Genomic DNA, 72,089 nt, shown 5'->3' with positions numbered 1-72,089 from the left:
GATGGAGTCCCTCTCATTCTGCTCCAGGGCTCGCCAGAATGTCCCCGCTGGCAAGTGCTGGCTGAGAGGGACTACATCTGACTGGGACACGCGAGCATCCCAGTCACACAGCGGTGGGTCGGAAACCCTGCCCATCTCTGCTTCAGGGAGACTAGCAGGGTGCGGGGAGGTGGTGGCGGCGTCCTACAGGGAGGCGGCGGATGGCGGAGTCTGGCAGCTGCCAATTCGATAGCCAGCCCGAACCTGAATGAGAGGGGTTCCCTCTGGAGTTGTATTCTTAGTAAATTTTGCCTATTTCCTTTTCAAGGGCTGATGTACAGTAAATAGGAAAGCCAGTTGCACAATCATCTGTTTGGGGGCCAGATTAGGGTTACCACCCGTCCGGGATTACTCCGGACAGTCCGGTAATTTAGACCGGCGTCCGGAGTCCGGGCGGGTGGCTTCCCCGGACTATACATTGTCCGGGAATGATCCCCCTGTCCAGCCGGCCCGGCACGCACGTACTGCTGTCAGTCCCTCCACTTGTTATGATGGTGTACAGCGGCGCCGGGCGGCCATGATCGTGACAAAGGAGGCAGCGGGGGGCGGCGCAGTGTCATGAGTGACACTGTCAGTCACTCCGCTGCGGCGCTCGCTTGGAGGAGGGATGCGGGACGGACACACACAGACAGTGTGTGTGTCATTGACTCCACCTCCTCCCGAGCTCCTCCAGGCTCCTCCTCCGGCGGGTTGCACGCGCTCAGCACTGCGTGAGTCTCAGGCGGACTCGGAGACACACACACATCAACTCAAGTTACGGCACACCGTGGTGAGTGCCTGGTTCTAAATCTGGCTGCCTGCTGTGACTGACCTGTCAGAATAATTACACTGGCACTGTCTGACCTCTGCACTCCGAGTCACAGGTACATTCAGTGCAGTGCTGCTAGATGAAGTTGAAAGTGTGATAAACAGAGGCTGAGCTGGGTATGCTGCTTGAAATTCAAGGTACTGGCTCTGCTGATAATCCTACACACTTTCCATTTTGTTTTTGCAATATAAAATCGCAATGTGTGGCATATGTATAATGGGCATCATGGGTTGTGGCATGTCTGTAATGGTCTATGGTCATCTGTGGCATATCTAATGTGCATCTGTGTGTGGCATTTGTATTATGAGCAACTCTGTGTGAAACATATGTTTAATGGGCATCACGGTGTGTGGCATATGTTTAATGGGCATCACAGTGTGTGGCATGAGTTTAATGGGCATCATGGTGTGTGGCATATGTTTAGTGGGCATCACGGTGTGTGGCATATGTTTAGTGGGCATCACGGTGTGTGGCATAACATGTAATGGGCATTATGGCATGTGGTATACTATGTAATGGATGTGTGATGTGTAATCGGCATTACGGTGTCCGTGTTGTCCCTATCTTACAAAATTGAGTCCTGGCATAACAAGTAATAAGCATAATGTGTAATGGGCATCATGGTGTATGGCATAACATGTAATGGGCATTATGGCATGTGGTATACTATGGCATTTTGTATACCATGTAATGGGTGAGTGACGTGTAATCGGCATTATGTTGAAATTTTTTGACGCGCGCCTACGGCGCGCACTTTCTTTCTTGGTCCTCCTTATAAAGAACTTTTTCAGTCCTGGCATATCGTGTCATGGGCATTGCGGTGTATGGCGTAACATGTAATGGGCATCACAGTGTGCCATAACGTTTAATGGGCATTACTGTGTATGATGTAACATGTAACTAGCATTATGGTATGCAAAATCAAGAATGAAATTGAAGCAAAGGTTAAAGAAAAATCAACATAAGGCGGGTCAAAGGGCAGAGCTAGGGGTGAGACAGGGGCGGGGCAGTGGGTGGGCTGGGGGTGTGTCAAGGGGCGGGCCACTGCCCGGGAATCTCTCAACAAAAAGGTGGTAACCCTAGGCCAGATGTACAGCACTAAGGCCCTTATTCTGGTTGGTGCGGTCAGAGCCGCACACGGGGCTCCGACCGCACAAACCAAGGGCCGCCCACCCGACGGATCGCCACGGCCGTCCGTACACGGACGGCTGGCGATCCGCACAAAAATGGTGGAGGCTACGCCTCCACCATGGTGGGAGCTGCCCCCTGCCTTCGATGGTCGACGACCATCGAAGGCAGGCCCGCACGCCGCGGCAGCTCCCGCAAGCTCAGACCACACGGACAATCGTCCGTGTGGGAGCTTGAAAGGGGGCTGAAAGCTGACATCCGGCGACGTCAGCTTTCCGCCCCCATGTCATGGTAATGAGGGCGTCATGCCCTCATTACCATGCATACGCCCCGCGTTTGCATGGGAACGCCCATGAAACGCGGGGCGTACACATAGGGTAATGAGGGGCTGAAGCCCCTCACGCCCCTATACGCCCCCTTTGCGGCGGACGAAATCCGTCTGCGGCGAAGGGGGCTGCACATGCGCAGAATGACCTCTGCGCATGTGCAGAACAAAAACATCGGCGGTACGGCCGCACGCGGGCCGTACCGAGCCGAGTAGAATAAGGGCCTAAGTTTGTAAAGCAGGCATGTCCACACTGTGGCCCTCCAGCTGCTGTGAAACTACACATCCCAGCATGCTTTGCCATAGTTTTAGTATTCCCTAATAGCAAAACTGTGGCAAGGCATGATGGAACTTGTAGTTTCACAACAGCTGAAGGGCCAACATGCCTGGTGTGATAAAATGGAGAGAGAAAAAGTGCCAGCTAATCAGCTCCCAACTGTGATGTCACAGGCTGTTTGAGAAGTTAAAGTTAGGGGCCGATTGGCTGGTGATTTATCACTCTCCATTTTATCACTTTTCAAGGCTTAAGTGGCCTACACATGAGGAAATTTGCTGAGCAATACTAGATCGCCCAGCACACTGCGATGTGTCAGCGATGTGTCAGCACACGGCGATGTGTCAGCACACAGCGATGTGTCAGCACACTGCGATGTGTCAGCACACAGCGATGTGTCAGCACACAGCAATGTGTCAGCACACAGCAATGTGTCAGCACACAGCAATGTGTCAGCACACAGCAATGTGTCAGCGATGTGTGCTGAGCATACTTGCCTACATTTTGTCACTGTTCTCCGCAGGGGCGTAACTAGAACTTGGTGGGCCCCGTAGCAAAATTTTGAAGGGGCTGGCCTTCTACAGAGAGGGGAGATACACAGGTACAGTGCGGGTATAAGGTGTCTGACACACACACAGGGGTAGGTGCTGTACACTGTCATACACTGTCACACACAGTGAGGAGGGGGTTATAGGTTGTCCCACAAGGTGGGGAGGAGAGGGATGCACAGGGTTAGACACAACTGGGAGGGAGTTACTGGGTGTCTCGCATACACACACACACATATACCTTATGCAGTTACACACACACAGGACATACTTGCCGACACTCCCGCATTTTGCGGGAGGCTCCCGCTTCAGCCACCATTCTCCTGGTCCCCCGCAAAGCCCACCCAATCCCCCAGAATTTCAATGCCGATCTGTAAAAACCAGATTGCGCATGCGCTAGTCCGGCGCGAAGTGGGCGGGGCTTGGAACTACTACGCAACATAGCATGATGACAGGGAGCCGCATGGGAGAGCCTGCAGTCAGCTAGCTGGGAGGGAGACTACAAGCAGCAGTAAAGCCCGCCCCTCTGGCCTCTTCCCCTCACCGCCTCCGTAAGGAGCTGCGTCATGCTGGAGACATAGAGGAGGGGGAGAGATGGGGACCAGCACAGAAAGCAGCTGTGAAGACTGACAGACCTGCCAGCTGGGAGCTCGGAGGAGAGGCTGGGGGAGGAGCAGGACTAGTGCTCCGTCCCAGGTTAGTGGTGCATGACATGTTGTTCTGCCACAGTAACAGAAGCTCCATACTGGCTGGCACTGTGTGTAGGCAGCTTTGTAATGTGATGTTTGTTTTTGTGTTTACTTAGCTTGGCACTGACTTTAATGTGTGTATGTAGGTGACCTATGGGTGTATCTATCATACTTGCCGACTCTCCCGCATTTTGCGGGAGCCTCCCGCTTTGGCCACCATTCTCCCGGTCCCCCGCAAAGCCCCCCCAATCCCCCGGAATTTCAATGCTGAGCTTAAAAATACCGGACTGCGCATGCGCTAGTCCGGCGCGATGTGGGCGGGACTTGGAACTACTACGCGTGCAAGTCGCAACATCAGTGTGAGAGCCGCACGTGAGAGAGCCTGCCCTGTTAGAATCAGCAAGCAGGGAGACTCAGACTACGAGCAGCAGTGAAGCCCGCCCCTCTGACCTCTTCCCCTCACCGCCTCAACTAGGAGCTGCACGCTGGAGAGACAGAGGAGGGGGAGAGACGGGGACCTGCACAGAAAGCAGCTGTGTGGAGACTGGCTGACCAGGCCAGCTGAGAGCTCGGAGGAGAGGCTGGGGGAGGAGCAGGACTAGTGCTCCGTCCCAGGTTAGTGCATGTTGTTCTGCCACAGAAGCTCCATACTGGATGGAACTGTGTGTAGGCAGCTATGTAACTGTATCTGTTTGTGTTTACTTAGCTTGGCACTGACCGTAATGTGTGTATTTAGGTGACCTATGGTTGTATCTATTACAGCTGGCAGTGCGTGTGTTTGTGTAGTCAGGTACTGACCCATGTCATTGTGTGTGAATGCACTGTGTGTGTATAGCCTAACACTGTTCTGTCTGTGTGCGTGTGTGTGTGTGTGTGTGTTCCCTATGAATTTTAGGCTGGCACTGAGCATTTGTTCATGTGTAGGTAGGATCCCGGTTTGTGTGTGTGTGTGGGACGGTAGTGACCCCTGTGTGTGTATATGCAGGGACTGGTAGTGACTCCTGTGTGTGTGTTTGTATAGGCTGGTAGTGACCCCTGTGTGTGTGTTTGTATAGGCTGGTAGTGACCCCTGTGTTTGTGTAGGCTGGTAGTGACCCTTGTGTGTGTGTGTGTGTGTGTGTGTGTAGGCTGGTAGTGACCCCTGTGTGTGGTGTGGTGTAGGCTGGTAGTGACCCTTGTGTGTGTGTGTGTGTGTGTGTGTGTGTGTGTGTAGGCTGGTAGTGACCCTTGTGTGTGTGTGTGTGTGTGTAGGCTGGTAGTGACCCCTGTGTGTGTGTGTGTGTGTGTGTGTGTGTAGGCTGGTAGTGACCCCTGTGTGTGTGTGTGTGTGTGTGTGTGTGTGTGTGTGAAGGCTGGTAGTGACCCCTGTGTGTGTGTGTAGGCTGGTAGTGACCCCTGTGTGTGTGTGTGAAGGCTGGTAGTGACCCCTGTGTGTGTGTGTGTGTGTGTGTGTGTGTGTGTGTGTGTGTGTGTGTAGGCTGGTAGTGACCCCTGTGTGTGTGTGTGTGTGTGTGTGTGTGTGTGTGTGTGTGTAAGCTGGTAGTGACCCCTGTGTGTGTGTAGGCTGATAGTAGGTTGCCGACACTCCCGGATTTTGCAGGATTCCCTGCAAAGCCCTCCCAATACCCCTGAATACTCAATTCCCATCTAAAAATCCAGACCGCACAGTGCAAGTCTGTCCGCCATGGGGGCATGATCAGGCCTAATAGGCCTGCCATGCACCCCTGGCAGTAGTTAGCATGAGAGCTGCCCAGGCCAGCAAAGCCTGCTGGTGGCCAGCCACTGGGGAGACCTTACATCACAGCTTTCTCTCGCCAGTGGGAGTGGCAGTAGCAAAAGATCCTCCCCTCTTGCCCTGACCCCTGCATAGTGGGAGCTGCACCTTGGAGACATCCAGGACGGTGAGAGACGGAGAGCAGCTGGTGCGGAGGCTGACAGCTGGGAGCCCACAGGAGAGGCTGCGGGAAGAGCAGGAGTGCCTGGGATGCAGGTTAGTGTTTCCTCAGCAGCTCCATTTATCCCCTTTTTTTGTGTGTGTGTTTGTACAGGTGACCCTTGTTTTTTGGCTAGTGTAGGCTGGCCCACGACCCCTTTGTGCAAGACATGATCCCTCATCTGCGGGCCACGCAAACTCTCTAGAATCTCATACCTCCCAATTACAGCTGGACAGTCTCGCTAATTGCAGACTGTCCCGCTGTACCTAAGGGGGGCAGAGATCACCGGTAATCGCTGAAGAGATGCTGTGTGCATGGCATCTCTTCAGTGCAGGGAGGAGGCATGCCCCCAAAATGGTGAAAATGGGTGTTTCTACATTAGGCCACGCCCACTTTACTGGAGACCACACCCACTTTTTGTAGCCCCACCCCCATTCTGGGTCGGCCGCGCCTCTGGCGCGGCGGGTCACAATTTTAACCATGCACAAGTTGGGAGGTATGGAATCTCCCTGAAAGCAGTTTCAAAAAGTAGGCAAGTATGTATCTATTACAGCTGGCAGTGTGTGTGTGTTTGTGTAGTCAGGTACTGCATACCTCCCAACTGTCACGATTCCGTCGGGACAGTCCCGATTTTCGGGTCCTGTCCCGACGTCCCACCCGCGGCAGGCATTGTCCCGCTGCGGGGGGTGGCAGTTGGGAGACCCCCCAATCTAGTAGAATAGACGCTGTGCGCATGCGCACAGCGTCTATTCTCGTATGAAAATGAGGTCGCGGCTAATTAGCATAAGCCGCGCCCTCATTTGCATACGCCCCCCCCCTTTTCGGGCGCCATGTCATTGTGTGTGAATACACTGGCACTGTGTGTATAGTCTAACACTGTTCTGTCTGTGTGTGTTTACTGGCAGTGATCCCTGTGAATTTTAGGCTGGCACTGAGAATTTGTTCATATGTGTAGGTAGGATCCCTGTTTGTGTGTGTGTGTGTGTGCTCTGTGTGTGTGTGTGTGTGTGTGTGTGTGTGTATATGCAGGGACTGGTAGTGACCCCTGTGTGTGTATACAGGGACTGGTAGTGACCCCTGTGTGTGTATACTGGGACTGGTAGTGACCCGTGTGTGTGTGTAGGCCGATAGTGACCCCTGTGTGTGTGTGTATACAGGGACTGGTAGTGACCCCTGTGTGTGTGTATACAGGGACTGGTAGTGACCCGTGTGTGTGTGTAGGCCAATAGTGACCCCTGTGTGTGTGTATACAGGGACTGGTAGTGACCCGTGTGTGTGTGTGTAGGCCAATAGTGACCCCTGTGTGTGTGTATACAGGGACTGGTAGTGACCCCTGTGTGTGTATACAGGGACTGGTAGTGACCCCTGTGTGTGTATACAGGGACTGGTAGTGACCCCTGTGTGTGTATACAGGGACTGGTAGTGACCCCTGTGTGTGTATACAGGGACTGGTAGTGACCCGTGTGTGTGTGTAGGCCGATAGTGACCCCTGTGTGTGTGTATACAGGGACTGGTAGTGACCCCTGTGTGTGTATACAGGGACTGGTAGTGACCCGTGTGTGTGTGTGTGTAGGCCAATAGTGACCCCTGTGTGTGTGTATACAGGGACTGGTAGTGACCCCTGTGTGTGTGTATACAGGGACTGGTAGTGACCCCTGTGTGTGTGTATACAGGGACTGGTAGTGACCCCTGTGTGTGTGTATACAGGGACTGGTAGTGACCCGTGTGTGTGTGTATACAGGGACTGGTAGTGACCCGTGTGTGTGTGTAGGCCAATAGTGACCCCTGTGTGTGTGTATACAGGGACTGGTAGTGACCCCTGTGTGTGTGTATACAGGGACTGGTAGCGACCCCTGTGTGTGTATACAGGGACTGGTAGTGACCCCTGTGTGTGTGTATACAGGGACTGGTAGTGACCCGTGTGTGTGTGTAGGCCAATAGTGACCCCTGTGTGTGTGTGTATACAGGGACTGGTAGTGACCCCTGTGTGTGTGTATACAGGGACTGGTAGTGACCCCTGTGTGTGTATACAGGGACTGGTAGTGACCCCTGTGTGTGTGTATACAGGGACTGGTAGTGACCCCTGTGTGTGTGTATACAGGGACTGGTAGTGACCCCTGTGTGTGTATACAGGGACTGGTAGTGACCCGTGTGTGTGTGTAGGCCAATAGTGACCCCTGTGTGTGTGTATACAGGGACTGGTAGTGACCCCTGTGTGTGTGTATACAGGGACTGGTAGTGACCCCTGTGTGTGTGTATACAGGGACTGGTAGTGACCCCTGTGTGTGTGTATACAGGGACTGGTAGTGACCCCTGTGTGTGTGTATACAGGGACTGGTAGTGACCCGTGTGTGTGTGTGTAGGCCAATAGTGACCCCTGTGTGTGTGTATACAGGGACTGGTAGTGACCCCTGTGTGTGTGTATACAGGGACTGGTAGTGACCCCTGTGTGTGTGTATACAGGGACTGGTAGTGACCCGTGTGTGTAGGCCAATAGTGACCCCTGTGTGTGTGTATACAGGGACTGGTAGTGACCCCTGTGTGTGTGTATACAGGGACTGGTAGTGACCCCTGTGTGTGTATACAGGGACTGGTAGTGACCCGTGTGTGTGTGTAGGCCAATAGTGACCCCTGTGTGTATACAGGGACTGGTAGTGACCCCTGTGTGTGTATACAGGGACTGGTAGTGACCCCTGTGTGTGTATACAGGGACTGGTAGTGACCCCTGTGTGTGTATGTAACTCTGTGGGTTGTATGTAAGGGAAAAATGTATCAACTCTGTTGATTTGTTTGTCGTGCTCATGTGACAGTGAGGAACTTTCTGGATCCCTCACTGGGGATGCAGCTGTCACACAAGGCTGTGTCGCATGGACAAACTGTTGGAAAAACTGGCAGTAACAGTTCACCGCGAGCTGTCCAGCTGCTCAGTTTTCTGGGGGAGAAAAACACTGTCATTGCCAGCCAGAGACAGACTGCTGTTCGCTCCTTCAATGACTGACCCTCCAGAGCCATAATCCTACAGCTGTAGACATTAGAGTGGGCATATATGAAGTAGCAGATAACCTCCCAAACCCTCAATAACCTACTGTGGTTGGCGGCGGGTAGCTGAGTCTGCACAAAGCTGTCCCATTCTACAGGATTGGAGCCTGTCTAGTCGGCTGTGGACAGGCTGATTGCTGTTACTGTCACTGATTGCAGGAAGTGAGATCCGTCACCTCCCTCCAATCTCTGCTCCGCCTAACATAGGCGCCGGCGCCACCCACACTGGCGCTGGGGAGCACTGGGAGCTCCTGAGGTTGCCAAGAGACCCACTCCTTTCCACAAGCAGGGGAGCCGAGAGAGGGGGGGAGCGGGTACTAATTACCCGGGCCCACGCTTGCTGAAGGGGCCCCGCAGGGGCCCTGGTCTGACCCCTCCCTTCCCCCTCCATCCCTCCCGGGTAGCAACAGTAGCACACACTTCTACAGCATGTGCTGTGCTGACAGCAGGCTCAGCATGAGCATCTCACTGACAGCGTGAGAGGTCATGCTGAGCCTGCTGTCAGCACAGCACATGCTGTAGGTGTGTGCTGCTTCTGAGATTACAGTTTTTCGAGTTTTCTTTCACCCTATTCTAAACATTTCGGGGGCGTGGCCTAAGTGTGGGAGGTTCCCACAACACACACACACTTAGGCCACGCCCCCAAAATTTTACCGGGGCCCGGCATTCCTCTCGGCTGCCCTGCCCACAAGCTGATGCCACTGATATCATTACCTGCTTATGAGGATTGACAGCAGCTTAGCTCGGCCCACCACTGATTACAGCTCAGAGAAAGAAAGCGACAGCGCCCAAGTGGAGTGACAAAGGGAAGTTTCACAGGCAGTCTGCTTCAAAATGTACAGCCTATATTAAAGCATCCTGACAGCATAGGTTCAGCAACGCTGCAAGAAGGGTGAGAAATAACAGTGTGGAAACAAGTACTTTACACTGGTCTTGTGTGTCCATCAATATCTCGGCTAACAGCCAGAATTAACCCCTTCACGACATATGACGTATATATACGTCATATGTCGGTTGCGGGGGAATCAAGCCAGCTCACGGAGTGAGCTGGCTTGAAAGAGAGCAGGTAATGGCTGTATATTACAGCCAGGTCCCTGCTCTCACGGCCACGAGCGGCGAGTTCGCCGATCGTGGCCGTTTAACCCTTTAAGCACCGCGGGCAAAGCGCCCGCAGTGCTTAAATAGCTGATCGGAGGGGGGGCGCCCCCCTCCGGCGCCGATCGGGGCCCCCCGCAGCGAGATCGGAGGGTGCCGATCGGTTGCCATGGTAGCCAGGGGTCTAATGTAGACCCCTGTGCTGGCCGTGTATGCATACCTATTACATCCTGCCTCAGGCAGGATGTAATAGGAAGTGCATAAAATCACTACGTTCAGCCATAGAGCTCTATGGCTGAACCTAGTACAGGCGATCGCGCCCCCTAGTGGTCAAGTACACTAGGGGGCCTTGTAGTAAAAGTAAAAAAAAAAAAAAAATAAAGTTTAAAAAAAAAAAAAAAAAAAAAAAAATATTAAAAGTTCAAATCACCCCCCTTTCCCCATTTCCCAAATAAAAATAAATAAAAAATAAAAAAAATAAACATATTTGGTATCGCCGCGTTCCTAAAAGTCCGATCTATTAAAATATAACATTAGTTATCCCGCACGGTTAAAGGCGTAAACGGAAAATAATCCCCAACGCCAAAACTACGTTTTTTGGTCGCATCGCCTACCCAAAAAAAAATAGCTAAAAGAGATCAGAAAGTCGCCCATATCCCATAATGGTATTAATTAAAAAGTACACTTCAGCCCGCAAAAAATGAGCCCTCACCCAGGTCCGTAGGTGGAAAAATAAAAAAGTTATAAGCCGCAGAACATGGCGACGCGACGCAAATTCGAAAAACCGTAACATATTCTATTTTTTTTTTTAGTCGTAAAACGTAACGAAAACTATATAAGTTTGGTATCACCGGAATCGTAACGACCCATAATATAAAGATAACCCATCATTTTAAACGAACTATGAACTCCAAAAAAACCGTAACCAGCGCAAAATTGTGGAATTGCGTTTTTTTTTCTTTTTACCCCACATTGAATTATTTCCTGATTCCCCAGAATATTATACGGTATAGTAAATGGTACCATTAAAAAGTACAACTTGTCCCGCAAAAAAAAAGCCCTCATGTGTCTATATAGCCGGAAAATTAAAAAAGTTACGCTTATTTGAACGCAAGGAGGAAAAAAAAAAAAAAAATTACCTTAAAAGGCAATGTCGTGAAGGGGTTAAGTTACTTTGTATATAGAAGAGCAGACTTTAATAAAACAAGAAAAGGTTGATTGGATTGGATACTTTTTATACAGTATACACATTAGTATCCAAGTCTAATACTTTTCAGCACGTCCATCTAGAGTTTCACAGAAAGGCAAACTAAACAGCGTATTTATATAAGCTGAATATACAATAGGCCCCAACGCGCGCCAACTAAAACATTAATACAATGCATTGTATGGGTTTCTACTTTTAACTGGCCAGTTAATTGCTATTATAGCAAATGTAATTTTTTTGTACTGCATGCATAAGTTTATGTATAGCATTTTAAGGATAGATTAGAGGTATATTTGAGTTGATTGATATCTTTATATTGAAAGTACTATAACAACTGTTCTGTTAACTATTTGTAATTTAATACAATTGCTAACTTGTACAATAAATATACTTACCATAATTGGGTCCCCTAGTCCATATGCTGATGCAGGGATCCTGAAATAAAGAAAAGCAGGGGTTAGAATAGTAGTGAGGAGCATCTGGCTCTGCCCCATCATATCAATCAACCATCTACACTATATAAATACGTAGGTTTCCCAAGCCACCTACATTGTAAATTGACTTGGGTGGAGGCACTAGCATACCTATAATTAACCTTTCCAGGATAGGGGAGGGTTACATGTATACAGGGACTGGTAGTGACCCGTGTGTGTGTGTGGGCGATAGTTACATAGTAGGTAAGGCTGAAAAAAGACTTGCGTCCATCTAGTTCAACCTGGTATAGATATCCATTGCTGATTTGGTTGGTTCTGGTATTTTACAGACAAATTATATTTCTTATTTGTACCCATGGATGTTTTTCTCCAGTAAATGTTTGTCCAACTTTGCCTTGAACGCATTTAATGAGCCAGCCGTTACCACCTCTCTGGGAAGAGAGTTCCAGAGTTTGACTGTTCTGACCGTAAAGAAATTCTTTCTACTAGCTGAATGAAATCTTTTTTCTTCTAATCTATACTCATGCCCTCGCGTCCTAGATTCCTTTCTAGTAGAAAATAGGGTGTGTGACAGTTCCTTATATTGGCCCTTGATATACTTGTACATGTTGAGCATGTCCCCCCTTAAACGTCTCTTTTCTAATGTAAATAGTCCCAAATTGCTTAATCTCTCCCCGTAGCTTAACTTCTCCATTCCCCTAATAAGCTTTGTTGCTCGCCTTTGGACTTTTTCTAATTCTATGATGTCCTTTTTATAGTGTGGGGCCCAGAACTGTACTCCGTACTCTAGGTGAGGTCTCACCAATGCTTTATATAGTGGCATAATTACCCTTGAGTCCCTAGTTTCCATTCCCCTCTTAATACATGCCAGAATTTTGTTGGCCTTTTTTGTAGCTACATTACAATGGGCACTACATCCTAGATTGCTGTCTATTTGGACTCCTAGATCCTTTTCAAGTATGGAATTACCCAGTTCCTCTCCGCTAAGGTTGTAACTTGCACACTGGTTGTGTCTCCCAAGGTGCATAACCTTACATTTATCTACATTGAACCTCATCTTCCATTTTTTTGCCCACTCATCTAGAATTGCAAGATCATTTTGAAGCATGGTGACATCTTCTGGTGATTTGATGACTTTGCTAAGTTTTGTATCGTTCGCAAAGATGGATACATTGCTGAGTAACCCTATCCCAATATCGTTAATAAAAATGTTAAACAAAATGGGCCCCAAAACCGAACCCTGGGGCACTCCACTTAGTACCGGTATCATATCTGATACGGCACCATTCACAACCACTCTTTGTTCTCTATTACATAGCCAATTCCCTACCCATCTGCAGATATTTTCACCCAATCCTAGGTTCTCCATTTTATTAATCAATCTCTTGTGTGGGACAGTATCAAATGCTTTAGCAAAATCTAGGAAAATCACATCTACAGCATTTCCATTATCGAGGTTTTTGCTAACCTCTTCATAGAACCCTAGTAGATTAGTTTGGCATGAACGATTTTTCACGAACCCATGTTGGTTAGTACTGAGTAGAAGGTGATGATCTAAATATTCCTGGATACCATCCCTTAAAAATCCTTCAAATAGTTTACCCACAATTGATGTTAAACTAACGGGTCTGTAATTAGCGGGATCTTCCTTTTTTCCTTTTTTGAATATTGGCACTACCTCTGCTATTCTCCAATCTTTTGGTACTATACCTGACGATAGTGACTTGCTAAAGATATAATGTAGGGGGGTAGCTAGTTCATCCCTTAATTCCATTAATACCCTCGGATGAATCCCATCTGGCCCTTGTGACTTATTTGTTTTGAGTTTGCTTAGCCTCAGTATTAATTCTTTCGGCGTGAAATCCACAATGAGATCTGGCTTATTTGTCCCGTTTGTGGTAAATGTTCGTTCCACAGTCTGCTCTCCCTTAGTAAATACTGATGAGAAGAACTCATTTAACAGTTTTGCTTTTCCCTTGTCCTCAGTAACACTTTTTCCACTAGTATCAGTTAATGGGCCTATGTTTTCCTTAATTAAACGTTTACTATTTATGTATTTAAAAAATTTCTTTGGGTTGTTTTTGCTTTCAGTGGCTATGCGCTCTTCATATAATATTTTAGCTGCTTTGATTACCCCTTTACAAGTTTTGTTTGATTCTTTGTATTTTGCGAATGCCTCCCCATTCAAGTTATTTTTATAGAATTTAAAGGCTCTGGTTTTATTGTTGATAGCTGACCTTACTTCTTTGTCCAACCATGGTGGCTTTTTTTTGTTGAATTTACCTTTAGTTACTTTAGGAATGTATTCAATAGTTAGTGAATCAAGCACCTTTTTTAGAGTATCCCACATTTCCTCTGCATTTTTTCCCTCCATAACCGTTTCCCACCCAATTCCTGTTAGTGACCCATGTGTGTGTATATGCAGGGACTGGTGATGACCCGTGTGTGTGTGTGTGTGTAGGCCGATAGTGACCCATGTGTGTGTATGTGCAGGGACTGGTAGTGACCCCTGTGTGTGTAGGCCGATAGTGACCCCTGTGTGTGTGTGTGTGTATACAGGGACTGGTAGTGACCCCTGTGTGTGTAGGCCGATAGTGACCCCTGTGTGTGTGTATACAGGGACTGGTAGTGACCGCTATATGTGTGTGTATACAGGGACTGGTAGTGACCGCTATATGTGTGTGTATACAGGGACTGGTAATGACCCGTGTGTGTGTAGGCCAATAGTGACCCATGTGTATGTATATGCATACCTCCCAACTTCTGAGTTGGGGAAATAGGGACACTCGCGCTGCGAAGCCGCGCGAGCGCCCGAAAAGGGGGCGGGCGTATGCAAATGAGGTGCTAATTAGCCGCAACCTCATTTTCATACGAGAATAGACGCTGTGCGCATGCGCACAGCGTCTATTCTATTAGATTGGGGGGTCTCCCAACTGCCACCCCCCGCAGCGGGACAATGCCTGCCGCGGGTGGGACAGCGGGACAGGACCCGAAAATCGGGACTGTCCCGCTGTAATCGTGACAGTTGGGAGGTATGTATATGCAGGGACTAGTTTAGTGACCCGTGCGTGTGTGTGTGTGTGTGTGTGTGTAGGCTGGTAGTGACCCCTGTGTTTGTTTACACATTTTTACACTGCAATATAGATCTCACTTTGAAGTAAAACCCCACCCAAATCTAACTCTCTCTGCACAGGTTACATCTGCCCCACCTGCAGTGCACATGGTTATGTCCATCTAAAGGTGCGTACACACAGGGCAATATGATCGCTGGCAATATATTGCTCAGTAATCATATTGCTCCTTGTCCCGTTTTTCAGATAAAGATGTCACACGGCCGGGAGAAGATGCAGTGGAAGTCGCTGGTCAGAGGAGCAAGCTCCTCTGACCAGCGACCATTCAGGGGCTGAAAACGGGAGCGCGCACCCGGCGATTTATCGCTGGTGCACACTCCAATCACTGGCAATATCTTCGCTCAGCGACCATATTTTCAGCGATATTTGCTATGATCGCCCCGTGTTTACGCACCATAACAAGGATTTTGTCAGAAAGAGTGAACTAGAATAAGGCCCACAGTGAGGTACTGTAGCAGTTACCTACAGTAATTTGGCGGACGACCCTGCCTACAGTTGTATGAGCAGCTCTTGGGGAAGTTCACACATAGGAAGATACACAATCCTAAACACAGACAAACTCAAGGTGCTAAAGTATGTCCAGATTATAATGTCCAGATTATAAATATTAAAAAAAATATATTTTATATATACTGTATAGACTAGTTATCCAACAATGGTGCAGTTAGTGGCAGTGACGGGATGCAGTTAGTATCCCGGCGGTCGGAGAATAAATTTGTGTGCCGAGCGCAGGGAGGCACCGGGCCCGTTGCGTGGCGAGCTCAACGAGCCCGCAAGGGGGGTGATCCACGTCCCCCCTTGTCGGGATTTCGGTGGTTAGGATTTTGACCGTCGGGATTTCATACCAATCCCGCAGTGACACTACACCACTGCTCTCTACATTTTCCCTGCATTCACAGCAGTGCTCCAAGTGGAAATTTCGAAGTGGGGGTATGGAAAAGCAAAAGAAGGTGCGCCCTCTGGAAAAGGGGGTGTGGTCACTGAAATGGGGAGGGTCTACGTGTAGTGTACCACACCACATACCCCTTATACACAATATACACCACAATAGTAGGATACCTTTTACCATAGGCGTGCGCAGCACATTTTATTAGGGGGTGCACCGCCAAAGGAGTGTGCACAGCTCCACCTATTGGGCGTGTTTAACAACGCCAATCAGGCGTGTCTTCCTGCTATTGGCACTCGCTACAATATAAAAAGTCTCTAAACCACACCAAAATCTCCTGCCTATATCAGATTTAATCTTCTAATTACTCTGTGTAACAGTACATGCAAATACAGTCATAAACATATATGGATGATGCAGGTATTTAGTGATATGACAAAGGTCTAGTACAAGTAACAATGCAAACACACATATAATTGATTGATGGGTGCTTCTTTAAATGGAATACAGTTCTAAAAAGCAAAAGTCTTTGGTTAAGGGTATTGCTGGTATTGTTAGCGGCAGAGGTGTTCATATGTGTGTGGCACAGCATTAGGGGGTGCCTGTGCACCCCTAACACTCAATGTGCGCACACCTATGCCTTTTACTATCTAGTACTAGTGCCCCTTACACATTATTAAATATGTGTTCATGAGTTGGTGACAGAATGAGGCACAGGATGGGACAGACAATGGAGTACAGGATGAGGCACAGGAAGGGGAACAAGCTGGTGGACGAGGGACAGGATGGAGCACAGACTGTGGCATAGGATGGGAATAGGTAGGGTGAGGATAGGCTGGAGGCACAGGTAGGGTGAGGATAGGCTGGAGCAGAGGTAGGGTGAGGTATAGGATGGGGCACACATAGGATGAGGCACAGAATGGGTCATAGCATAGGTAGGATGAGGCACAGGTAGGGGGAGGCACATACTGGGACATAGTTAGGGGGAGGCAAAGGATGGGGCACAGGTAGGATGAGGCACAGAATGGGTCACAGGTAGAAGGAGGCACAGGCTGGGACACAGGTAGGGGGAGGCACAGGTAGGGGGAGGCACAGGATGGGGCCAAGGTAGGGGGAGGCACAGGTAGGGGGAGGCACATGCTGGGACACAGGTAGGGGGAGGCACAGGCTGGGACACAGGTAGGGGGAGGCACAGGCTGGGACACAGGTAGGGGGAGGCGCAGGCTGTGGTGCAGGTAGGGTGAGGCGCAGGCTGGGGCGCAGGTAGGGTGAGGCACAGGCTGGGGCGCAGGTAGGGTGAGGCGCAGGCTGTGGTGCAGGTAGGGTGAGGCGCAGACTGGGGTGCAGGTAGGGTGAGGCACAGACTGGGGTGCAGGTAGGGTGAGGCACAGACTGGGGTGCAGGTAGGGTGAGGCACAGACTGGGGTGCAGGTAGGGTGAGGCACAGACTGGGGTGCAGGTAGGGTGAGGCGCAGGCTGTGGTGCAGGTAGGGTGAGGCGCAGGCTGGGGTGCAGGTAGGGGGAGGCGCAGGCTGGGGTGCAGGTAGGGGGAGGCGCAGGCTGGGGTGCAGGTAGGGGGAGGCGCAGGCTGCGGTGCAGGTAGGGTGAGGCGCAGGCTGGGGCGCAGGTAGGGTGAGGCACAGGCTGGGGTGCAGGTAGGGTGAGGCACAGGCTGGGGCGCAGGTAGGGTGAGGCGCAGGTAGGGTGAGGCACAGGCTGGGGTGCAGGTAGAGTGAGGCTCCCCCCTGCTGTGTGTGTCTGGAAGAGGCTGGGCTATATATAGTGCAGCACATACCGCCAGCAGGTCGGGTCTGGGAGGGGAGAGTCCCACTCGCTACAGGCACAGCAGCCTCTTCCGGCCCCGGACACCGAGTCCCGCTACCTGCACAGGTAGGGGGCGATGCCAGGGGGTGGGCAGCGCTATGAGACTATGGTGACAGGAACCCATCGACTGCTGCTAGTAGGGTGGGGGGCAAAGGTGGGTAACAGCCTGCTTCCCGCATACATGTAATCGCCCCCTATCCATCCCTGATGACAGGGGGTGACAGAAAATGCTCCCACTGTCTCCGACATGGCAGTGGTGTAAGTTCATCCCAGTTGCCCAGGCAAAGATCAATATTGGTGCCCCCCTAATAGCTCAATCATTACGGTGTCTCCAGTAAGACAGGTCATTGGTTCTTCTAATACAGGGTGAGAATTGTCAAAATGATGTTAGGCGGGGAAGTCACCCACGCAAGTAAAATTGAAAGCGTTCAATTAACTGATTCAAACTCGCAGGGGAGGAGAGGTGCCCCCTTGGGAGCAGGAGCCCGGCGGCAGATGACTCCATTGCCTCCCAGAGTTACGCCTCTGGGACATGGTATAATGGAGCCGCAGCGCTGAGTGGGTGAGGGTAAACAACTCCCCCTAGTGTGTGAGCAGGGGAGCCAGGTTCTGCTCGCTGTAAAAAAAATAAAATTCAGAAAGAAAGTGCCGGTATGTCATACCGGTGTATACCGGCTCACTTTGAGCACTGGTTCACAGTGAAAATTCCAGGGTTTCACTAGCAATTAAATGGGTGCAGGGGAAGCTGGACCCTAGCAGTGCTCTGGAGCCCCTTGCCCCCACAGCAGTTACGCCACTTGGAGAGCGAGATGGAGAGTGGAGGTGGGGGAATAGAGAGGGAAATAGAGAGAGAGAGGAGGGGTGACTGACTGACTGAAGGTGTAGAGAGATATAAAGGAAGAATAGGGGGAGGAGAGAGAGAATGTATTACTTTATAACAGAAGCTGGAGCCCAGTCAGCCACAGTGACAGGTCTCTGATGGAGGCGGGGCCTTGCCAGCATTAAGCCCCACCCCCTAAATAGCCGCGAATTGCAGCCTCAATCTAGTAATGACTTTGTGGGGGTGGGCACAGCCGTCGCTACATCCTCAGCTGCAGCTTGCCTTGCAGTGGTCCGGGAGCTGCAGGCCCTGGAAACAGCTCGGGCCCCATAGCAGCTGCACCCCCTGCACTCACGGTAGTTCCCTGGGTGAAACCCGGTCTGGAGACCGCATTCTACGAGGGAGGGGGGCGGGTTGAGGCTAATGTCACCAAGCCCCACACCCATGACAGTCAAAATCGGCAATTTGAGGGTCCGCGGTTTGGGGGAGGGGCTAAAATGACGCGTTTCAAAGGCAAATTAGCCCCGCCCACTCCCCACGGAATTCGCACTTTAATGCTGCGGGAAAGGGGAGTGCATGGACTGTGGGGGTGATGCGGGAGACATGCCCACCTTCCCGGGGGGGGCCGGGAGGGGGGCCCGATTTTCATGAGCCCCCCGGCCATTCCGGGAGGGTAGGCAAGTACTGTATGGTGCTGAGCAATCTGTCAGGGTCAGTGTTCTCCACTGAGACCAGTGGCCTTGACCTCTGTGATTAACTAGATTTATCCAGAATGCTAGATATTAATCGCCGGGACGCTAGCGGTGGGCAGGGCCAGGCATCACAATCGCTCCTACATGTGGAACGATGTAGGGGAATTTTATATGCGATCTAGTGAGATCGCTTAGAAAATACCCTGATGTTGCCCCATTAGTACATATTGCCCTGGGAGAGGTGGATTACCACCTCATCCCTTTAATTCTGGACACATAATAATTACACAGGTTCTGTGGCTGGCTGGCTGACTTCAAGACTCCATTTCACCTGTTTTTTTTTTTTTTTTTTTTTTTTTAAACTCTTTATTTTTGCAGTGGAAAACAATACAGTGAAATGAGACAGATAACTGGACAATGCTTTTACAGACAATTTGGTGTAAACAAATAACATATAATGCATAAAAATAAAATATACCGTTATGAATACCACTGTCGTTCTTTGTTTTTGTATTACATCAGCAAACAATCAACGAAATAATAGCATTGGGGTAACACAGAAAAAGAAAGAACAGAGGGGGGAAGGGGAAAAGAAAAAGGGGAAGAAGAGGGGAAAAAAAGAGAGAGGGGGGTGGGGGTTACTTAACCTTGCACGTGAAAGGGTATCCAAATTTCAAGAACCATATTTATCAGAGCAACAAGCAAGAGCCAGTGATCGCACCTAACCAGGGAGTTGCCTCTGATAATCATTTCACCTGGTTTTAATCAGCCACAGAACCTGAGTAATTAATATGTGTCCTGTTAGACCAGGATCCAATAGTTCCACACCCATTATACTAAACACAGGGGTGCCGCAGGGCTGTGTGTTAAGTGCTTTTCTGTATTCTGTTTTCGCTTGGGATTGTAAACCAGTTCATTCATCCAGTACTATTATTAAGTTTGCAGATGACAGGACACTAATAGGTCTCATTAGTAATAATGAGGAAATGGCTTATAGGGAGGAGATACGATCCCTTGCTTTTGGTGTGGTGACAATAATCTGTTGCTTAATACTAGTAAAACAAAGGAGATTATTGTTGATTTTAGGAAGCAGAAAGTCAAGCAGGTTACTCCTAGTAAGATAAATGGGATGGAGGTAGAAAGGGTCCAGAGTGTTAAGTTTTTAGGTACCTACATTTCGGAGGACCTTTCTTGGTCAGTTAACATGAAAGGTTTAGTGAAGAAGGCCCAACAATGCCTTTTCTTTCTAAGGGTGCTAAAAAGACATTAGGGGTGACATTTAATAGAATGCGATTTTATCGCACTTTTAAAATCGCCCATTATCACACTTTTTAAAACCGCATTTTTTGCCGCGAATTCGCATATTTAATGAGGTGCTTATTTCGGAACAAAAAGTGGGATAATGTGCGATTTTTAGGCATGAAAATGTGCGAATTTGAGTAAATGTGCGATTTTGTGTTTAGAAAAAAAAAATAGTGTGGGGTGCCCCCTCCTGAGCATAACCAGCCCCGGGCTCATTGAGCCGGACCTGGTTTCAAAAATACGGGGGACACAAAGCATAGGGGTCCCCCGTATTTCTGAAACCAGCCCCGGGCTCTTGGACCAGTCCTGGTTCCGAAAATACGGGGGGACAAAATATATATATGGGTCCCCGTATTTTGAAACCAGCACTGGGCTCCAACAGCCTGTTGTGTCATGCCACAGCCGGGGAACACTTTTTATAAAAGGTCCCCAGGCCAAAACATGAGAACCGTGGCTGGTCAGCCTTGGACTGGGTACCTGGAGAAGTGGGGACCCCCCCCAATAAAGGGGTCCCCCCAGGCTTCACCCGTCCAGTGGACGCTGGCCTGATAGTGTTAAATCTCACATATGTAACATTGCTTTTTGCAGGAGAACTACAAGTGCCAGCAGACCTCCCCTGCATGCTGGGACTTAGAGAACCACAAGTCCCAGCATGTGGGGCATTAATTGTAGTCCACCTGTAAAAAGAATGTTAAACGAAAACACACACACAGAAGTATAACTTTATTTTACACACATACACACACACACCTCACTTTTACACCAATATACTTACCAACCCAGGGTCCAGCGCTGACTCCCTTCTGCATAGCCGGCTCACCCTGCACTGACAGTGGGGTGAACCGGCTTTCTCCGGCGCAGCTGTCACCTTCTGTAGCGCTGTCCCATCGCTACAGAGGCTGAGAGCGTCTTAGGCTTATGCGTCGCTATGGAGATGCATAGCTCAGCCAATCGGGGCTCCATTGAGACGCATCGGCCAATCAAGCTCTCAGCCTCTTTAGCGCTGGGACAGCGCTACACAAGGTTATAGCCGTGCCGGAGAAAGCCGGTTCACCCCACTGTCAGTGCGGGGTGAGCCGGCTATGCAGAAGGGAGTCAGCGCTGGACCCTGGATTGAAGTCAGGGTTGCCGACCCAACCGGAATTCCCGGGAGTCTCCCGAAAATCGGGTCCCCCTCCCGGCCCCCCGGAAGGGTGGGCAACCCTCCCGGAATCTGGGGGACTCCCCTGAGCCCCCCCGAATCGCGGCATAAATGCCGCAATCCGCGGGTCTCAGAGGAGGGGGCGGAGCTAAAATGGCACAACGGTACTTGTGAGTTATCCGGGCTGCCAATTTTGTCCTTAAGTTTAGTTAACTTAAGGACACCCGACCGACGCGATGCCCGCGATTTAGCCCCAAATCGGGGGCATCGCGTCGGTCGTGGCCGTTATAAGGGACCGCGACGCGATGCCCGCGATTTCCCATAGACAGTAATGTTAAAAGACGCGATGGACCCGATTTCCCATAGACAGTAATGTTAAAATAAAATGACAATGTGAAATTGGCCAATATGGCCATTTCACATTGGATATGTTTTAAAAAAAAATGTTTCATGGCCCCCCACCACCGTTAACGCCACCCCGCTATTGATGCCAACCCGAAGCGTGGCGAGCGCAGCGAGCCCGCGAGGGGCGGCGGTACGCGTCCTCCGACCTTTTCATACCCCTACTATCCACTAGGGCGTGGAGTGAGAATAGAATAGTGTGGCGAGCGCAGCGAGCCACCGAGCCCGAAGCGTGGCGAGCGCAGCGAGCCCCGCGAGGGGACGGGGATACCTTCACAGGTATCCGCGTGCCCTTGCGGGCTTCACAGGTGTCCGCGTCCCCTCGCCACGCTTCGGGCTCGGTGGCTCGCTGCGCTCGCCACACTATTCTATTCTCACTCCACGCCCTAGTGGATAGTAGGGGTATGAAAAGGTCGGAGGACGCGTACCGCCGCCCCTCGCCGTGTCATTTTTAGCCCCGCCCCCTCCATGGAGATCAGTAATTTCTCCTATTTCCCGTAATGGGGGTGGGGCTTAATGACGTCACCGTCAAGCCCCGCCCCCCGACCGGGTAAGGAAAGTCTCCTCTCCGGGCTTCTCCCGGAGAGGAGCATTTAAAAGTCGGCAACCCTGCAATAAGTATATTGATGAATTTCTACCGCTGTACGATAGAGAGTATCCTTACCAACTGTGTTACAGTTTGGTATAGGAATTGTACAATACAGGAGCATAAAATGCTGCAGAGAGTAGTTAAAATGGCCAAGTGGATTGTAGGGATTACACTACCATCAGTGAAAGCGATCCAGCGGAAACGCTGTATGCACCGTGCACATAATATTGTAAGGGATCCGACGCATCCAGCACAGGGCTTATTTACACTTCGCCATCTGGCAAGCGTTTTAGATGTTTTAAAAATAGGACTAGCAGACTGAGAAATTGTTTCTTTCCTTCAGCTGTTTTAGCATTAAATACTGGTTATTGTTTACGGTAACAGTTTTTCGGTACTGTATCATACCTCCCTACTTTGGCAGTGTAGCAGACGGGACGCTGCTGCTGCGCACCTCCGGCGCGCCGAAATTTTCGGGGGGTGTGGCCTAATTTTGGGGCGTGGTCTATACTCGCGGCTCTCCCGTGAGGCCACGCTCCCATTTTGCCGCTATGGGGGCATGACCCAGAGGCTCTGTGAGCCTCTAGCCATGCCCCCAGCCCCCTGGCTGCGGGAATAGACGCTGTGCGCATGCGCACAGCGTTTATTCCCCGCTGCTTAGCAGCTGACAGGGAAGACTCCCAACAGCCCCCCCACACCGCGGGACACTGCCGCCCGCGGGTGGGACAGCGGGACAGGCCCTGACAATCGGGACTGTCCCGATAAAATCGGGACTGTTGGGAGGTATGCTGTATAGTTTTTTATGTATTGTATTTAAGTGTTTTTTTGATGTATACTTGATTATGGACAGATGTAAAACTTAATTTTGTTGTCCTGTTATGGGGCAATGAAAATAAACGAATCTGAATCTAAAGGGATGAGGTGGTAACGCATGTCCAAATGATATGGCCCTCCAGCTGTTGTGAAACTACACATCCCAGCATGCTTTGCAATAGTTTTAGCATTCACTAATCGCAAAACTGTGGCAAGGCATGATGGGACTTTTAGTTTCACAACAGCTGGAGGGCCATAGTTTGGACATGCCTGTAAGCGAAACACTTGTAGCCAGAAAGTGTGTTGTGATGAAATTAGCAATTAATGTTCTTGCAATGTTAAAAAAAAAAAAAAAAACGGCATCAGATGTTGTAAAAAAACAAACAAAAAAACAACAATTTTTGGAAAACACAAAGTACTAAAAATAATGCACGGCGTGCGGTTGCCACAGATCAAACACTGACGCTGGAACGTGGCCAGTCTAAAAAAAAGCCCAAATGGTCTGTGCACAGGGGTGTGGAGTAAGAACAACTCAGACAGGAAAGGGTTAAGCACAGTTGCTGCTTTTTGCTTCCTTCTCCCACCCCCTCCTTATGTGTCTATATCTATACCCTGTCTGCACCACAGGAAACTGAACAGCATTGGTAAGAGCCTTAAGCAATGTCTGTGTTATATAATATATAACCTGCAGTGTGCTCAGCGCTGTGCCTGCTGCTAATAGATGTAGCGCAGACTATAAACATCTGTAGTAAGCACAAGCATGTGTGTAACTTATATACTAGCTACAACTACAACGTGTGACGGCTAGCCTGTGTCTGTACCAGGGAAAGCAATGGTTCAGTGTCAGATTGGGGGTGAGGGTCAGTTATACTGGACAAAGTACTGAAGAGGTAGAGGACGGTCACATATATTAGTAAAGAGGGAATATCCAGCGCTGCGGATATAAAGCACTCGCTGACCTTATCTGTCAGCCGTATTCCTGTGCAGAGACGGATATACAGTAACTCTATACTGCTCCGTGTCACTGAGACTTCTACTGTACGTTTCTTTTAAAAGTTAGTTATAGACCAGGGGCGGCCAAACCTGTCCTCAAGATCTACCAACAGTTCATGTGTCTCAGGCAACCTGTGGATCTATAATAGGAATGAATGCAGCAGGTTTGAAAATGTGACAGTTAGTAATGACTACAGCTGTGCACCAGCTAGGTGATCTGGGGAATGTGACAGTCAGTAATGACTACAGCTGTGCACCAGCTAGGTGATCTGGGAAATGTGACAGTTAGTAATGACTACACCTGTGCACCAGCTAGGTGATCTGGGGAATGTGACAGTTAGTAATGACTACAGCTGTGCTCCAGCTAGGTGATCTGGGGAATGTGACAGTTAGTACTGACTACAGCTGTGCACCAGCTAGGTGATCTGGGAAATGTGACAGTCAGTAATGACTACAGCTGTGCACCAGCTAGGTGATCTGGGAAATGTGACGGTTAGTAATGACTACAGCTGTGCACCAGCTAGGTGATCTGGGGAATGTGACAGTTAGTAATGACTACAGCTGTGCTCCAGCTAGGTGATCTGGGGAATGTGACAGTTAGTAATGACTACAGCTGTGCACCAGCTAGGTGGTCTGGGAAATGTGACAGTTAGTAATGACTACAGCTGTGCACCAGCTAGGTGATCTGGGGAATGTGACAGTTAGTAATGACTACAGCTGTGCTCCAGCTAGGTGATATGGGAAATGTGACAGTTAGTAATGACTACAGCTGTGCACCAGCTAGGTGTTCTGGGGAATGTGACGGTTAGTAATGACTACAGCTGTGCACCAGCTAGGTGATCTGGAAAACCTGGACCGTTGGTAGACTTCAAGGACTGATTTGGCCACCCCTGATCTAGGTGATTTGGAAAACGTGGGCCGTTGGTAGATCTTGAGGACCAGTTTGTCCACCCCTGTAATAGAGGGACCCATTTACTATTGAATGTTTGCAGCTAATTCCACAAAAACACCCATTTTCAGGGGTTAGCTGCAAATATTCAGCACGCCCCCAAATGTATCCGGAGGGACTGTCTGTATCAGTGACGTGCGGTGAGGTTTGTGGTTGGTGAGGCACTGGCTAGGCGGAGCCAGTGCCACCAGGCTCTGTGGGGTGCATTGGGTTCGGGATGTTTCTGCGCTGACAGGCAGGTGCAGTAGCGACTTGCCAGAGCAGCTCCTGCCTGTCAGCGCAGAAACAACCTGGACCCAGCGCTTGCCACAGACCCATCGTTGCTGGCTCCACCAAGCCACCATGGGGTCTGCCCACATACCTTTTCACTTGTGACAGAGGTGTGTATGTGTGTAAAGTGACAGAGGTGTGTATGTGTGTAAAGTGACAGGTGTGTACGGTTTCTGTGTGTTTGTGTAAAATAAGTATATTTTTAAATGAAGTAAACAGTATTGGCCCAATGTACTGGCCTCTGAGTTCACTGGCTGTGTGGGGTGCTGGCTGAAACTGAGGTTTTTTTTAAAAGGGCAATTATTTACAATGCATGGTTTTGCCTTGTAAATATTTGCCTCTTTAAAAGAACTCAGAGGCCAGTACATTGGGCCAATATACTTAATTTAAAAAACACACAGAAACAGTACACACCTGTCACATTACACAAACACACACCTGTCACTTTACACAAATACAGATACACACCACAACAACGCAAACACACATGCCTTTTTGTCCCTTAACACAAACATAAACGATCACCTATGCCACAAAAAAAACACAGCCCCCAACCTCCACAACTTACAATTCAGCGTATACCAAGGCAGCCTGGCAGCAGTGACCGGCGCAGCGTCTCCTGGGACAGGCAGCCAAACACCGAACAAGAGCGCCGGGTGGGAGGCAGGAGAGAGACCCGCCCGGCCCCGGACAGTAAAGGGGAGCAGCAGCAGAGCATGTGCCGGTGCCTGGTGCCTGAACGGCTCGGCACAGCTCCGCTCCGCCTCCCCCACCCCCGGCAATACAAGTCAGTAGACGAGCTGTGCAGCGGTTGCACAGCTCGTCCACCTTTAAAACTTAAACTGTGCTATAAGCGGCACCTCACCTTTAGAAGTGCCATCGTTCAGGGACGCGCTTTCTGCCTTTATGAAAGCTGCCCCTGTCACTGAGACAGCGCCACTGTGTCCAATCACAGCTGCCTCAGTGACAGGGGCGTGCTTTCATATAGGCAGAAAAGCACATCCCTGCCACCGAGGCACCGCTATAGGTGCCGCCTATACACATTTTTTCAAATGCGCTTTCACAGCTAAGTTCCCTGCCCACTGCCCGCCCCTGTGTCAGTTCATTTAATATGGACAGCGGGAGGCACCGCTCTTGGTGCCTCCTTAGCTAATAAAACATTTAAAAAAACGAGTAAAAGTGATTCTAATAATACAAAGCATATACTTATGACACATAATATGTGTCATAAGTTTTTTCTTTGTATTGTGTTATTATATTAAACCTAAATGACAGGGGAGGCTCTGCCTCCCCTGCCTCCCCTGACTGCACGTCCCTGGTCTGTATACTGACCATCGTAATCCTGACAGATGGTGTAATGGTTAGCATTACCGCATTACAGCACTGAGGTCATCATTTCGATTCGCACCATGGCCCTTATTCTGATTGACGCGGACTTTACCGCATACTTTCGGATCGCGTCTTTACGGCGTCTGCGCATGCGTGGAGAACGCAACGCGCATGTGCCACGCCTTGACTCGGTACCAGTTCGGCCAAATCCCGTCCAGAACTGTTCACCGCTATCATTCGGGAAATAGGGGCGTATTATGGGCGTCATGCGGAATGACACATGGGCGTAGTTTCAAAGTGGGCAAAACGGGGCGGAAACATGGGCGGACACGGGGGAGTACACTTATGTTGGGGGGCGTACATTCGGAAACCACTCCGAATGCACGCGATCAAAAAGGGAAGAAATGTGCGGTGTCCACAAGTGTACTATTGCTTTGCGGACACCACTCGTTCATGCGGTAGGCGAACGTACGCCTAATGACTACAACCATTAACACCTGAACCCAATAGAATCTACTCCTTTACTCATTACTCACTAATAGGCCGCTGGTCAGTGCTTTAATTGAAACCATTGCTGCTTCAAGGAAACCTTACTAGTCCCCCACATATGCTGTACTTGTCAGACACTTTCAAACTGCTAACAATGGACATGACAGAATATTAATACTATCAATACACATGTGTATTTGACATGTACTCATGAAACCACACATTTTGGGTAAAGTAAACACATTTATTTATATTCATGTCACAGTCAATGCCAGTGTGATGCAATGACCATAAAATAATACATACAAACAATAAACAACATGGCAGGAATGCAGCAAAATAAATAATAATACAAAACAAATATAATTGCACACAGATGGACTCCAGCACCTCCTATGTGCCACTGCACATGCAGCCAGTGGGAAATGAGGAGGCTGCTGGCCCTTCTACAGCAGGGCAAGCTGCACCTGACCATTCAACAGCAGGGCACCCTACACCTGGCCCTTCTGCAGCAGGCCAACCTTCAGCTGGCTCATATGCACCATCAGCAGAATCATTTGGAACACAACCGGGGACTTCACAAGATAGTACCATGGCCATCACTTCAAGTACAGCTGACAGTAATGGCAGGCAAAAGAGGGCAACAGGGGAACCACAAAGGACATATGAAGCAAGGGCTCATCTGGTTACCCTCAGCACGTGATTGGACACAAGAAGCTGACACACACAGCACAATGGAAGATTTGGGAACACATAACGGCGGAGATTAATGCAGCCACAAGTTCATTTCCGACCACGTTTGGCCTTGGTAGGCTCCTTGGCCTGTGCAGCAGCTCTTCGGGGACGGCCAGATGCTGGGGCAGGTGGAGCAGATGATGTGGAGGGGTTGGCTGGTCTACCCCTCCTGCCAGCAGGGAGTGTTGCCGGTGGTAATGCACCAGAAACGGATGACATTAGGACCCTGTTGCTGGTAACCAGCTCCACCATAAGCTCATTATGGTGGAGGAGGAGATCATTTTGGCGGGTGGCTTGCTCGGCCAGCACCTGAGCACTTGCAGCCATGGCCTGCATGCTCGCAGCCATGGACTGCTGGGTGCTGACCAAGCTCGCCAGGATCTCCTCGGTCCTACGCACCCGTTCTGATGCCAAGTCTCCCTGCTGGTTGATGTCCCCAAGCACCTGGGCCAAGGCGGCCAAATCGGCTTGGCCCGATGCCTGCTGCTGCACAGGCCTACCTCTGGGGCCAGGTGGCACGGACTCCTCCACCTCCTGAGCAGAGTCGTCACCAAGCGGTGGGGTGTCTGTGGGAAAAGATAAACACAATTAGGAGACATTCTACGATAATTACTTGCACAAGTTTATGGCATGACCAATATTTACCTTCCAGAAAAGACGCAAACACTTCAGCTGGGGCCTCGCTATCCATCGTGCTCACCCCCCTGATCTCCTCAACTGATATACAGCTCTCGGCCATCACCTCCAGGGGGGTGAGCTCTAGCCCTGATGGCATGGGCCCGGCCCCAGATGTCTGGCTGTGTTCCCACCGCTTGGTCATCTTCCTCTTCAGGTTGGTTTTGAAGTCCTGCCACCTGCAATGTAAGTTGACATATTAATACATGTCACTCCCAATGTTAGCTGTTGCAGCCATTGCTCTGTGCTACATATTACAACATGTGATTAATGTCCCATATATAATATTACATGCAACTATGATATCAACCGTTACAATACACATTCACAATCACCCTACTCGAACTCTCAACGAAATAACATGGCAATAATGTATGTGTATCGTAACAACCTCACGGCCCATTTGCTAAATGCATCTAAGCATCAATTCAATCATTACTTGGCTATTACTGGCCACATGTATCACAAAACAACTTGCCTCTTCTTCACATGGTCCGTCTCACGAACTTGTGGCGCTACTTCATTAATCTCTGCCGTTATCTGTTCCCAAATCTTCCATCTGCGTGTGTGTGTCAGCTTCTCGGATGGACACTCTATCCAATCACGTGCTCGGGGAACCAGGATGGCCAGCTCCTGTGCTTCATATGCCTTATTTTTTTTGGGTGGTTCCGCTGTTGCACTGGCTCGCCCCTTGCCACGTCCCTGGCCACGCCCCCTGGCACCAGTCGCTGCACTTGAAGTGCTGGCCATGGTACTACCTTGTGAAGTCCCCTGTTGTGTTCCAAACAATTCTGCTGATGGTGCATATGAGCCAGCTGCAGGTTGGCCTGCTGCAGAAGGGCCAGGTGTAGGTTGCCCTGCTGTAGAATGGTCAGGTGCAGGTTCCCCTGCTGTAGAAGGGCCAGCAGCCTCCTCATTACCCACTGCCCGCATGTGCAGTGGCACATAGGTGGTGCTGGAGTCCATCTGGTCAAATAGTTGCTGCAGCACTGGGTCCACCTCTGGTTGTGATCCAGACATGTTAGCAACAACATTGTCACCTTCTAATACACCTTTATATACTGTTCTGTTTGGCGGACATCAGCGGCAGCTGCGTTCCGTGCGTGAGCGTACGTCGCTGTTTTTTCGCGCCGCATACGGTGGCGGAAATTCCATTGTGTAAAACCTGGCGAAAGTTCTACATGAAATACTGGTCACCAATGCTAACATTGCATAGAATCTTCTGATACACCTGTGACTATTGCACAATACACATGCTATTTGCTAGCATGACATGACATTTGATTCATGACTACTGTGGTATTGTGGCGTTTTAGTGCAAGCTAAAAGTAGCCCAATCCCTTAGAGAATCCAGGCCACAAGTCATGCAATACTCATCTCTACTGTTATAGACCACACATGTGAGAGCCCTATAAATAGTGACTTCCTGCTAGAATCATTTGTCTCCAGATCTGGACTTGTCAGGGTCTAAGGTAAGCTCTTCCATGCTCCTTGTAGATATGATATCCATTAACAATGTAAGTGTATGAATGTATGCACCATTGCCTCACTGACTACAGATTGTTGGGCCAGCAAAGTGGGTGTATCATTATTGCAACATGTCACATGTTCATTATTTCACTCACAGGTCTTAAACCTGTGTGGGTTCATCTATTGCAGGACAACATGTCCCAGCAATAGATGAAATGTGTCATAGTACATGATGTCGGCAAAAAATGCTGACACCTTTATCTGTGTGTTTTGGACGGTGTGTATTGAGTTCATATTATTGTGTCATCATTAGAGAGTCAAATGGATCTGCGGGATTTCACGGGGCGGCCATCTATTGTACGTATTGAAGGCTACAAATCTATTTGTAGTGGGATATGGCCATTATGTGCATAGGTGCATCAGTATTTATGTTCATTTCTTTATAGGTTGCTGAAGCTATTATGCGCTACATGGAGAGGAGGCTAAGGGCACTTGCGGCTCTCCCCACTCGTCGGCCAAGGAGGCCAGGACGTGCTAGAATCTATCGCACACGGGTGACTCTGTTTGCTATGCCCGATGATGAGGTACTTACTAGGTACCGGTTACCGCCACATGTAATTCTGGATCTGCTCACCTTAATTCAGAGCGATCTGGAACCTCTACACGGGATCACGACAGCAATTCCGCCTCACACACAGCTGCTGGCAGTGTTGCATTTCTGCGCCTCAGGATCATTCCAACAAGTAGTGGCAGTACTTGCTGGAATATCTCAGCCGGCCTTCTGCCGAATCCTGAGGCGTGTGACGTCGGCCATGTTCAGGCGCAAGGGGCACTTCATGGCCATGACATTTGCCACCGAGACCCTGCGCAGAAGCCAGCAGGCCTTCCATCAAATTGCTGGCTTCCCTAATGTGATAGGGGCTGTGGATGGCACCCATGTACCATTTGTGCCTCCATCTCGAAGTGAGAAGATATATAGGAACCGCAAATTGTTCCACTCACTGAACGTGATGGTGGTATGTGGCCCATCCATGGAGATTCTCGCCTTCAACTCGAAGTTTCCCGGAAGTGCCCATGACTCTCATGTCATCCGACAAACCGGGATATGGCAAAGACTCCAAGAGCTGGAAGGCCGTGATGCGTGGGTTCTGGGTGACTCCGGTTACCCATGTACGCCCTGGCTACTTACGCCGTACAGCTACCCAGCACCGGGCCCACAGGAGGCATTCAATCGGGCGCATGTTGCCACCAGGCAAGTGGTGGAGCGCTCAATTGGCCTTTTAAAAGGTCGATTTAGAGTGCTCCACCGCACTGGTGGTGACTTACAGTATGCGCCTGAAATGGTGTCGAGGATCGTGGGCCTGTGTATATTTTTGCACAACATTGCTGTGCGGCGTGAGATACCCTTTGATGAGTGGGAGGTACCATCTGAGCCGCAAGATCCGCCCATGCGCCCATCCCGCGCCCCTGAATGCCGGAGGGGATACCAGCTGCGGGACTCTGTGGCGCAAAGATACTTCAGGTACATGTTATAGAGTTGACAGAACACACCAATTATTGTAAAAATCACCCCTTCAAATAAGTACAGTGTGTTAGTTGTCAGTGTTACAACACGAAAATTAGCCAGCCTGCCCTCCTAATGGCAAAGAAATAGGAGATATTTATCATATGTGCTTAGTTTTGGGGGAAGTTAAATATAGGTGCTAATTATTATACCTTGTTCAAGGGATCTTATGTGTTTGTTATATCTTCATTATTGTAGTTGATACTATCCCTGATGACTGGTGAGTACATTGATTTATTCTGTAATGTGTTTGGGATTTTTTCATGTGTTGATGTCTGATTTGTTTGCAGATATATATATATATATATATATATATATATGATATTAGAATTTATTCACATGTTTCAACATTTCAAGGAGCAGGCAGCCAGGCAGCCAGGCAGGCAGGCAGGCAGGCAGGCAGGGCTGGTGTATAATGCTGGTCTCAGGATACCTGCAAGTGTGTGTATGTGTCTTTTACACATAAATGTACGCATACACATAGATGCATAGAGTAAATAATGCTAAGTACAGCTATGCGTTGCTAAGCTATAGCACGCGTTGCTTGGCGGAGCGAGGCATCATTGGATTTGCTAAGTGCATACACACTGTGTTTTATATATATCAGATTTGTTCATTGCCATACATCAACACTACTGTTTTGAAGGCATGCGAATTTGTCACCATTTGTGTTGGCGCAGAGACGCTGTTCATGTAAAGCTGAACAATAAAGTTATTAACACAAATAACTGTGATCAACCAATGCCACCACCTGATTGGTTGATAGATGCCATTGTCAACATGGCGGAGACACGAAGGGCAGAACCCTTCACACATGCGGAGCTGAGGGTTCTTGTCTCCGTCATGGAGACAAGGCTGGGCCGTGCTGGGCCGTTTATCACAAACCGCCATAAGCGGAGGGCCTATGCTGCGGCAGGGCGCCGAATTTACGCCCGCACTCGGGTGCGGAGGTCCCTCGGGCAGCTTGAGAGGCGGTGGTCGGACCTCCGCAGGCGCCAGCCCCAGCTGCTCCAGCAACTCAGGGGCGAAATTGCTGATTGTGAGTATTTTAGCTATGAAATTTCGCACTTACAACATAGCATATATAAACAATAAAATGTGTTTCATGATAAGTGGGTGTCCATGGGTTTCAAAGTCCATAGACTGTTATGTGTGCTTCTTCCTGGTTAACATGCAGTCATGTGGCTTTTATATGTAATGCCATAGCATTGAGGATTCTGATGCATACAATGTGCCAGATCTAGGGCCAGATTCTATAAGCTTTAAAAGTGATAAGTTTCACAGTGATAAACAGCCAGCCAATCAGCTCCTACCTGCCATGTCACAGACTGTGTTTGAAAAATAACAGGCAGGAGCTGATTGGCTGGCTGTTTATCACTGTGAAACTTATCTCTTTTGAAGCTTATAGAATCTGGCCCCTAATATGTGTTACACATTGATAAATGCCTGGGTTGTAATGTGTGAACAAATTACTAACAATCACATAATAATTTAAATGTCACCATTTGGAATCCATTAACAGTAAGGAGGTACTTTCCTGCATCGTTTGCCATCATTATCACCCTTCCATGTATGTCTTGTTATGGATTAATACATGTGCCCCAATGACCCGACATTGACCATGATGTTTTTTTCTACCACACAGCACGAGCCCGAGCCAGACAGGCCCGTGAAGAGGCGGAGCCAGCCCTGGGCCAGGAGGAGGCCCAAGACCCGGAGGAGGAGGTGGCGGCAAGGGTGGAGGAGGAGGAAGTGGAGGAGGAGGAGATGGTGGTGGAGGAGGAGGAGGTGCGTGAGGAGGTGGTGGAGGAGGATGTGGAAGCGGAGTTGGTTGCGGAGGAGGAGGTGTTGGTGGCGGAGGAGGAGGTGGAGGAGGAGGTGGTGGAGGAGGAGGAGGAGGAGGAGGTGGAGGAGGAGTTGGAGGAGGAGTTGGAGGAGGAGGTTCTTGTGGCAGAGGAGCTGGCGGAGGAGGGGGCTGAGGAGGCCACGGTTGCCCCGGAGGAGTCTGATGACGAGGGGGAGGAGGCGTGCCAGGCCCCGGAGTACCAGCAGATCGGTATGTTAACATAATGCATCATTCATGAAGTAGTTGTACTGGTATTTGTTATGTAGCACTGGTGATAAAAAATGTTTGGACCATACTATTCATATAGACCCCAAAGTGGGTAGCTACAGATACAGGTACGGGTTAGATGGGGTGTCCAAGGCATCCCTTTCATCCAGGACACCTCTGAATTACACAGGTTTGTGGGATGGCTTGGAGCTCCATTTTGACTGCCACATAACCGTTGTAGTTAAACAGGATCCTGGAGTAAAGGGATGAGTGGATCATTTGTGGATTAAATTCACCTGCTGCAAGCGTTGATTATGACCCATCAAATAGTGGAATCTATATTGTTGGTGAATGTTATTTATAAACTCTAGGATGTATGCTATAAATGGAGTATGGGCCGGCCTACCTTGGAATGGAGTCACAAGTTGCCAGTGTCCCAGGAGCCTCCTCTACCTAAACACCCCCTGTAGTTCAGATTGTTTTTTTGCCCTCACAGAATTGTAGGTTGGTTTAGACAGAATTATTATTTTGAGGATGTGTACTGTGCATTCCTGACATTTGCATAACTCCCATGCCACGAACCATCACTGAACTTAGACTGAGCAGATTGTGACAAGTTGTTATTGACGGAGGCCATGACATGCTTGTCATTGGTTAGTCATGGGTGGGTTGTGACTGAGAAGAAACAATATGACTGTTATGTCTTCTGCAGAGTAAAGGGTAGAGGCCAAAAAAGACAGTATGTAGTAAATAAGTTAGCATGTATGTATATATGTATGTGTCATATCTATTTATCTATGTGTGTCTCTATCTCTCTACATAGATAGATATATATATATATACACACATGTCACCTAGCATTTGTGCAATTTATGTCGCAGTATGTGAAATGTATGCATGAATAACATGACTAATTTTTGCCCCTTTGACATGCCCACAGATGACACGACACCGGCAGATGAGGGGGTGCGTGGGGCCGTCCTGCGAGCGGAGCAGCATTTGAGGCTCCTTCTAGCAGACCTGCAGGACATCCGCGATCTGCTGCTTTAATTTATTATATTTTATATTTTTTTTTTTATGTTAATGTTGATTTTAAATAAATTCTTTATGCAAGTTCACAGTTGTTGGTTTTATTTGCACTTGAAACAGTATATGTGTAGATTGTTTATAATATTTTACACAGGGTGTAATACAAACCATTGCACTTACATTGGTGTAAGGGTTAATGTGTGCAATGCATGTGTTAGGCATGCTTGTAAGGATATATTGGCATCTAATTGATTCCAATTCCAAATAAGCTGTTTTTTATGAGGATAGGTAATTGAATAAGTGGGTCATGTGATGTATTGCAGAATTGACATAATAGTGGGTTGTTTGGCGTAAATACTCCGCTTACGGGCGGTAGCACCGCTTGGCTCCCGTTCGGATGCGGTATTTCCGAGCATACTCTGTAATACTCTGTAATACCGTGCAGAATCGGAGTGTTTCTCCCGCACACGCATGGTTTGTATGTCGTCCGTAAACACGCCCTGTTCTTAAAGAGTGAGTCCGTCCGAATGCGGAGGACACGTGGGCGTTTCTACGGACGATGGCCGCACGCGGCAAAACGCCGTGGCGTGCGGACCGCTCCGTAAGAATGCGGGAATATCCGCACCGATCAGAATAAGGGCGCATGTCTCTAACTGTGCAGAGTTTGTATATTCTCCCCGTGCTTGCGTGGGTTTCCTCCAGGTGCTCCGGTTTCCTCCCACAATCCAAATATATACTGGTAGGCTAATTGGCTCCCAACAAATTAACCCTAGAATGTCTGTGTGTGTGTGTGTGTGTGTGTGTGTATATACATGTGGTAGGGAATATAGATTGTAAGCTCCACTGAGGCAGCGACTGATGTGAATCTTCAAAGCGCTAAGTAATATGTGTGCACTATATAAGTAATATGTGTGCGCTATATAAGTAATATGTGTGCGCTATATAAGTAACTAGTAATAAATAAAAAATAATAATAATCTGTATATACAGTACAATACACATTTGCTTTGAGGCTCTCAGCTGGTATGGGGGGGAAGGTGTATGTGTCAATATCACTAGCTCACAAAGAAAACAATCCCCCCTGTTTAAGCAGCACACGACTATTTTATCAATAACAGTAAGTATATCATGTACACTGGATTTTTTGACTACAGTAACGATTAGTTACTACAGTATGATTTAGTACAGCCAACTAATATTCTTACTTTGGGGGAGATTCTCTAAGCTAAAAAAAACCTGGACCTGTGACCTACTCCCTGCACTGATCCTCTTCCGAGTGCAGGGAGGAGGAGAGCCCGGCGCAGCAGCAGCAGCGCCGGGTGTGGGAGGGACGGGGGAAGCCGCTGGGACCTGCTGGGACCCGGCGACTTTCACCGCAAAGGACAGCTCTTAACGCAAGAGCTGTCCTTTGCTATAATTATCGCATATGTTACAACATATGCGATAATTATAAATGCGATGGGCGGCGAAGGGGGGCGGAGATTCTTAGAGAATCTCCCCCTTTGTCTGCAGGGACAATTTGAAAATAAATAAATAATATAGAAATATTAACCGTTTCACATACAGCGCAGCGTATTCCGTACAATAGGAAACAATGGTGATCAAACAAAACTGTGTAATAACAGACAAACATATAGGTAGGAGGGCCCTGCTCGCAAGCTTACAAGCTATGTAGGGACAGACGACTGCACGCAAAACTAAGTATAGAAACCCTTTTTAAAAATACTACAAAATGTTGGGGAAAAATGAACTGCAACATTCTCACAAAGAGGGTGAATAGCAAATAAAGGGGCATTAAGCCTTAACAAGCGATAAATGCAAGTGTGATAAGGGGCCAGATTCTCTAAGCTTCAAAAGTGATAAAATAGAGAGTGATAAACAGACAGCCAATCAGCTCCTACCTGCCATGTCACAGACTGTGTTTGGAAAAAGTCAGGCACTCTATTTTATCACTTTTGAAGCTTAGAGAATCTGGCCCAAGGAGAGATAAACGTCCAGCCAATCAGCTCCTTACTGACTTTTTTTCAAACACAGGCTGTAACATGGCAGTTAGCAGGTGATTGGCTGGGCATTTATCTCTCCTTATCACCCTGGCATTTATCTCTTGTTGAAGCTTAATACATCTGCCCCAAAATCTGGTAAATAATGTAGCTTGAAGAGGGGAGAGGGCTTGTGTGAAGGATCCAATCGAGCCCCCATACCAACACCAGCAGCCCAGTATGGTCTGGTAAGTATACTTGCCTCCCCTTCCCCCACCAATCCTTACCAACCCCCCTTTCTCTAGGCTGACCCTAACAGGAGTCAGATTCTACTGTACATATGGAAATATCTGTATTTGCTCATGCAGACAATGCACGATGATCTCTGACTGGATATATTTTTCTTCATCAAGGACAGTAGTGCATGCTTATAAATCTGTAATCTCTGAATCAATATTGTTAGATAACATATTTCTAAAAAAACAAAAAAAAACTTTTACTTACAATAGGTCATAAACCAAAATACACCAACATACACCTTCGCTTATCTTAACATACTGTATCTCTCAAACCAACCCTCGACTCATTACAAGATCTACATCTCTCATCTACACTCATTACTTGCTCCCATTCCCGATTAAGTTGGCTTTCGAATGATTTTGGTCTCATGAACCTGGGCCATTTGGTTCCAGAGAAATCTGCCCTCAAACAACATGAACAGCCATGAAATTACATTTCAGAATCAAAAAAATCTGTATACCCGCAATATCTCTGGAAACAATTAAACTATATGAACCAGCCTGGTATCAGATTGAAGGCCCAGCAATTTGGGTTCTTCTGTGATGCCAGGGGGGGAACTGGCAGCCATCGAAACTGGCTGGGGGTGGTGGAATTAGTGGGTCCCATGTTAACCTATGGGAAAAACGTTCCGCTTTGCCCGACGGTATCTCTGGTTCCCGAGGGGCTAGCAACGCAGGGCTGGGCTCATTGGAAAGTCAACATGTTTCCCCAGATGTTCTCCGGCTTCCTCAGGAGCAAATGAGTTGAGCCATTTATTAGTACCCCTAACTGGCACTACCATCCACCTAATATTGCTGTTGAGAGGAATAACCTTTTTCAACTCCAAACTGGACATTGCATCTGGGACATCTACATCAGTTCCTAATTATCCAGTGAACAGAGTAACAGGTGTTGTACAGGGGTCTGACAGTCGGGATCCCGACTGGCCGGACCCAGACAGCATGGTGAGCGCAACTAAGCCCCTTGTGGGCTCGCTGCGCTTGCAACGCTGTGGTCACGGTGGCTCTCTACGCAAGCCACCTCTTCTATTCTTCCTCTATGGGGGTCGTGGACCCCCATGAGGGAAAATAGCCAACGGCTGTCGGGAACCCGACTGTCAGTGTTTTTTTTACACACACACACACACACACATATATATATATATATATATATATATATATATATATATATATATATATATATATATAGAAACTCCGTGTACCCGGCACTCGGACCCTCCGAGGGTTGTCTTGCTCAGGTGCCTTCTGTGTCGGCAAAATAGCCTAATGTGTAGTACTCCTAGAAGGAGCAGCACTCAGAGACTTGTAAACGGTGATTCAAGCGTGAATTTAATGTCTACATGTTTCGGGGTACTTCCCTGGAAGACGGGGAAGTACCCCGAAACATGTAGACATTAAATTCACGCTGGAATCACCGTTTACAAGTCTCTGAGTGCCGCTGCTTCTAGGAGTACTATATATATATATATATATATATATATATATATATATATATATATATATATATATATATAAATACATATTATTTAGAAAAGATTGGCCCAGGACAAGCTCTGGAACCCATTTCCTGATGATGTCATATTTAATTAGCAGTTCAGGAACTGATTTGGTCCTGGTTTCTGCTGAAAAATAGCCCTGGGTACATATATCCTTAAGAGTTTCCTTTAAATATTATTTTCCATATGAGAAAAAATATGACCACAATTTGTCCAACAGATCCAATGTGTTTGATGTCATATAATTTATCTCTAATTATTTTATGTTGCAGTTCTATTTGGTTGAGGACAGTAAAGCATTTGAGCCTACACTCAAGGAAGGAGGAACCTGTAGAAGGAGGAACCAGTGTGTAATTGTCCAAAGAAACATGGATGTACAAGCAATTATGACGGAGTTCCAGGAAGCATGCTGGCCTCTGAAGATAATATGGGAGCGCATTAACCACGCATACAGTTCAGATACCCCCCCAATGGATTGGGGACTCCAGAAAGGGGACTACGGCATCCAAACCTGGGTTTTTCAGGCCAACAATGAAAAATACTCTGTGGTTTGGGATTCTGGCTGCTCTTATTGGAAGGTCAACACTCCCTTTGGACACTGCTTATTTTTTAAAGGACCTGTGTTCCTCAACAAAGAAAGGAATGGTTTGATTGTACCCCCGTTATTCGTGGTCAACGTTTCTGACGCCGATGCACTCGTGCCATCCTCACCCTCAAGGGTGATACAGCATATGCAGGAAATTGTGCATTTTGTGGTTAAGCCCTACACCAAAAAGGCGTCATGAGATACAAACAATGTTTTACCATAGTGACTCATTTAAACTCAGTATTTTAAGTTAAATTCAAACTTTAAATTTATTGAATTGAGATATTCAACTGATCTCCAAGATGTGGAGATATTTTTCAAAATGGGAGGGGAGGTTTATATGTTAGTGGGTGGAGCCAGACCCATTTAGGAAAAGTTAAACATCTTGATTGTTGTGCATTAGTGGTGCGGATTGGGCGCCTTTTAAAATAATAAATGGGAGTTATTTTATTTGTTTTTTGTTTTGCTAGTAACATTTTGCACATGGTTCGCAGAAAGATAAAATAACACAGGTGTGATATGCAAAAGTTAAATGTGCAAAGGCGGAGACTCCCACTTTCAGCGCACGTGTGAACAATAACAGTGGCTGGTTAAATGCAACACACCATTACTCCACCATCTATTCTTGCGCCAATCACATGACAACTGTAGATTTTCTGGCCATGGCCCCGGTGGAAGTGACTCTACATCTGTGAATGCAGCTGCTTTTCCTGACTCTCCCACTAGATGGCCCCGGCATTATGAAGGAAGGAATTGGTTGTACCTCCATTACAAGGCCAGTAGGGTCATATGGCGACACCTCTGCTGGGTTATCCTGGACTGATATGGTCATGTGTTATTATGTTACTTCCCAACTCCACGGACGTAGGTGGGACTGTCCAAATTCATGGGAGTAGATGTACTACTAGGGTATTTGTCAAAGACATCGATGATCAGATGCTTTGATTGATTGGTTTTAAAATGGTAACAGTAATAAATGATCAGTTCGAAATTCAAATAGGGGAGCCACACCCACTGCCAGTGAGTCAGTTTGGAATTACAGTTTGTGGCAGTTGCTGTGCCTCCCTCCTATTTAATTTTTGAACTGTACTGCAGCCCCCCCATGGAGCCGCCACTAATCAGGACAGTGGTGTCAAACTTATGGCCCTCCAGTCGTGGCACCAGCTCCCCCCATGCCTGCGCTTTGTCTGCAGTGGCATTTTTACGCCACTAGGTGGATTGGGATTTACATTGGGTGGACTAGCAATAGAGTGACTTAATTTGTCCCCTATATGGGAAGTTGAGAGAGATGGTGACCACAATCCAATCATATACAGTATATTGGTAAATTAGAATAAAGCTGGACAATACAATATAATTTTAATCTGCCAGTCTGCGGGAGCAAACAATAATCACTTGTTTGCATCCAAAGGCCCAAAAATGGTTGGTCCAAGTTATTGCGAAAATCAAACACTTTTTCACCCCAACTGAACAATAAGTAGGCATGTGTGTCCCCATCCCCCAAACAGTGTTATCGTCACAGCATTCTACTGCAAGGGGGTGGCATTGGGCATACTCTGTCACCATGTGCCGTCCTGTAGTTCTCCCTCACACAGTCACCATGTGCCATCCTGTAGATGTCCCTCACACAGTTGCCATGTACCGTCCTGTAGATCTCCCTCACACAGTCACCATGTGCCGTCCTGTAGTTCTCCCTAACACAGGGCCTTATTCTAGTTCACTCTTTCTGACAAAATCCTTCTTAGATGGACAAAACCATGCTGCACTGCAGGGGGCAGAATTAAAGTATGCAGAGAGAATTAGATTTGGGAGAGTTATTTTGTTTATGTGCAGGGTAAATACTGGCTGCTTTATTTTTACACTGCAATACAGATCTCACTTTCAAGTAAAACCCCACCCAAATCTAATGCAAAAGTAACATCTGCCCCCCTGCCGTGCACATGGTTTTGTCCATCTAAGAAGGATTTTGTCAGAAAGAGTGAACTAGAATAAGGCCCACAGTCACTATGTGCCGTCCTGTAGTTCTCCTTCACTCTGTCACCATGTGCCGTCCTGTAGTTCTCCCTCACCAGGGGAGCCGAGAGGAGGGGGGAGAGGGTACTAATTACCCGGGCCCGGGCTAACTGGAGGGGCCCGGCAGGGGCCCTGGTTCGACCCCCTTCTTCGTCCATCCCGGGCAGCAGCATACACCTCTACTGCCTGCTGTCGGCACAGTACATGCTGAAGGTATGTGCTGCTGCTGCTAGGGGGGGGCATAGCCTCCCACGAATAGCCTCCACCTCGAAACATTTTTGGGGCATAGACTCCCGCGATTAGGCCACGTCCTCCACATTTTACCGGGGCCCGGCACACCTCTCGGCTGCCCTGTCCCTCACACAGGGGGTTATTCTAGTTCTCTCTTTCTGACACATTCCTTCTTAGATGGACAAAACCATGTGCACTGCAGGTGGGGTAGATGTTACTTGTGCAGAGAGAATTATATTTGAGTGGGGTTTTACTTCAAAGTGAGATCTATATTGCAGTGTATAAATAAAGCAGTCAGTATTTACCCTGCACAGAAACAAAATAACTCACCCCAATCTAACTCTCTCTGCACATTTTACATCTGCCCCCCCGCAGTGCACATGGGGCCTTATTTTGGTTCATTCTTTCTGACAAAATCCTTCTTAGATGGGCAAAACCATGTGCACTGCAGGTGGGGTAGATGTTACTTGTGCAGAGAGAATTAGATTTGGGTGGGGTTTTACTTCAAAGTGAGATCTATATTGCAGTGTAAAAATAAAGCAGTCAGTATTTTCCCTGCACATAAACAAAATTAGTCACCCAAATCTAATTCTCTCTGCACATGTTACATCTGCCCCCCTGCAGTGCCCATGGTTTTGTCCATCTAAGAAGGATTTTGTCAGAAAGAATGAACCAAAATAAGGCCCACAGTCACCATGTGCTGTCCTGTAGTTCTCCTTCACTCTGTCACCATATGCCGTCCTGTAGTTCTCCCTCACACAGTCACCATGTGCCATCGTGTAGTTCTCCCTCACTTTGTCACCATGTGCCGTCCTCTATTTCTCCCTCACACAGTCACCATGTGCTGTCCTGTAGTTCTCCCTCACTCTGTCACCATGTGCCGTCCTCTATTTCTCCCTCACACAGTCACCATGTGCTGTCCTGTAGTTCTCCCTCACACAGTTACCATGTGCCGTCCTGTAGTTCTCCCTCACTCTGTCACCATGTGCCGTCCTCTATTTCTCCCTCACACAGTCACCATGTGCTGTCCTGTAGTTCTCCCTCACTCTGTCACCATGTGCCGTCCTCTATTTCTCCCTCACACAGTCACCATGTGCTGTCCTGTAGTTCTCCCTCACACAGTCACCATGTGCTGTCCTCTATTTCTCCTTCACACAGTCACCATGTGCCGTCCTGTAGTTCTCCCTCACACAGTCACCATGTGCTGTCCTGTAGTTCTCCCTCACTCTGTCACCATGTGGGAAATAACACCATGACTCCTCAATGGACCTGAAATCACAGCTTGTGAACAACATTATTATTGCCTCCAGCGAGCACCGCTGATCCACTCAAGTGACCGGAAGTGGGGCAGTGACGCATACATCGTGAAACCGAAAGTGGGGTGGAAACACACTCTGAGAGCTCCAGACACAACACGCCGGTGTTTTGGGCACCAAACAAGACTTTCTCTGATTGGCTATTAGCTATATAAAACCATCCCATAGTGGCATATACACCATACCACCAATTTCCTTGAAAAGACCCCAGTACAGGTAGAAATGCTTCTGAACCTGCTTCTGTGGACCCCCCTTGGGAGAGATGATTGCCAGGACTGTGGAAGCTCTGTGAGACTGTAACTGGGACTGTTCTAGAGCGCTTTATGAGAACTACAGTAATTCCAACTAGTTCTCCACCAGATCTGGTCATTTCTCCCACATTGTGGATCCACTGTATGTTTTACTATATGTTTTTTATGATATTTTGTTTGAAATAAATCTGTATTACAATACTATTTTATTCTCCATATGAATACACCATTTGGGAGGTGAATGGGCGGATGATTGACAAGTCTGAACACACCCCATACGCATTTCTTATCAACTTCAGTGACTGAACTCAGCAGCGCTGCCCGGCTCTAAGCAGTGGCAATCCCGAGAATTTTCCGGGCTGAACACTGAGGCACAGCCCGGAAAATTCTCGGGATGGCCGCTGAAGGGGTTAACTAGTAAATTACGTCACTCACATCAACAATACTTCTGCAACAGGAGATAATAAAACCCTATACCCCAGGATAAGGGTCTTCTTGAAACCTTTCTTTTATGTGAGTCAAAACTAAAAGCCGAATACATGAGAAATTAACAACGATGCAAAATACCAACATAATAAAATCATGTACTGTAGCTATTGGGGAAGCGGTCATCTATTAGAATGAACTTAGGTCTACAGTCATTAGGTCGACCCCACTAGGTCGACTGGCAGGAAGGTCGACATGACTTAAGGTCGAATTTGCATAAAGGTCGACATGAGGAAGGTCGACTGGTCATAAGGTCAACATGGGGTTTTTCACTGTTTTTTGAGCCGACATGTGCCGACAGGCGGTATTTCATTGCCTACCATCCACTAGGGCGTGGAGGAGGTTATTAAAGCTGTGGCGAGCAAAGCGAGCCACCGTGCCCGAAGCATTGCGAGCGTCCGATTCTCATTGCCAACTGTGTCCATGTCGACTGTGTCGACATTCGGCTAAAAAACAGTGAAAAACCCATGTCGACCTTCCTCATGTCGACCTTTATGCAAATTCGACATTAAGTCATGTCGACCTTGGCCCATGTCGACCTTAAATCATGTCGACCTTCATGCCAGTCGACCTAATGGGGTCGACCTAATGACTGTAGACCTAAGTTCATTCTGACAGATGTACCGATTCCAGCTATCGAATCCCTAAAATTGAACAAAGCGCCGGGCCCTGACGGATTAAATGGCAATTATTACAAAACCCTAACAACTGATACAATCCCAACTCTTTATATCAACAAATATTTGATATCAAGATATCTTACCCGTCCTTTAAAAAAGCCATAACACTTTTATTGCTTAAACCGGACAAAGACGCCTCAGTGTTGGAGTCTTATGGGGAAATGTACTAAGGTAAATCCGCATAAAATAGGTGTATTTGTATTAGTAAATACGGCTATTTTATTCGTATTCGTATTTTCGGCATTTACTATGTAGTGTTTAATGAAGTTGTACTTTAATGGTGGGTGTGTGTGTGTATGTCATTTTATTTACCGTATACGCTCCAGAAGATGCACAAACTTTTCCCCCCACTTTTTTGGGGAGAAAAAGTGCATTTTATGGTGCAAATAATCCAGTAACTATTTGTACTGTTGTGGGACTAAAAGTCCCAGAGGACCCTTTAATGCCCCACATGCTGGGACTTGTGGTTCTCCAAGTCCCTGCATGTAGTCAGACTTGCTGGGGCTTATAGTTCCACAGCAATATACAATAGTTAATTCTATTTTTTACTACACAATCAGTGCGGTGCCCAATTCCCAAGGACATCGGAGACAGCCCCAGGCTTCAGTCTGGGCCGGTAAATTCTGGAGAGAGGGGGGCCTTCTTAAGGGGGTCCCCACTTCCCCAGGATCCCTGCCCAGCCTGACCGGTCAGGTGGTAAATGTTTTGGCCTGGGGGAGCTTGTATAAAAAGTCTGGGCCTGGTGCTGGTTCACAAAATATGGGGGACCCCTACTAGTTTTGTCCCCCATATTTTGGGAACCAGGACCGGCCCTTGGACCTGGTGCTGGTTTCAAAAAATACAGGCAACCCCTATTTGTTTTGTTCCCTGATTTTTTAAAACCAGGACCAGCTCTTTGAGCCTGGGGCTGGTTATGCCCCTTGGGGGGGACCCCACACCGTTTAAAAATAAATAAATTCTTTTTACACTGCAGCCTGCACGGATCTGACGGATACTTGTCTCCTCTTCATTGTAACTTAATAGGCTTCACTAATTCTTCAACGTGTCTCAAATTTAATCACTCTGATGCAAATCTGGATCACTGTTTATAAGAGTGTACACAGTAATACAGCGATACTGGCTAACAATATAATGTTTGCAGTGGATGATCTGGTAAATTATCTACAGTATCACTAACCCCAGAGGGATTTGGGGATTTTTAACAACCATTCCAAAAACTATTGTTAGACCTCACTTTGGGCCTTATTCTGCTTGGTGCGGACCGTTACGAATTCTTTCGGAACTGACAGAACGCCACGCCTTGCAGACATTCTAAGAACACACGCCCACAGGTCGTCCGCATCCCTTCGGACGGACTCACTAAGAAGAGGGAGTGTCTTAAGACTTCATCCAAACGTGCGTGTGTGGTGGGGACACAAAGATTCTGCACGGTCTTACCGCGTCCGAACGGACGGGAAGCTGGCCGTACGCACCGATTTGGTGTATTTCCGCAAACCTCACTACTCTGTTCGGAACTCATGCATTTGCAACATGACACACTTATGCAATTAGCCAACCTCATAAAAAATGGTTTATTTGTAAATGTAATCAATTAATTCCTAATTGATACTTAAACACATTTCTAGCACTTTCGATTAACCCTTACATCATGTTAAGCGGTATTACTTCATTGTTGCCCCTTTACCTGTCTTAGTGGTTCCAATTGAACCTGTGAAAAGAGTGTAATTAATCACTAATGAGTAGAGGAGTGGATTGTATTGTGGTCAGCTGAGAGGCCCTTATTCTGCATCGTGCGGTACGGCCCGCGTGCGGCCGTACCGCCGATGTTTTTAGTCTGCACATGCGCAGAGGTCAATCTGCGCATGTGCAGCCCCATTCGCCGCAGACGTATTTCGTCCGCCGCAAAGGGGGCGTATAGGGGCGTGAGGGGCTTCATACCCTCATTTCCCTATGTATACGCCCCGCGTTTCATGGGCGTTCCCATGCAAACGCGGGGCGTATGCATGGTAATGAGGCTATGACGCCACTGATGGGGGCGGAAAGCTGACGTCGCCGGATGTCAGCTCTCAGCCCCCATACAAGCTATTACACGGACGATTGTCCGTGTGGTCTCAGCTTGCGGGAGCTGCTGTGGCGTGCGGCCCTGCCTTCGATGGTCGACGACCATCGAATGCAGGGGGCAGCTCCCACCATGGTGGAGGCGTACGCCCCACCATTTTTATGCGGATCGCCAGCCGTCCGTGTACGGACGGCCGTGGCGATCCGTCTCGTGGGCGGGGATTGGTTTGTGCGGCCGGAGCACCGTGTGCGGCTCTGGCCGCACCAACCAGAATAAGGGCCAGAGTGCTTTAGGTGCGGCCGTACTAATTGGGCGAACCGAATGCCTAGCGCATGAACAAGTGCTCTCCGCAAAGTGAAACTTGCTTATGGACACCGCATATTTCATGCGTGTTGGTTCGCTTGCAGTCCGTGTCCTGTCCGAATGTACGCCTACCACAGTTTGTGCACTCCCTCGTGTACGCCCAGATTTACACCCAGTTTTGCCCACTTTGAAACCGCGCCCTTTCTGTACGCCCACATGACGCCCATATTACGCCCATATTTCCCAAGCCAATTCGGTGCAAATTTCAGGACGGTCTTGGCGAGAACGAGTGCAGAGACACTACGTTGCACATGCGCATAGCGTTGCCTACGCATGCGCAGACGGCTAAAATGCGCCCTCCGAAAGAATTCGGAACGGACCGCATCAAGCAGAATAAGGCCCTGTGTTAGCTAAAAAAGATATTTTACAGCAGTGAATTTCTAAACCCCCCCCCCCCAACCCCCTCCCCCCAGACACACACACACACACTTAACAATTCTCTATAAGGAAACACAAACAGATTTTTTTTGTTTTCAAGGTATGGGAAAGCTACATAGAAACACTACCAGCGGAAACGAAACCTAAATGCTTCCGTATGTTACAATACTCTTGCAAGACCCACCAATTGCTCAACATTAGGATGGGATTAGGATTCCCCTCCCCCTCCCTCTTTTTTTTTCTATCTTTATATTTTTTTCCTCCATCTATTGAGCTTAAAATATGATCATTTATCAAAAAGTAGTGTCAAGGTTTTAGGAAGTTCTTACAAGACCTTTCATTTACAAAGCAAACATAAATATCATAGACTCACGCATTATGTTCATTTATTGAGAATTTAATACACAATACTAACAATTGATTGTGATACCCCGTTCTCACTGCCGCAAAAAAACAGGTATTTGCCAGGGCAAGCAGTAATTTCCTGTGTCCTGTCTCAGTGTGAAAGGGTCTTTGTGAAATTTCTGGGTGTTATGTCCTGGGAATTAGACACAGGTTTTTTGCAGGGTTTTTTCTGGGTAATTCACGGGTGTATGGCAGTGTGAACAGCACAGACCCGGGTTTTTCTCACAAAATGCAAAAAAGCAAGTTCATTGGGAGATATAATCATGTGATATGTGACAGCCAGCCAATGACAGCAATTTGTACAAATTTCCCAACACCCAATCAAATTCCACACACTTGTTGGAAGGCAGACCATGGAAAGTAGTGTGAAAGGGGCAGACACAGGAAATTCCCGGGTCTGAGGTGCAGTATGAAGGGGGTCCGTTGAGCTGAGAAGCTCTGTGCCCCGCCAAAAATCCGGCAATAAAAACCTGGAATTTTGCAGGGGCGGCAATGTGAACGCAGCATTACTAGCATTTATATTGTATAAATTGTCATTTTACATCTCATATTTGAAATTAGACAAATTGTGATGCCATGAAGAAACTGTTATGTAACATCTTTATTGTACAACTTGCAATTGTATTGAGAAAATGAATGCAAACATGTTACTATTGTTCAGTGCTATTTATTGTCATTTCTCCATTTCTAGCAATAAAAACATTTTTGAAAAAAAAACAAAACTTTTTTTTTTTTTTCTATTGACGTTGGAATGTGTTCAGCCTAAAAACGGGCAAAGTCTCTGCACAAGGCTGTTAACAAGAACATTGACCCCCCATCAGCGGTGAAAGGGTTAAGAACAGCTACTGATGTCACTTCTCCCACCCCCTCCTATGTGCCTGAAGCTAGTTCCTGCACCACAGGACACTGACCAGCATTGGGAAGAGGGTAAGAATATAATTAAGTAAATGCATGTGTTGTAATATAATAGCCTCCGGTGTGCTCAGCGCTGGTTCTGCCGCTGCCAAATAATAGATGTAGAGCAGTATAAGCGTCTGTAGTAAGCACAAGCATGTGTGTAACTTGTAGCATCTAAAACTGCTGGCTTGTGTCTCTAACAGGGAAAGCAATAGCACATGGTGAGGGTCAGTTATACTGGACAAAGTACTGAAGAGGTAAAGTAGGGATGGCCATCGACCATTGATGATTCAAAATCATCGATGGTTCATGGCCGATGTTGAATACTTTTGCCATCGATGGGGGAGAACCAGATTTGACTTCCCTGGTAATGTAGGATTGCCAGCACCTGTGGTGAAACACCTTTCTTATAAATTACCTAGCTCCCCACAGGTGATGACAGTCATACATTACCAGGGAAGTCCAGGAGCAGAGCATGTTCTCCCTGATGGAGAGGGTCAGGTAGGCAACCTTGGGTAGAGGACGGTTACATATATTAGTAGAGGAGGGAACCTTGCGAAAGACCCATGAGAAGGGTCAGTACACGTGGGTTATACAGCACCATAGGGGCAAAGATTTAGGGACAGATTCTCTAAGCTTCAAAAGTGATAAAATGGAGAGTCATAAACAGCCAGCCAATCAGCTCCTACCTGCCATGTCACAGACTGTGTTTGAAAAACTTCAGACAGGAGCTGATTTGTTGGCTGTTTATCACTCTCCATTTTATCACTTTTGAAGCTTAGTGCATCTGGCCCCTGGACTGCTGTGCTCCAGAGACCATTTTACATCTTGGACTTGGACCAGAAGCAGCACCTGGATCTTGTACTAGACCAGTGGTCAGGGAACTCGGTCCTCATTACCCCACACAGTGCATGTTTTGCTGGTAACCCAGCAGGTGCACAGGTGTACTAATTACTCAGACACATTTTATAAGGTCCGCAGGTGGAGATAATTATTCCACTTGTGATTCTGTGAGGAGACCTGCAAAACATGCCCTGCGTGGGGTAATGAGGACCGAGTTCCCTGACCACTGTACTGGACCAAGCACTATATGAACTGGATTTTTTCATTTCATTTATCTCTGGTAATTTCATCTGCTTTGCATTTACCCTGCCCACGGATATGTGGACTTTTATGTGTAATTTTATTGTATATGTATTATATGTGATTAAACTTGCTGTGCTTCACTATATATCAGAAATGCCTGCCCGCCCGCATCCAGCGGGAGGCTCCCGTTATTTGCATCAGCCTCGCAAACCTACGGGTACCTCCCGGTTTTTAGGGTAAAACCGGCGGGGGCAGGCCTCGCACAGTAACATCACAGTCGGCCACCGCAGGGTTGTGTGGCCGAGCTGCTGTCACTTTGAGGAAGCTGTGGATGGGAGGAGCAGGGGAGTCAGCAGCAGCCAGGACTTCTGGGGTGGCCTCTCCCACCACACTCCATACATCAGCATTGCTGCTCTCCCTGCTGCTGTCACTGGCTGCCATATGCTGCTTCCCCCACCACCACCCTGACGGCTCCCTGCAGTCCCCTGAAAGGAGCAACACATCCAGGTGAGTTGTGGGGTAGGGGCTGTAATATGGGGGAATAACTGTGTGCACATTGTGTAATGTGTATGTGTGGGGGGCTGTTTATAATGTAATATGGGGGGGGGGGGGATTGTGTATATGTAATATGGGGTGGCTGTATATAATGTAATATAGGGGGGGGGATTGTGTATATGTAATATGGGGTGGCTGTGCATCATGTAATATGGGGTGGCTGTATATAATGTAATATGGGGTGGCTGTATATAATGTAATATGGGGGGCTGTGCATGCTGTAATATGGGGTGAGCTGTATATAATGTTATATGGGGTGTTGTGTATAATGTAATATGGGGTGAGCTGTATATAATGTTATATGGGGTGTTGTGTATTATATAATACATACCCTCCAACAGTACCGAATTTGCAGGTACAGTACCGTTTTTTAATGGTCTGTACCGGCAAATTCAACCTGTACCGGTTTTCTTAAATAATTGACAGCCGGGCAGAGAGCGCTGTCTGTGCGCGCTGCCCGGCTGGATCTAGTCTCTACCTTTAAGTGAAAACAGTAGCAGCAGCCTGGTGGTGACCCGGTCCCTGCCCTGCTCCCCTCCGTCAGTAATACTATCAATTCCCCTTGTCTGGACGGCCGCGAGCCAATAGGAGCTCGCGGTCTGACAGCCAATCAGGAGCGGCTGCCGGATCACAAGCTCCTATTGGTTTGTGGCCGTCCAGCGGCAGGAGAGTTGAAAATACAGACGGACTAGGCTGCTGCTCTTGCTGCTAGGACCTGCTGCAAGGAGGACAAACGCCCCTTTTGTGAGTGCATTACAGAACTGATTTTGTTTGTGTACAGAGTACACAAATGCCATGCTTTAGAATAATCACTTTAAAGGGGGGTTGGAATGAAAGACAGCATATTATGTATACAGTATACCCTATAGAAATGCATCAGCCCTGCAATAGTACACTCTATATAAATGCATCAGTCCTGCAACAATATATGTCCCCAGACTTTGTACTGTATACAAGTGTTGTCATGTAAGACAATGGAATTACCTGTAAATTAGATGCTGCTAGCTGTGCTTGTCAGCATTATGGCTGTGTTTGTATGATTTTTGTGTATTCCACTCAGTGTCTATTCTTTGCATAACATGAGCATGTAGGTAAGCAGCATGTAGTTGTCAATTATGTAATGGGCATTATGGTTTGTTATATAGTATGTAATGGGCATCATGATGTGTGGCACATTGTTTAATGGTTTACGGTGTATGGCCTTATGTGTAATTGACATTAGTGTTTACTAAAATGTGGGGGGCTGTATATAGTGTTCATTCTAGCACCCACTATCTTTGAAAACCCATGCAGTTCCTGTTCCCTGCCTGGGGTGTCGCTGTCTGCTGTAGTGCTATTAGCACAGTGTGGTCTGTAGTGCTATTAGCACAGTGTGGTCTGTATATCGGCACTGATATGCAAACCAGACCTGTGTTAGAAACACCACAGCAGACAGCGACACCCCAGGCAGGGATCAGGAACTGCATGGGTTTTCAAAGATAGTGGGTGCTAGAATGAACACTACTGTATATAATGTAATATAGGGTGGCTGTGCATCATGTAATATGGGGGTGTATATAATATAATATGGGGGTTGTATATAATGTAATATGGCTCTGTGTGTAAAATAGGGGGTTGTGTATAATGTAATAGGGGGGAGAGGTTGCTGACTTTGGGTCAGATTCAGACCCATTTGGTAGGGTCAGAATTTGGCACCGCTGTGTGTGCTGGTTATACTACTAGGAAGGGGGCTGGGTAAGCTGTGTGTGCTGGTTATAATACTAGGAAGGGGGCTGGGTAAGCTGTGTGTGCTGGTTATACTACTAGGAAGGGGGCTGGGTACGCTGTGTGTGCTGGTTATACTACTAGGAAGGGGGCTGGGTAAGCTGTGTGTGCTGGTTATACTACTAGGAAGGGGGCTGGGTACGCTGTGTGTGCTGGTTATACTACTAGGAAGAGGGCTGGGTACGCTGTGTGTGCTGGGTGTAATGCTAGGTAGGGGGCTGGGTACGCTGTGTGTGCTGGGTGTAATGCTAGTAGGGTTACCACCTAGGACCTTTAATTCCGGACACATGTTAATTACACAGGTTCTGTGGCAGTTTAAAATCAGGTGAAGTGGAGTCTTGAAGTCAGCCAGCCACAGAACCTGTGTAATTAATATGTGTCCGGAATTAAAGGGACTAGGTGGTAACCCTAAATGCTAGGAAGGGGGCTGTGTACACTGTGTGTGCTGGGTGTAATACTAGGAAGAGGGCTGGGTACGCTGTGTGTGCTGGGTGTAATGCTAGGAAGAGGGCTGGGTAAGCTGGGTGTGCTGGGTGTAATGCTAGGTAGGGGGCTGGGTACGCTGTGTGTGCTGGGTGTAATGCTAGTAGGGTTACCACCTAGGACCTTTAATTCCGGACACATGTTAATTACACAGGTTCTGTGGCAGTTTAAAATCAGGTGAAGTGGAGTCTTGAAGTCAGCCAGCCACAGAACCTGTGTAATTAATATGTGTCCGGAATTAAAGGGACTAGGTGGTAACCCTAAATGCTAGGAAGGGGGCTGTGTACACTGTGTGTGCTGGGTGTAATACTAGGAAGAGGGCTGGGTACGCTGTGTGTGCTGGGTGTAATGCTAGGAAGAGGGCTGGGTAAGCTGGGTGTACTGGGTGTAATGCTAGGAAGGGGGCTGGGTACGCTGTGTATGTGCTGGGTGTAATGCTAGGAAGGGGGCTGGGTACGCTGTGTGTGCTGGGTGTAATGCTAGGAAGGGGGCTGGGTACGCTGTGTGTGCTGGGTGTAATGCTAGGAAGGGGGCTGGGTAAGCTGTGTGTGCTGGGTGTAATGCTAGGAAGAGGGCTGGGTACGCTGTGTGTGCTGGGTATAATACTAGGAAGAGGGTTGGGTACGCTGTGTGTGCCTGGTGTAATGCTAGGAAGAGGGCTGGGTACGCTGGGTGTAATGCTAGGAAGGGGGCTGGGTACACTGTGTGTGCTGGGTGTAATGCTAGGAAGAGGGCTGGGTACGCTGTGTGTGCTGGGTGTAATGCTAGGAAGAGGGCTGGGTAAGCTGTGTGTGCTGGGTGTAATGCTAGGAAGAGGGCTGGGTACGCTGTGTGTGTGCTGGGTGTAATGCTAGGAAGAGGGTTGGGTGCGCTGTGTGTGTGCTGGGTGTAATGCTAGGAAGAGGGTTGGGTACGCTGTGTGTGTGCTGGGTGTAATGCTAGGAAGAGGGTTGGGTACGCTGTGTGTGTGCTGGGTGTAATGCTAGGTAGGGGGCTGGGTACGCTGTGTGTGTGCTGGGTGTAATACTAGGAAGAGGGCTGGGTACGCTGTGTGTGCTGGGTGTAATGCTAGGAAGTTGGTTGGGTATGCTGTGCGTACTGGGTATAATACTAGAAAGAGGGTTGGGTACGCTGTGTGTGCCTGGTGTAATGCTAGGAAGAGGGCTGGGTACGCTGTGTGTGCTGGGTGTAATGCTAGGAAGGGGGCTGGGTACGCTGTGTGTAATACTAGGAAGAGGGCTGGGTACGCTGTGTGTGCTGGGTGTAATGCTAGGAAGGGGGCTGGGTACGCTGTGTGTAATACTAGGAAGAGGGCTGGGTACGCTGTGTGTAATACTCGGAAAGGGGCTGGGTACGCTGTGTGTGCTGGGTGTAATGCTAGGAAGGGGGCTGGGTACGCCGTGTGTGCTGTGTGTAATACTAGGAAGAGGGCTGGGTACGCTGTGTGTGCCTGGTGTAATGCTAGGAAGGGGGCTGGGTAAGCTGTGTGTGCTGGGTGTAATACTAGGAAGAGGGCTGGGTACGCTGTGTGTAATACTCGGAAAGGGGCTGGGTACGCTGTGTGTGCTGGGTGTAATGCTAGGAAGGGGGCTGGGTACGCTGTGTGTGCCTGGTGTAATGCTAGGAAGGGGGCTGGGTAAGCTGTGTGTGCCTGGTGTAATGCTAGGAAGGGGGCTGGGTAAGCTGTGTGTGCCTGGTGTAATGCTAGGAAGGGGGCTGGGTACGCTGTGTGTGCTGTGTGTAATACTAGGAAGAGGGCAGGGTACGCTGGGTGTAATACTAGGAAGTCGGATGCACATGGTTTTGTCCATTAGCGTAAGAATTTGCTTTTGCAAGTGAACCAGAATCAGGCCTGTTATTTTTTATGATCCCTGTGATATAATTAAACTGATGTATTGAGCATCTTCTCTGTGAATGGATAATCAGCGCTAGCCAGTGGTGTAGCTAGGTGCCACTGTGCCTGGAGCAAGGGCATGTTCCAATCAGTGGAGGGGAGCCAGCAGCAATAGTAGTGCTGCGCCTCCTCACTCCGCCCCTCCCTGCCGCCAGCTCGCAGTGAACTGAACCCTGACCCGGGCCCAGGTAACATGTACCCGCCCCCCTCTCTCGGCGGCCCTGCACATCACCCGGCACAGCGTGAGCGGGGAGATGGGAGCGGGTGGGGAGACGGGAGCGGGCAGGTGGTGCAGTGAAGGGCTCCGGCACTCTGATCTTCCGGGGCCTGGAGCTTGTGCTCTGCCGGCTCCGCCCTCGCTATGCCCCTGGTGCTAGCTAATGCCAATTCTGCTTTTATATTTTATTCAACTCTGTGCAGATATAATGCACTCACAGTCCCTATTACTGTATATAAGGTGTGTACAAACGGTGCAATATGATCACTGACCAATTAATCTCTCACCAATATATTGCTGTGTACTGTTTTCATCAGCGACCAGCCATATCCCTGGCGATTGTGGCTGAAATCGTCCTGTGTGTATGGGGCTTAAGACCTATTCCTACACAGAGACACGTCGCAGCCTCCTGTCCACACTGCCGGTTTATGTGTGTCTTTTAATTGGCGCAAACCTGCATACTTTAACCCCTTCCCGACATATGACGTACATGTACGTCATATGTCGGTTGCGGGGGAATCAAGCCAGCTCACGGAGTGAGCTGGCTTGAAAGAGAGCAGGTAATGGCTGTATATTACAGCCAGGTACCTGCTCTCACGGCCACGAGCGGCGAGTTCGCCGATCGTGGCCGTTTAACCCTTTAAGCACCGCGGGCAAAGCGCCCGCAGTGCTTTAATAGCTGATCGGAGGGGGGGCGCCCCCCTCCGGCGCCGATCGGGGCCCCCCGCGGCGAGATCGGAGGGTGCCGATCGGTTGCCATGGCAGGTTAAAATATAACATTAGTTATCCCGCACGGTTAAAGGCGTAAACGGGAAAAAATTCCCAACGCCAAAACTACGTTTTTTGGTCGCATCGCCTACCCAAAAAAATGTAACTAAAAGAGATCAGAAAGTCGCACATATCCCATAATGGTATTAATTAAAAAGTACACTTCAGCCCGCAAAAAATGAGCCCTCACCCAGGTCCGTAGGTGGAAAAATAAAAAAGTTATAAGCCGCAGAACATGGCGACGCGACGCAAATTAGAAAATCCGTAAAATTTTCTATTTTTTTTTAGTGGTAAAACGTAACGAAAACTATATAAGTTTGGTATCACCGGAATTGTAACGACCCATAGAATAAAGATAACCCATCATTTTAAACGAACTATGAACTCCAAAAAAACCGTAACCAGCGCAAAATTGTGGAATTGCGTTTTTTTTTCCTTTTTACCCCACATTGAATTATTTCCTGATTCCCCAGAATATTATACGGTATAGTAAATGGTACCATTAAAAAGTACAACTTGTCCCGCAAAAAAAAGCCCTCATGTGTCTATATAGCCGGAAAATTAAAAAAGTTACGCTTATTTGAACGCGAGGAGGAAAAAAAAAAAAAAGTTAAAAAAAAACGCCCCGTCGGGAAGGGGTTAAGTTAATATGACAGTTTCTTATCCTCATTCCTCAGGGCACACTAAAGCCCCATACACACCAAGCGATATTCTATACACTATCCCTTACTATGACCCTTCTGAGTGATATCGTTTGTAATATCGCTCAGTTTGTATGTGCAGCAGTGATGCATATAGCGGGTACGCGCCATAGTGATGCGCACAGGGGGTGTGCGCCGCGGGGATGCGTAACGCATCAGAATGCAAGATAAAATTCTAGTAAATAGATAGTATCGCTTAAAGACAAAGGTCCCAATTTTCATTCGCTTTCGATAGTCAGCTCTTTAAGTCCCTCGGGGCTGGTTAAAAGTCTCTAGTATTCTAAGAAGCCTGTCTCCTATTTCAGCCTTCTTCTCAGCCGCGTGCAACTTCTTGGGTCGGTCACTCTTGTTCCCATTAGACATTTGTGACATCTGTTGCTCACGTGCTCAGCACAAATGGGTGGAGTAGTCTACTGTGTTCTGCAGATTAGATGCTGACTCCACAAGACCGGTGCTTTCAGCATATTCCTCCGTGTCCTCTTAGAAGATAAAACATTTAGGGTGCCATTTACAGATAAACATTACTCTTATTATTTTTACAAAAATAATGTGAAAAGAGTGTTTTTAACCCCTTTTTGCCTTATTTTAGTATCACCTGAATGCATTTTCATGAAAACTGTTTCAAACTTTTTAAATTTAATATTTTTAGTAACCAGATCGCATTTGCTAAAATCATAGGGCGGGATGTATTAATATACCACCGCCCTTCGCCTTTGCCCCTGCCGTGATGCCAGCGCATATGTACTAACATATGCGGCTGGCATCGAGGTGCGATGATGGAGGCCCCCCGCGATACCTGTAATGTGGTCTCCATCACCTCCTGGGAGCCTGCTTCTCCCCTGCAGCCGGGACAGCTCAGCGTCCACCCCCCCCCCCCCACCCCCCCTGCAGGCAGAAGGACGTCCGGCTGCGTTGCTAGGGAGAGGAAGGGCTTACCTTCCAGGGTCCAGGAGGACCTGTAAGCCCAAGGGAGGGGGAGAGGGGGGGTCGGCGAGGCGCCGGGGTTGCTGCAGAGGCGGCGGGCCCATAGGCTTCTATAGGGTATCGCCACCCAAAAGTGGGCGATACCCTGCCCAGAGATATCGGTGCAGCTGGGTAATAGTACATAGGAAAATGCAGTAAAACGGGGTTTTACCGCATTTTCCCCTTAGTACATCCCGCCCATAATGAGAAATATGATCTGGACAAATTTACTAAGAAAAATGTGTAAAAACCCCCCACCACATTGAGCCCTGTAATAATAACGCCAGCTTCATCTGGCTAATCACAGGACTTGCATGCAAATTGGGGCTTTTGCACAGCTTTCTATGCCCCGAGGCAGAGAAAGTAGTGCAGGGATAGGGGCAGTGTGATCAGCTGTGTGTCAGACGTTACACAGGCAGATCATTGTGTAACAATTAAATAAATAAAAAATAATGACCCCCCGCATACTCCCCTCCCCAGGGTCCACGGTACTTTGTAAAGGCTGAGGATTATAAGAGCTCCCTGTATCTTTTGAAAAATACCTCAATAATGCTGCAGAGACCCATCACAGGGACAAATAAATTGGCCACCAAGTCTACTAACTATACTGATAACTCAGTGGTGATTTTTGGGATGTATACTTGTATGTACAGGGACCAGCGATGGCGGCAGTGGGGAGCTCCGTCGGAACGGGGCACACAAGCATCTTGTGCGCACTCACCCCCTTCCGGCGGCTGGCGGGGGGCTGGTGATAGAATCACCAGCCCCTGCAATTAAGTGGCCGGCTCCATCTGTAGGTCAGGGTTTACTACAGAAGAAAGAGATTTCTTGGCCTCTTGGTTAGAGCTAGGCAGACAGTCGCGACCCCCAGGACTACACAGACAAACTAATGGTATCACCCAACCATAACTGGTCAGATACCATAAACACAAGTGGGATGGAAGGACAGACACCTCCTTATTCTGCTTCTGCTCCCATTAGAAATGTCTATCACAAAATGGCCACTGCCTCACAGCAGACAGCTATTGATACTAGAGGAGGGGGTGGCCTCCTCTGGTGGCTGGAGGGGAAGGGGCAGCTTGAGCAGATAAAAAGGTGGAAGGGGTGGCCAAACTTTTCTTGGGGAGGGGGGGGGGGGGCAACTTTTTTATTATGCCACTGCTGAACTGACCATGTTTCCCTGCATTACTCCCAGTCGCTGCCCATTTACACATACACATACAGTTGTGATCAGATATAAACCAGGCCCATTGTGTTCAATGTAATAATATTTATCCCTAATTTTGCAGATTTATTATCCAGTGGAAAGAAGAACCATTGTTTGTCCGCAGAAACATGGAAATAACAGTTTTGCCGGAGTTCCAAGAAGCATGTTGGCCTCTGAAGATCATACGGGAGCGCCTTAACCATGCGTTCAGTTCTGATGCCCCCCCTAGTTATTCGGGAATTCAAAAAGGAGACTACGGCCTCCAAACCTGGCACTTCAGTTCGAAGAATGAAAAATACAAAGTGGTTTGGGATTCCTTGCACGCCTATTGGCAGGTGAACACTCCATTTGGACCAACTTTATTTTTCCTAGGACCTCAGTTTATCAACAAAGAAAGTCATGGTCCAGTTGTATCCCCAATATTTGGGGTCAACATGTCCGATACAGACACACTGATACCAGTGTCCTCTTCAATGGTGTTAAAGAAAATGCAGAACATTAAGAATTATGTCACTAAGCCAAACAGCAAAAATTCATCATGAGATATTGACTGTATGTTTTTCATAGGGATTGATGATGACCCATAGTTTTAAGGTCAAATACAAATATTTACTTTGTTTAAATAAGACCTTTAAATGATCTCCGTGGGGTGCAAAGGTCACAATTTTTAGAGGGCAGTATCTATGGTAGTGGTTGGCCAACACTATAGATTGTAAGCTTTCGAGCAGGGCCCTCCTCCCTCTATGTCAGTTTGTTACTTCCCAGTTTGTTTTATCCGTATTGTTTCCAATTGTAAAGCGCAACGGAATTTGCTGCGCTATATAAGAAAATGTAAATAAATGTAAAACATCCTTATAGTTGCCTTTTGAACCAATAAATGGAATCACAAAACACCATGTACTTCGGGGCAGATTCGCACCTGCAGCAAGTTCGGCCCCATATTTTGGATGGTGGGGAAGTGCGCAAAGATGCTCATGCACATCTGAACACCTTCGGTCAGCGATACGCCTGCCTCCATTTGGGCTATCACCGTCCAGGATAAAAGTAAGTCCAGGCTTCCTTTTATCTGCGAAGGCAGGAAAAATATTTCGAATCAAGTTATTTATTCCTCTCTGTGCAGCCGCATGCGAGGTGGATGTATAAGCGCACACATCTGCTCGCATTTTGACAGGAGGATTCGGCCGTGGGAGGGTGTGCCTTCGGTGAGGCCCTTAATCTCTAACGTCTACAGATTGGTGAACGTATATTCCAACATTTAGACTTCTAAAATTAGGACAACAGTTTACTAGTTAAAAGCCCGTCAAAATGACGGCTTCTGCAATGTACTTTCACTTTGAGCTGTGACAGTTTTTACTTTCACTTTGAGCTGTGACAGTTTTAGTCCACAAACTTTCCGCCCCACCCACAGTCCTTATTTGCTCCTTCCCCCAATCTCTGTCTGGACAGCTCCCTCTCCCTTATATCCAGCAAGTTTGCAACAGATCAGAGTCCCTGCAAAAATTGCTTTCACTTTCTGTTATGAATTTTTTTTAGCACACAGTGGACTAATTTATAACCCTTTTACACCGCCGAAAAAAGCGGGCCCACAGCGTACAGCGCTGGGGAAGCTGTGCCCAGCTGCTGCGGGAGGAGGGGGGTCCCTGCGGCTGCTGAGGGGAGGGGGGTACCTGTCAGCCTGAGGTCGGAGCTCAGCGGAGGGGATGATGTGCGCCGCTGCTGTACCACCCCCCGGCAGCCGGTCCCTGCGGCGAATGTACAGTCAGTGTCGGCGGTCCCTCCAGCGCATGGGAACTAGTACTAGTTCCCATGCGCCAGAGGGACCCCCGCCACTGACTGTACATTCGCCGCAGGAACTTCGCGGCTGCGGGGAGAGGTACAGCAGCGGTGCACATCCTCCCCTCCGCTGAGCTCCGACCTCAGGCTGACAGGTACCCCCCTCCCCTCAGCAGCCGCAGGGACCCCCCTCCTCCTAGCACCCGGGGACAGCACTCCCCATCTACCCCCTCGAAAATTGTATTCAAACAGTAGTAATATTATTTTTAAATATATATATCTATATCTATATCTATGGCAGGGCTGACCCAGGTTCAGTGTAAATGGTGCAGACCCAGGTCAAAGTGCTGTGTAAATGGGGTATAAAGCAGGGTCAGACCCTGGATACTCCAGCATTCAAAGACCAGGGTCCGACCAGGGTTTTTGGTGTAAAAGGGGTATAAGTCTGTTGAGTGACCTCTGGTGGTCACTGGCGGTACTTCGCCTCATAGAGGTGAGGAGAAGTTATATAGTATATATACTGCTATGGGTTTCTCTCCGCAGCACTGTGTGAGGGATCCTAGCATGCCTCGTGACCAGCACCGGCACTCTGCTCTTGCGCAGAGGGACTCCCGAATCTCCGTTCCAGAAGTCCGGGGACGGCATCGGCTCACAAAGGACAGATCATATCGCCAGAGCTGTCCTTTACGTTAGTAAACGCAAATGTTAGAGCACATGATTAGTATCAACGAAGTAGCCAGCGGAGGGGGGCGAAAACCGGCGGCGGATGTTAGGACATCCCACCCATTCGCTGGCCTTGGGAACATAACACTTCTCACTAGGAAATACAATTGGCCAACAGGGATAAGCTTATCTTCCATATATGAATATATCTATATTATAGTGCATGAGTATAGTCCTTACCGAAATGGAACCTTATTTAAAAATAACATCTTTATTCTGTTTACATTTGGACAAGATGCGATTCCTATAATCGAATGACCTGCCTGCGTACCGCCACCCGGCCTGCATACCACCCCCTGCCTGCGTACTACCCCCTGCCTGCGTACTACCCCCTGCCTGCGTACTACCCCCTGCCTGCATACTACCCCCTGCCTGCATACTACCACCTGCCTGTATACTACCCCCTGCCTGTGTACTACCCCCTTCCTTCCTACCACCCCCTTCCTGCGTACCACCCCCTGCCTGCGTACCACCCCCTGCCTGCGTACTACCCCCTTCCTTCCTACCACCCCCTGCCTGCGTACCACCCCCTGCCTGCATACCACCCCCTGCCTACATACCACCCCCTACCTGCGTACTACCCCCTGCCTGCATACCCCCTCCTGCCTGCGTACTACCCCCTGCCTGCGTACTGCCCCCTGCCTGTGTACTACCCCCTGACTGTGTACTACCCCCTGCCTGCGTACTACCCCCTGCCTGCGTACTACCCCCTGCCTGCATACCCCCTGCCTGTGTACTACCCCCTGCCTGTGTACTGCCCCCTGCCTGTGTACTGCCCCCTGCCTGTGTACTTCTCCCTGCCTGCGTACCACTCCCTGCCTGCGTACCACTCCCTGCCTGCGTACTACCCCCTGCCTGCGTACTACCCCCTGCCTGCGTACTACCCTCTGCCTGCGTACCACCTCCTGCCTGCGTACCCCCCTCTGTCTGCGTACCACCCTCTGTCTGCGTACCACCTCCTGCCTGTGTACCACCGCCTGCCTGCATACCACCCCCTGCCTGTATATACCACCCCTGCCTGCATATCCCACTTATATTCCATTTATACAACCCCTGCCTGCATATACCACCCCCTGCCTGCATACTACCCCCTGCCTGCATGTACCACCCCCTGCCTGCATATACTACCCCCTGCTTGCGTTCCGCCCTCTGCCTGCGTACCACCCCCTGCCTGCGTACCACCCCGTTTGCATACCACCCCCTGCCTGCATACCACCTTGTGCCTGCAATTGCATCATTGCTATGTGATTCTAGTTTAATTAATGTAAATTAGAAATATGATTTTATATTAATTGTAAAAAAAAATTGAGCGTTTGGTCAAAGCATTTACCAAACCATGCTCTAAATGTTGCTTTCCATGAATATATTTCTTGTACCTGCTCTGCTATCTTAAATTAAAAATCAGGGGTGTAACTAGATTTTCATAGGCTCCATAGCAAATGTTTGTAAGGGCCCCCTATTTAGCTACTGATGGTGATAAATGTATGTAAAACATATTATTTAGACAGTAAAGGTGGGCCCCCTTCAGCTCTGGGCCCCATAGCAGCTGCACCCCTTGCATATGGTAGTTACTCTGCTAAATATATTTTACAGAAATCACTGAAATGCTCGATGCTGGTGAACTGTTCGTATATTTACTGTTTTGTTTTTCTGTAGGAATTAAAAGCTGTCACTAGATGGCACAACTTCTCTGATGGCATATGAGCACTGGCCATGAAGGAATGTTAGTCTCTGTATGAATATGACCAAGAAGGAGCGTTATGGGGCCTACACACATAGCAATTTCAGGCCATTTTCTGAGCGATATTACTTAATTAGAACCCTCAGACACTACATCGCTCTGTGTGTAGGGGCCACAGCGATAGTGATGCAAGGCAATGTGTGTCGCTATCGACTAATATCCAACAGGCTGGATAAACTATAATCGCTGGTGTCAGGGCCACTGTTCTGGGCATGAGGGGGCTGGGAGTCTCTGATGGCATACAGGTATGAGTACTGGGCATGAGGTGTCCGGGAGTCTGTGATGGCGTACAGGTATGAGCACTGGGAATGAGGTGTCCGGGAGTCTCTGATGGCATACAGGTATGAGTACTGGGAATGAGGTGTCCGGGAGACTCTGATGGCATACAGGTATGGGTACTGGGCATGAGGTGTCCGGGAGTCTCTGATGGCATACAGGTATGAGTACTGGGCATGAGGGGGCTGGCAGTCTCTGATGGCATACAGGTATGAGTACTGGGCATGAGGTGTCCGGGAGTCTCTGATGGCATACAGGTATGAGTACTGGGCATGAGGTGGCTGGGAGTCTCTGATGGCATACAGGTATGAGTACTGGGCATGAGGGGGCTGGCAGTCTCTGATGGCATACAGGTATGAGTACTGGGCATGAGGTGTCCGGGAGTCTCTGATGGCATACAGGTATGAGTACTGGGCATGAGGTGTCCGGTAGTCTGTGATGGCATACAGGTATGAGTACTGGGCATGAGGGGGCCGGGAGTCTCTGATGGCATACAGGTATGAGTACTGGGCATGAGGGGGCTGGGAGTCTTTGATGGCATACAGGTATGAGTACTGGGCATGAGGTGTCCGGTAGTCTGTGATGGCATACAGGTATGAGTACTGCACAGGAGGTGTCCGTAAGTCTCTGATGGCATACAGGTATGAGTACTGGGCATGAGGTGTCCGGGAGTCTCTGATGGCATACAGGTATGAGTACTGGGCATGAGGGGGCTGGGAGTCTCTGATGACATACAGGTATGAGTACTGGGCATGAGGTGGCTGGTAGTCTGTGATGGCATACAGGTATGAGTACTGGGCATGAGGGGGCTGGGAGTCTCTGATGGCATGCAGGTATGAGTACTGGGCATGAGGGGCCGGGAGTCTCTGATGGCATACAGGTATGAGTACTGGGCATGAGGTGTTGTTAATGACGATTGGATTATGACCAGAGTGACAATAAGTGAAAAGCGTTGGTTACGTAATAAGTCCGCAACCAACGTACCCTTTATACCTAGCTACGTGCGAACAAAGCGTAGCGCAGCGTAGCGTACCTTTTATTGTATTATGTATACCAAGAACCAATACCTTAATCAGAGATTCCTTCGCAGTACTTTGTCTCTAATCTGCGAATATACCTTATCGGACTGTGTCCGCAATATACCTTATCGCTATTATGCGAATAAACAGACAACGACCACTGTATAGAAATATGGAGATAAGAGCTCCGTAAAAAGGTTGTATTTGAGTCCCTAATGGACAAAAGGGGGTTACAGAAATAAGAATAAACAGGTATAACAAGTAATACAATATACTAACAATGAATACTAAACAGACTCTGCTAAGGGGAAAGAAAACAGATACAAGACACAATCAGCCAACAATACCTTAAGAATAAATACCGTGAAATGCAACCGTTTACCCGTCTCATCAAGTATGCGAAGCGCAGTCCGGTCAGAGCTCACTATCGTTCAAGGATGAACTATAGTCCGGTAGGAAGGTCAAGGAAAAGTAGATGTGCCGAAGAGACCCTGGCTGCTCTGGGTCGCCTATCTTATAGGGTCAGAAAGGGGAGGTCAAAGGCCATTCTCATTGGTCAGAGATCATATGTCCGGTCCACTGTGATTGGAGGTTAGCCGCTGTACCTGGTCTGACCAGGTGCAGGGGAGTGAACTTTAAGAGTCCTTTGTTTGGTGGTTTCGGCGTCAGCAAGGATAAGAACCGGTTTTATCTAGTTTCCTTTGTTAACTACTTTCAACAGAAACTGTCTCTGAAATATGGATTATGTCCATAACTATCGGGCAGTGTACATTGCGAAATATTCGCAATGACCGGAATACTTCGCATGATGAGCTGAACGGAACGGTACTAAACACGATACAATCAGGTGTGTGCAGGGCTAACTAAGCTATGTGTGGCGTTCTAAACCTTTTAACTATATTTCATTTCGTGTAAGTGTGTTATTATGAATTTATGTGTGATAGTATGTCTACTCTTCTGGTCCACATTGTCACACATACTCGGGTATGGAAACTTTATTTGCGCAACTCTGCGAACCAAAATGGCGGCCATACTATCACAAAATGGCGTGTGTGCACCTAGACTTTCACAGTCCACCCTTTAACAGTAAATATAAAACTGTTACATTACAAAACATTTCACACGACAAAACAGAAATTCATAATCCTAACAGAGAAATTGGGATACATGAAATAAACATATAAGGGGAGTAAACCATCTGCTCTCGGCCGATCCAGGATCATGGATAAACGATGGGCCGCATTTATCGAACAATCTACTCAGGGTCACGAAGGATAATGTACAATTTTGGGATAAAAATAAAAACAGGGGTGGTTACAACATATACACGTTCACAAATATGGCATCCTTTGGTAGGTATTGTTTGTGACAACAGACCCTTGAACTCTTTGTTGTCTCTCTTTTTGGTATGCTTTTAAGTATGATGGTATTAAAACATCCGGTCCTGGGTAAGGTGTCAAGTTTATAGATTCTACCTTAACCTAAGCTGGGACGGGTAACACACTCTCAGAACTCTGTATCGTCCGTCCAATGCCTGGCAGCAGGGCGGCGGCGGTATCCTTGCTTTTGAGGATAAGAACGGATAGTGGGGGGGAGACAAGAATAGGACCGACAACAATAGAGAAAACTGAGAAAGGAAAAATTTTGTTAGTGATCCTTTCAACCTGTTACCAGTGGGGTGTGTCACAGTCCCTTTTTGTAGCTTGTACAGGTTGCTTGACCTTAGCTGCTCTCCAGTCCTCCCGAAATGGTGCCTCTTAGCGATTTCTTTCTTTCGCCCTCGAGTGTAGGGACCTTCTGGTTTTCAGTTCTTTTGGCAGTAGGACGAACGTACCCGAATCTCTCTCTGCGACTTTGTTATTGAGGTAGTGCTGGTCAACAAGATCTGGGGTGGTCCTTTCCAAAGGTCTATCAAGCAACCTGTATATGGCAAAGCAGGGGAAACAACAACAACATCTCCTGGTTCATGGTTATGACAGTTCACAACAGGTGTCAACAAAGTCCTTTTGCTGCAGTTTTCCAGGTGTGGATACATCACTTGCATTTGTGGTCTAGGATCTCCTTGTGGGATTACCATAACCTGTGGCTGCCCGCCAAGCAATGTTTCGATGGGGACCAATGAGGTGGAGTTCTGAGAGTGATTTTACTACTACAAAAAGAGATTATGGGGTGTACCATCAGTCCCTGAAGGTTAACACATGACTTAAACCTTTTATATATATATTTGCATACTCAAGGGTGCTTCTGGGCTGCCATATCTATACACACAAACGTCAACATATATATATATATATATATATATATATATATATATATATATATATATATATATATATATATATATATATATATATATATAAAAAATAACTTAAATGCTTCTAGAGTGGACTGTACAAAGCCAATTTTGTATTACCTGCAGAGGATCCTGCTGGAGGAGGGATGTGGAGATGGCTCTGTGGGAACAGCCGTTGCAGTTTGTTTCCCCCAGACAAGTAAGGCATGATTCTGTCGTCTTACCTGTCTGTGGGCACACCAGTAATTTTGGACTAATTTTTCCACATACCTTCCCTGTCAAGACAAGTCAGGCCATGGGCTATCTCTGTCCTGACAGTTTGGCATGTTCTTAGAGTCACTGGTTTACCTTGTCCATCTTTCTATTCCTGTCCACATCCCTTCGGCTTCCAGACTGCTTCTCCTGCAGGGGACACAAATCTTGTATTACTATGTGAATATACTGACATTTATAGGGGGAACACAAACATTATCCGCAGAGCGCATGGCTCACCCAGCTGCCTTGCCAGCATGTTCATCATCAAGTGACACTGAATCCTCATTGAAGATGTGGTTTTTACACTTGATAACAGCCACTCTGTCCGGCAGCTGTGTGACTGTCAAGAATCTTTTAAACTTACAACGCTTGCGCCACTGGAGTGCCAGCTACTGAAACAAAACATCTGAGGCGCCATAGGGCCTAAGATCTTTTGTATTACCCCAACAAACATACTTGGAGTCGGCATGAATATTGGCTGTTTTTTTTTCTCAGTTCGCAGTACTATTAATGAGACTGCTGCTGCTGAGTGAGACGTCCAATGGGTTCAGCCTCTACTATGCCTTTTCCATCTATTACGGTATAGCCAGTGTACAATTTTCCCTCTCGGTGTTGTGGAAAGAACGGAAAAAAAAATGAATTACCTCTTCCAATGGGTTGTTACCACCCTTTGGGGGCATGCTGCAAAAGGTCTGACTCAAACATGTCATGCAATCATATTCGTCTCGGCTCCCACTAAATTCCACCATTCCAGCAACCTCAGCACCACTCCACCCTTTGTGCCTTTGGCGGGCACACCTGGTAAGAGTGTTGCTGGGTTTACAATATTACCCATTTAACATGGTAACATCAATGCAAGTTCCCATTTAGTGAACTTGGCTGATGAATATTTTTCACATGTTTAGGCAGAATTTTAGGAGTGTCCAGACTATATGAGGAGCATAAACAGTTAAAACACACCCCAACACCACATTCTCAGTTTTGTTTACCAGTAGTGCTATGGCAACTACACTGTGTAGACAAGTATGAAGTGCTTAAGTAATAGGGTTTAATTGCACACTGCAGTACGACATTGGTCAGGCTGGCATCACCAGGTTTCTTACGTCACTATATCTGTCGCCCCCTCAGCAGGTCTAATATTCTAAATCACATGGTCTCTTGTGTCAGTTTTACCCATGGCAAAAGGCTGTAATCAGGCCTGTTTCTCCTTCTTTATTATCCACATCTGTCTGTGAAGACATGGGTATTGTGATTGCACCTATTTATATGTAAATGCGTTTTACAACCCTTTTCATTCTTTGTAGAAGGGGAATGCTTTGTGCATTACTTGGACTGCTTTTCACAAGATGGTGGCTGTGGTTGCCCTGGGTAACATTAGGAGTAATGCTTAAAGTTATTGGGACTTCGTTCAAGATTTACTGAAAAATATCTATATTGTGACTACTCGCTTTACAGGGTACCGCATATTCACAATGGTATTTTCTGCTGGGAGTGCGACAGATTCTTTGAACTATTTATCTATGATTTGTGGGTTTCTGGAACAAAAGAGTAGGGGAAGGAGAAAAAAATTGGAAAAAAAAAGAAAAGAGAGAGAGAAAAACTCAAAAAGGGTAGAAAATATTAATGACAGTAATGTGTACATTTATTTTCAACCGAAAATTTTTCTTTTATTTTGATGACGCCAGGATTTAGCACTATGGGGGAATTGGCTCTCAACTATTTGGTTCTTACCCTTTTCAACTCCTGTTCTGATTCGTAAGTCCTCCCTTTCTTTCTGTTTCCCAGTGTGGTTGTGACTATGGGCTGTGTCTAGGGGTATTTAGCTAAAAGTTCTCTTTTGGGAACCTTGTTATTTCACTGGGTATTTTTCCAGCTCAACCTCAGATTTCGAATGGTGAGGCTGTACTTTGGGGCGCTATACTTTCTGTTTTTAACAGGGTTTCTATTGAAGCTATGGTTGCCATTGATCCTGTGTCCTTCCCATCTTTAGTTCAAAGGGAACTCGGTATTTGTGCTGTAGTTTTTAGCTACCTTAGATGGATTTGACTCTATAACAGTGGAATACAACATTAGCCTCTGAGGACTGTCCAGCATATCTTGCACTTCTTGTGTAAGGTTTCTAGGAGTGTCCAGAAATACCCCATCAGGGGTGCAATAGATGACACATCCCATTTTACATAGTAAATCTCTACCCAGGAGGTTAGTCGGGCCGCTGCAGCCAACAGAAAAGAGTGTTTGGTATGCAGAGGCCCGCTTGTAACATCTGCTGGTTTCGTCAGTGGGTAATGCTGTATTTTTCCTGTTACCCCAATTGCTGCTACTAATTGCTTGACACAACCTAGACCAGGAGGGAATGTTGTTAACGGGTTAGGTACAAAAAACTTTATATTTAAACTATTCCACTTACCCATATCTGAGGCTCCTCCCTCAGATATTGTCTTATGTTACCTGGATGTGGGGTGTATGTGTGTCCTACTCCCTGTTTGCATATATGTGTCATGCTTAGGGCGGCGTTGGCTACTAGGTGGGGCTATGGCTATGTGTTGAGACCTACCTGTCTTCTCCCATTGTGTCTCTCAGTTACTTACATATGTGTTATGTTTTCTATGGTTATTTACCCTGCAATGTCTGGCTATGTGTCCATTGTTTCCACATTTGAAACATACTATTTGGTTTTGTCTTTCTGTCATAAATCGTTTGTCCAGATCAACAGCAGATTTCTTTAAAGTGTGTATTGACATCTGTCTGCAGTTGGGGTGAATGGTTCTCAGATTTTCCCTAGGACCTTGTATCAGCACAGAGACAATCCCTCCCTTAAGATGTATGTTGTCCCTGGGGCTGTGGATACCAGAGTGTTTTGGCAACGCCTGTAAAGCACGGTTGAAATATCCGCTGGTGGACTCACCATCTTTCGGTGTGATGGTGAACCCTAGGGTATTTTCAACTGTCCCTGGGAAATATACACCCAATTGTATATTTATTAGGCGTATATTTTCCTGGTTGCCCTGTTCAGTTAAGATCTTATCGCCCTCCACACCACTGTCTCGAATGAACTTCTGGACATCTATATGTGAAGGGAGGCAAGCTCTCAACATGTATCGCCAATCCTTATTGGTGGGCTCATCTGAATGTCCTCGCTCCCTTACAAATTTCTGACACTTTGCCAGATCTTTGCTGGGATCAGGGAAATTTTTGATGATTGAATGACGTTCCAATCGTGTCCATGTATTGTGCATGTCACTATCCTTTACAGGCATTACCTCATCCCCGCCTCCCCGTCCACAAGGAGGTTCCACTGTGTGCAGAGGGTGGATCTGTATCCCCCCTGCACCATTGGACAACATCCCAGGAGCAACTATCTCTGTGCTGTGTTGTGTGTACTTACCTGTGTCTCCAATCGTGTTCCTGGCATCAGCCATCTCCTCGACCAGAACGGCGGCAGCAGCTTGGGCTGTCTCAGCCTCTCTCTCCTTTCCGCTAGCTTCGCAAGGGATGGCTGATGTCAGGAATCTCCCTTGTGGATCTGTACCTTGCTTATAGGGGGTAAAAACAGGGTACAAGTTAGCAATGGATACATTATTACTCATGTCTTTCTTATGAGTCATTAACCCCTTCGGCACATATGGGGGTGGGGGAGCTGATTCTATTGTGGCAGCGGTTGTAACGGTTGCATTTTTATTGTGGCTGATTGCGTCAAGTATTGCCAGACCTCTGGTTCCCCATTGTTCCTGTCCTTCCTTCTGCCACAATTTAAGAATATCTATATGCTTCACTCTCTCCTTACGACTGGAGAGTAGGCATATTTCATCTTTTACTGCTGATAAGATTTCTGGATCGAAGCTACCAACACTGGGAAATTCTAACTTGCTGCCTTGTGTCATTTTTCTCCATTTATTTTGGTAAACAACTGCGAGTTCACCGTGCTTCCTGCACATAATAAAAGCAGCCGATCCTTTTGGCTGGCTTGCTTCCTCCCTAACATGCACGTTATCACAGCGTGACCCGTTATTACCCATAATTACAGGAATAAACGTTCACGCCTAATAGATAATCGGTGGGTTATTTAAGTTGAGAGCTCCCCAACCACTCACTTCTCCACACAGCGACACTTCAACGCAATCAAGCGAAGAGCCCACAATGCGAGGTAACGTACTCAATCACCAAGTCTTTCGACTAGCAGCGAACTTCTAGCCAACTTGCTTGATGCGGCACAATTTTTCCAGGGTATAACAAACTTGTTTTCCTATACCCCCAAAAATCGGATTTCTAAAGTAGCTAATCGGAAACAAGTGCGTTCCGATATATCTTCTTGTACCCTCCTAGCGGAATCAATTCCACTGAAGGGGCAGTTCCTATGGGCACGTCGTCACGTGAACCCTAACCTTGTCCTACCTGGACTGTCCTACTCTGGACTACACTGCGCTTGAGTCGTGTCGTCACACACCCGTTCGCCTCAGTTATGTTTCACACTGGGCGCTGGTTACACCTTGGTCTTATGCATATATTTGAAATATTTCTGTACAGAAAATCTTCCCAAGTTGGTAGCTTTTCACTGGATACTTATGCAGGTATAAATCCCTTATAACACTCTATAGGAATCTATTAAAATAATGCTTGAGTTGCTTGTTTTAAAAAAAAAAAAAATGAACAAAAAGAAAAAAACTTATTTTCTTTTATTAATCACCGCCTCATTCGCAGTATATTGTTATACTGTTTAAATAAAGCTAGTGGTTAAATACTGTTCACCTTTGAGTTCCTATGTGTGCTGCATGTGCAGTACCAATGAACAGCCACGTGTGTACATGCACTGTTCACAGGCCGCCGATGAATCGGCCACCCACGTGTTCTATAGTGTATTTGCAAGGTTGCACTCGGGTTTCGCTATACGCAGTAATTGCGCTTAAATGTGGAATAAATCCCTTAACTCCGTCCGAAAGTTACGTATCAAGATGCGAAATAAATCCCGCACTTAATCCGTAAATCACGTACAAAGATGCGAAAATTTCCCGATATGGGCACGTGCGCGCGCACCTTGCGTAATACACAATAGACGCTTTACGTTACTGCAAAAAGGCCCAGGACTTGTCGCCACGTGGCTGAGTTCCTGGTTTTGCAGTAACTAACAAAAAGTTATAGCTTTGCACAGAGGGGATCCTCTATGTACTATAATAAACACAGACTCCACGTGTGCGAACCTTATCGCACGTGGTACATATACTATAATAAACAAGCAGCCCAAGACACTATACCCCGTTAAACTACTTGTGGCAGGCAGAAGTACAGTTTACTAAACACTTAGGTATGATATGCTTTAAAAACACGTGGCTTTCACTTATTGTACACCGGGTTCAGCGCTAGCACTTCCCGAACCCGCCGCGGACTCGGCCTATCCAGCAATGGAAACAAATAAATACTTCCACCCTTTTGCTGGTATAGGTCGGGCCGCACGCCTGGTACTGAGTTCTGGAATGTGGAGCGGACGGACAATGCCCCCAATTGTTAATGACGATTGGATTATGACCAGAGTGACAATAAGTGAAAAGCGTTGGTTACGTAATAAGTCCGCAACCAACGTACCCTTTATACCTAGCTACGTGCGAACAAAGCGTAGCGCAGCGTAGCGTACCTTTTATTGTATTATGTATACCAAGAACCAATACCTTAATCAGAGATTCCTTCGCAGTACTTTGTCTCTAATCTGCGAATATACCTTATCGGACTGTGTCCGCAATATACCTTATCGCTATTATGCGAATAAACAGACAACGACCACTGTATAGAAATATGGAGATAAGAGCTCCGTAAAAAGGTTGTATTTGAGTCCCTAATGGACAAAAGGGGGTTACAGAAATAAGAATAAACAGGTATAACAAGTAATACAATATACTAACAATGAATACTAAACAGACTCTGCTAAGGGGAAAGAAAACAGATACAAGACACAATCAGCCAACAATACCTTAAGAATAAATACCGTGAAATGCAACCGTTTACCCGTCTCATCAAGTATGCGAAGCGCAGTCCGGTCAGAGCTCACTATCGTTCAAGGATGAACTATAGTCCGGTAGGAAGGTCAAGGAAAAGTAGATGTGCCGAAGAGACCCTGGCTGCTCTGGGTCGCCTATCTTATAGGGTCAGAAAGGGGAGGTCAAAGGCCATTCTCATTGGTCAGAGATCATATGTCCGGTCCACTGTGATTGGAGGTTAGCCGCTGTACCTGGTCTGACCAGGTGCAGGGGAGTGAACTTTAAGAGTCCTT

The 72,089-nt window shown here is 47.7% G+C and overlaps 1 long non-coding RNA gene across 1 annotated transcript; it reads left to right on the top strand.

Annotated features, from left to right (window-relative positions):
* The first annotated feature begins 49,488 nt into the window (after positions 1-49,488).
* LOC146019640 (uncharacterized) lies at positions 49,489-58,607 on the top strand. Its single transcript, XR_014450630.1, has 2 exons — positions 49,489-49,705; positions 57,833-58,607. It is a non-coding gene; the product is annotated as an uncharacterized LOC146019640 (long non-coding RNA).
* The last annotated feature ends 13,482 nt before the right edge of the window (positions 58,608-72,089 follow it).

The sequence above is a fragment of the Crinia signifera genome, chromosome 7 (genome assembly GCF_055691185.1).
Source record: "Crinia signifera chromosome 7, ASM5569118v1, whole genome shotgun sequence".
Taxonomy (NCBI): domain Eukaryota; kingdom Metazoa; phylum Chordata; class Amphibia; order Anura; family Myobatrachidae; genus Crinia; species Crinia signifera.
This window is presented reverse-complemented; position numbering and strand designations above follow the sequence as displayed.